This window comes from Spermophilus citellus (assembly GCF_964194105.1).
Source record: "Spermophilus citellus genome assembly, chromosome: 14".
Taxonomy (NCBI): Eukaryota; Metazoa; Chordata; class Mammalia; order Rodentia; family Sciuridae; genus Spermophilus; species Spermophilus citellus.
In genome coordinates this window covers 34633900-34705988 of record NC_138194.1, presented here as the reverse complement: position 1 = coordinate 34705988, position 72089 = coordinate 34633900, and the positions used below count along the sequence as shown (strand labels likewise).

Below are 72089 nucleotides of genomic sequence, written 5' to 3'. Positions count from 1 at the left end.
ATATGTAATTGGTTCAACCAATGGAGGAGCCTGGGGGGCCCTGCCTAGATGTGACACCATACTTACCCTCTTCCAGTTCATAACCTGAGCCAAATGGGAGATAACTGGTTTTTGGAGGCACTGGAGCTGGTTCAAGCACCTCCTTAATTGGATGAAATGATATTGGAGACAACAAACACCAAGTCTTCTTTCACAATTTTGCTTATTACTTATTCACCCACTTTTTCTTTCATTCATTTTTCTATCAATCTCTAGTCTTTCAACTATATACCAGGCTCTGGGAATTCAATGGTAAGCAGGACAGACATGGTCCTTCACCTTTAGAAAATTACCAATCGGAGGCTATCTGTTCCAACAGTTCAGGACCTATTTGCTTGCACAAAGCTAAGAGATCAGAAGCCTTGATTGTCAGAGCGGTCCAATCAGCCAACCCTTCACAGACTGCTGCTGTGTTTAGGATCAGTCCATCTGTGGCCATTATGGGAATTGGTTGGGGAAATAGTGAGAAAACCTCTGAGGAACCATGAGGTAGGTGAAATAGGAAGGGAATGTTGAGGGATATGACAAGGTACCTCGCAGGTACCAAATAAACCTGCTGATAAAGAAATGAAATCATACCATCAGCACTTTACTTTTAGAATTAAAAATGTCCAGGCTGGGGATGTGGCTCAAGCGGTAGCGCGCTCGCCTGGCATGCGTGCGGCCAGGGTTCGATCCTCAGCACCACATACCAACGAAGATGTTGTGTCCGTTGAGAACTAAAAAATAAATATTAAAAAAAAAATTCTCTCACTCTCTCTCCTCTCTCACTCTCTCTTTAAAAAAAAAAAAAGAATTATAAATGTTGATGTGTCATCTCCTTTTCCTCCCCATCTAGGGCTCTAGCCCCACCTTTGCTGTAGCTCCTGAATTCATCCTGTTTTGCAAAACAGCTGTTTTCACACTGAACAGTGGTGCTATGATGTTTAGACTTTATCCTACCCCTCTGCTTGGTCCTGGATCATCTGCTTATACTCCTTTCCCTATGGCAAAAGCCATTCACTACAACCCACAATAGACCCAACTCTGCCCCAATCCTGAACCAATCTTTTTTTTAAAGAGACCATAATCTTGTCTTCACTGGATTGTTAAAAAGTACTCAACCTGGTGCTTTTATCATTCTGCTTCTAGATTCCCATTCTTCCTACCTTGGCCCCAGGTTCTTCTGTTTTATGTGGTCCTGGGATACTTATTTGCCACTAGAGGTCCTTCTAGACGCAACATCTACCAACAAGTTCCAGCACCTGTTTAGTCTTAAGAATTGGGAGTCTTCAAAATGGATCAAGGAGATTGATATCAAACCAGAGACAAGGCATCTGATAGAAGAAAGAGTTGGCTACGACCTACACACTGTGGGGTTGGGCTCCAAATTCCTCAATAGGACACCCATAGCACAAGAATTAATATCTAGAATCAACAAATGGGACTTGCTCAAACTAAAAAGTTTTTTCTCAGCAAAAGAAACAATAAGAGAGGTAAATAGGGAGCCTACATCATGGGAACAAATCTTTACTCTTCACACTTCAGATAGAGCCCTAATATCCAGAGTATATAAAGAACTCAAAAAATTAGACAATAAGATAACAAATAACCCAATCAACAAATGGGCCAAGGACCTAAACAGACACTTCTCAGAGGAGGACATACAATCAATCAACAAGTACATGAAAAAATGCTCAACATCGCTAGCAGTCAGAGAAATGCAAATCAAAACCACCCTAAGATATCATCTCACTCCAGTAAGATTGGCAGCCATTATGAAGTCAAACAACAACAAGTGCTGGCGAGGATGTGGGGAAAAGGGTACACTTCTACATTGTTGGTGGGACTGCAAATTGGTGCAACCAATTTGGAAAGCAGTATGGAGATTTCTTGGAAAGCTGGGAATGGAACCACCATTTGATCCAGCTATTCCCCTTCTGGGTCTATTCCCTAAAGACCTAAAAAGAGCATGCTACAGGGACACTGCTACATCGATGTTCATAGCAGTACAATTCACAAAAGCAAGACTGTGGAAGCAACCTAGATGCCCTTCAATAGACGAATGGATAAAAAAAAAAATGTGGCATTTATACACAATGGAGTATTACTCTGCATTAAAAAATGACAAAATCATAGAATTTGGAGGGAAATGGATGGCATTAGAGCAGATTATGCTAAGTGAAGCTAGCCAATCCCTAAAAAACAAATGCCAAATGTCTTCTTTGATATAAGGAAAGTAACTAATAACAGAGTAGGGAAAAAGAGCATGAGAAGATGACTAACATTAAACAGGGATGAGAGGTGGGAGGGACAGGGAGAGAGAAGGGAAATTGCTTGGAAATGGAAGGAGACCCTTAGGGTTATACAAAATTACATACAAGAGGAAGTGAGGGGAAAGGGAAAAATAATACAAGGGGGAGAAATGAATTACAGTAGAGGGGGTAGAGAGAGAAGAGGGGAGGGGAGGGGAGGGGAGGGGAGGGGGGATAGTAGAGGATAGGAAAGGCAGCAAAATACAACAGACATGAGTATGTCAATATGTAAATCAGTGGAAGTGTAACTGATGTGACTCTGCAATCTGTATACGGGGTAAAAATGGGAGTTCATAACCCACTTGAATCAAAGTGTGAAATATGATATATCAAGAACTATATAATGTTTTGAACAACCAATAAAAAAAAATAAAAAATAAAAAATAAAAAAAAAGAATTGGGAGTCTTGGTTCCAGTCTTCATTTTGAAACTTTCAAGCTATGTGAGCACAGGCTCACATATTGCTAACTACAGCCTAAGAGTCCTCAACCACAAAAAGTGGGTGCTGTATTAGTCAGGGTTCTCTAGAGTAACAGTAGCATTAGGTATAATTATAAAAAGGAGGACTTATTAGGTTGGCTTATGCAACCAGAAACTGGATAGCCCACAATGGCCATCTGCAGGTTGGAGAGCTGGAAGAACCAGTAGCTGTGCAGTTCAAGAGTATGAAGCCACAGAATAAGAGGGATCAATGGTGCTACCCTAATCTGAGATGGAAGGCTTCTGGAGAATCATTGTCAGAGTCTGCTTTGGAGGAGTGAAGCAGCGAGAGTCTGATATCCTCATAACAGCAGGAGCAATCAAGAACCCGTTCAAGAAGAATCGAGCTTGCATCTGCTGCTGCTTCCTTGTTCTTCAAGCTTTTACTCCATCCAAGCCATCATCCTATTGGACAGTGCTGCCCACGCTTAGGGAAGATCTCCATTTCAGTTGGCTATCCCACATCCTCATTGACATACCCATAAGCCTCTTAATCCTAGTTATCTATTAATTTAATCAAGTTGACAATTCAAATTAACCATTTCCGGTGATAACACCTACCTATTTCATGGTGGGGTCAGGATTATCAAATGCGATGATAAATGGAGAACATGTTGGAAATCATAAAACACAAAGTATATACTATATTTCCCTCATCCCCTGTCCCCAGAGTCAATCACACCATGGACCATGGACATTTTAACCCCTCTTCCACTGTGATATCATCTACACTGCAGGCTCTACTCTGTCCTCATGAGCAGTACTAAATACATCATCCCTTTCTTCAAATACATGAAACCAGCCATCACATCAGATGATGGCCCTTCCTCAAGGCGCTCCTTTGGCTCACTCCTATTTATTAATACCACCTCTTAAATACTCCTTCTTTCCAGCAATGCCACATTCTCTCACAATTAGCTTCTGTTTTCATCAGATTGCTCCTTCTATCCTCCTCTACCAGCTTCCAATTAAAGAGACTAAACTAAAGTCTTCTTTTATGGGAAGTGAGGGGAGGAAGGCAAGCAGAAGCTATAACATCCAGTGAAAGTGCCTGATATACATGTGCCACAAAGAGGGTGCTGCTGCCTGAACAAACCTCATTAGCTTTCCAGCTGCCACTACATGTTTAACTTTCTATTGACAGTGATTATGCAAATGTGATATTTGTTTTAACGAGCATGTCAGGTGTGTTTTGCTGTAACATTATATATGATTGACTGTGGTATTAAAGTAACAACTTGTTGACAACTGCATAGGAATAGCTAGCTAGAGCTGGAAAACTAAAGGTCTAGCAAACTTCTTTCTTCTAACAGTAGCCCAACCCATGCCGGACAACAGAAGTCCAAATTTTTGTAAGGCAATTCCCATGACGTGAAAAAAATCCAGACACTCAGAATCCATAGCTAGTCATTTTTGCCAAACTCCTTTGGAGGCATGAGAGTAGTCTGGTACTCTAGCCATTTGTCTAATCTTAGAGAGGTTGTCTAGAGGTGGGGGCTTTCTCCAGAAAGTCCTGGGGTTGAGAAAGGAGTATACTTTATTTTTGAAACACAGAATGGCAGAGTGGTTGGGAAAAAAATTAAAAAGAAGAATGGCAGAGTGGTTTTGAGTCAGACCACACCTGGGTTTAATTCTTGTTTCTGCCCTTTCTTGCTATGACATCCTAGAAAAGTCATTTACTCTCTATGGACCTTGGTTTCATAAGTGTTGTAATGAATTTAATGCAAAGCACTTAACATAGTACATGAGCCAAAAAAGTCATTTATTACAGACTATAATTACCAAAGAAGCTTGCTTTCTGTTCAGTGTCTTAGTTAATGGGGGAAATATTTTAGCTTTGACTTCCCATATTCTCCTCCCACCTCCAGCTTCAGTTCTCCCTCCCACATTTTACATGGATTCTCCATGTAAAATTTAAAATGGCCAGCTTTCTTTTGAAGGATACCGTTGGGGAACTGCTGAGCTGTCCTCTCACAGGCTCTGATAGTTGCATGGCAGATTCAAGGGAGGAGCTTACTACAAGGAAGGGTCTCTTGCTCACTCATTACCTGTAGTTGAGTACAGAAGCAGAATGGTAGGCTGCAGGAAGAGACCCAATCATTCTCTAAAACACAGGGGAAACAACAAATCAAGACTGAGTCAATCGCCAAGACAATTTTGACCAAATTCTATATCAATGTCTTTGATTTTACCATATGACCCATATAAGGTTGGGTATTGAAGAAGTAACATTACAGGCCACCAGTTGGCCATTTCAACTTTTTACTCGTGACTCTGGAAAAGGATACAATGGGAAATGAACAAAAACAACAAAATTGATGAAATATCTGCATTCTTTTGACAAATACAGTAAGTGTGAAGGCTTTTGAGCATTTCGTAGAGCCAAAAATTTTATCAAGAACGCCGAAGCATCAACAGGAGCAACAAGTCTGACTTTCAATCTTATTTTATTTTCAACAGTCTCCAAATCTTTTATAACTCTGAGATCCATACTAGGAGAACTAGGAAGAGTTCACCCTGATTTCTTTATGCTCTTCTGGAGAATTTCTGCTCAATTTCCTCTTCTAACAATGTCAAATACCTGATATCTATACACAAAATCATCAGCCTTATGAACTAAGGTCATCTACTCTGTGTACCATTAGTGGACTGTTGATAGTTTCAGGACTTGATCAGCTAAGATTAGGCATGAATTTAGTCTGTGTTCTCATGGGAATTCCAATCTGTGTTATACTCAGTTTTATTATAACATGAATTTATACTATTAAAATACTGAAGGTGTTCTTGAAACTGAAATATGTGAAATTTAAAAAAAATAGTTTACCTTTAAGATACACAAATAATCCAAAAACTTTTTAATAATTAAAGGTCTCAACTTCTCCCTCATAAAAATATTTAGCCAGAATTTCTAATGAAATAAAGTGATTAAACTTCAACTTATATAGCACAGGATTAAATGTTTACAATCCAAGTTGCTCAAAAATATACAAACAGAGGCTAGGGGTATGGCTCAGTAGAGGAATATTTGCCTGGCATGAGTAAGGCCCTGGGTTCTATCCCCAGCACTGCAAAATTAAACATATACTCGTGCACGCGTGTGTGTGCGCACACACACACACACACAACACACACACAGGGCCTAAATAATTTATTGACAGTCAACATTTGGGAATCGTTTCCAAATCCCAAGAATAGGGTTGAGCTGAAGGAGCACTGAAAGAGTCTCTGAAGTGAAACACAGACTGGTGAGGCCCTCCCAAGCAGCAGCTCAGTAACACCCCATCTCTCACAGCAGAAAAAGCAACTTATCGTCATAGGCTACTACCTTTTTAATTTAAGGATAGCATTTAACAAGCCTATTTTAGTATCTGATTCATTATCATTTTTAGGAAATTTAATGGCCCTAAACCTTCTCCATACCATGTGTGATTACACCTAATTAAAGTTCACATCTTTCGCAGAAAGGTGAGACATCAGTTCTAATTTTATGCATAGTGTGATCGAGGACACAAAGCATCAGATTGCAGATCAAGAGGCCCATGTTCTATTCCTGACTAGGTCACTACTTTTCTGGCTTTTCTTCAATGCCTCAGTTTTTCCATTCATAATATATAGGTATTAATGCCTGGCTGTTGTCAGATTTCTTATGTCATCATTCCTCATTTAAAAATTACTGAGCCCATATGTATGTGCCAGGCATCATCCTGTTTGCAACAAATATAATAGTGAACAAGAAAGGCATAATTCATAATCTGACAACGTTTATATTTGTTCAAAGTGTGTGTTTACTGCTATCCAATAATTGATCATTGATATGACATTTTCAGGAACAACTGAGGATACATTAAGTCACAAAGTCAACCAACATATCAACAAATATTTGTTGAGTATTTACAATGTATAAGACATTATACTACATAAAATAACAAAAATGTTCCTCACTAGACACATGCAGCAAGAAGGTAGATGTCATGTTCATCATTGCACCTTGTCTCCCCAAAGCCTAGCATAGTCTCAGCACTCAGCCGTGTTCAGCATACACTTGTTGAATGATCAAATGTATGAGGATGTATGTGAAAATGCATAATCACAGGCCCTGATCTCAAGAGGTTAGAATCTAATACTAAATTAAGCCATCTAATACCCAATAAATGACAATATGTCATAAAAAGATGAGAAGGACACAGAAGAATTTGAAGCAAGAATTAAAACAGATACTTGTATGTTCACAAAAGCATTCTTCACAATACCCAAAATAGGAAACAATCCACATGGCCATCAATGGATAAATGGATAACATACCTTTAAAAGGAAGGAAATTTTGAGACATGCTACAACACTGATGAACCTTGAGGACATTATACTAAGTGAAATAAATCAGACATAAAAAAAAACAAATACTGTATGTTCCACTTATTTTTCTTTTAATATTTTTTCACTGTAGATGGACACAATACCTCTATGTTTCTTATTTATTTTTATGTGGTGCTGAGGATTGAAACCAGAGACAGAAAACAGAATGGCAGTTTCCAAGAGTTGGAAGAAGAAAGAAATAGGGACTTTTTTGTTTAATGAATACAGAGACTCAATTTAAGGTAATTGAAAAGTTCTAGAAAAGGACAATGATGATGGTTGTACAACATGACTGTACTTAATACCACTGAACCATACACTTAAAAACGGTTAAAATGGCAATTTATTTTTCAAAGCCACAAAAGAGTTTGGAAAACAGAAAGAATATCTGCCTCATACTAAGGAAGGAGCTCCTAGAAGTAATCTTATTAGAGCTTATTCTTCCAATGAAATTTGCCTACAAACTAAATTTTCATTGTTAACAATAAGAAAGCATTCATTTTCTTATGGCTCAACAGCTTCAAATGACTACTTATACAAGAAGCTAATAAGACAGATTACTCTGGATAGAGGCATTAGAAATCTAGAGGTTTAGGGATCTGATAGCTTGGATAAGAAAGAACTTGCTTTTCATTGTACATTTATTTCTTTTTTTCCTAAAGTACAACCATGAAAATAATTTTAAGATAAATGACTTCTGATCTTTTTCACAAAAATTTCCAAAATTCAGTCTGAAAAATAGATCAATATTATCTCAATTTCCTTATTTAAAGACAATTTTATTTAAAAAGACATAAAGACAATGTTTATATCAGAATTATTCATCAGATAACTAAAAAAAAAGCACTTTTTCAATTTAAGGCTCTACCCACCCTTCTGGAGACATCAATTTTGTAACTAAGAAATTTGCTTCCCTGCTAATCACCCCTCAACATACCAATATTTATTTCCCATCAGTCAGAGGACCAGATTTAGGTATTGCTACAAGTTTTTCAAGTCCTTTTCTATTTCTATTTCAAGCCTAAGTATAAAAATACCAGTCAGGCTATACTGATGTCTGCAAGCCTCTTTTTTTTTTTTTTTTTTTTTTTTGAGAGAGAGAGAGAGAGAATTTTAATATTTATTTTTTAGTTTTCGGCGGACACATCTTTCTTTGTATGTGGGTGCTGAGGATGGAACCCGGGCCGCACGCATGCCAGCTACTGTTTGAGCCACATCCCCAGCCTCTGCAAGCCTTTCTTGCCTTTTGCTTACTAGATGCCCGCTCCATCTTTGGCTGCTGTGGTTGCTTTATCACAAAATGCTTCTCACCCCACAGTTCTGCTGTATTATAGTTAGTTCCCACCAGGATTTTCAACTCTAAGACAGGAATGGTTTAGTTTATAGCAAATATTTCTAGAACTTATAATAGCACCTGACTTTTAGTAACTATTTCACAAATATTTTATGCACTCCACTCAGCAAATATTTGTTGAGCATCTAGTATGTGCCAAGCACCTTCATAAATACTAGAGACATATGGGTGAAAAAATAGATAAAAATGACTTCCCTGTGGTGCTCATATTCTACTGTGGTAGAAAAACAATAAACACTACATTGATCTATTCATTAATGAAAAAATTGAATAAATAATCCGATATGTTAACAGGGGAAAGATGCTACAGAAAATAAGAGTAAGGAAAAAAAGAATTGGGAATCACAGTAAAGAAGGGTGGAAAGGGAAGGGGGTCACATTTTTAAAAAGGAGTAAAGGCTGCCCTTAGAGAAAGCAATGTTTAAGAAAGACTCAAAGGTGGTAAGGGAGGGAGCCATTCAGAAATCCCTGGAAAGAGCACTCCAGGCAGCCAGTACAAGAAGGGAGCAGCTACTATAAAGGCTCTGTGACTTCAAGGAATAGTGAGAAGGACACTAGGCCTAGAGAGAGTGAGCAGGTGGGAGAAAGATATAATAAGAGGTCAGAGAAATCTTGAACCTTGTACGTCTTTAGCTATGACTCTGAGTGATATGAAGAATCGCTGCAGGACTTGGAGCAGAGAGGGTCAGATTGTGGTTTTAACTTTAGAAAGGCACTCTAGTCGCTGTGTTGGTAACATATTATAAAGGGACAAGAATGGAAATAGAGAGACACACTAGAATAACTGCAATAATCTTGGTAAGAGAGAATTAAAGCTAGGATCAGGATGTAGCAAAAGGTGGGGGAAAATTTTCAGATTCTAGAAGCAAAGGAATTTACTGGTCATTTGGATATTAGGCAAGAAAAAGAAAGAATCAAGGATGACACCAAGTGTTTTGGCCTAAGCAGCTGGAGTAACAGTCATGCCATTAACTGAAATAGAGAAAACTGCAGCCTCAGCGGGAGGATTTCAGTGTGGCTATGTGAAGTAGGAGACATCTATTAGACATTCCAACAAAAGTGTCCAACAGGCACCTGGACATACACACTTGGAGCCCAAAAAGAAGTTTTAGGTTAAAGTACGAACTTTGGAATTATGAAAAGATGAATATAGACTCTAAGCAATGATAAAACATATTTTCCTTTCTTCAAGTAATCCTAACATTTTGTAGCTGAAGGAATGGCTTCCAAAATCATTTTTCAAGGTAACAAGTCAAAACCTCACTCTCTGATGCTTCACATTATTTTGTTTTTAAAGTAATGTCTCTTCAAATGTGGCCTACAGACCCTCTGAATCAGAATAAGGCTATCTTTTGTAACAAGCACCTGAGGTAATTTCATGCATATTCAGATCTGAAAATCACACACACTGTGTGCAGAACTCTAGGGCATAGAATGTTGTTTGGAAGTTCCAATGTTTATACCTATCATGGCAATTAGGTGTGGATCAAAAATGATGAGCACATGCTAAGGACAAGATCACTAGGAATCCCTGATAACCAAGTTATGTAATAATATCCACAGACTGATACATGTGAATGGAATTTATTAATATTCAAAGAAATAATTTCTGGGCAACCTTTTGATCCATATCCTGCATTATCTCCTTAACAACCCTTATTTTTTTTTAACATGACATTATTTCCAAATGATGACAGAAGTATATTGATACTATAGTGAAAGATAAGAACTTGCAAAGCCAAAAATTACTAGAAAAATGAACAAATAGAACTCAAATATTTGCAATTTTATGTATATTCTACTGTATTTATCATGTACTTAACTAAATAATCAATCAATATGTTGTTTTATAAGTTTTGTTTTATGTAAGGATCTGATAGGTTTTCCTAGTTCAACTCTCTTCTAATTCAAACCATGATGTCATGGATAGTTTATAGAAATTTGCTTGAAAAGTTGAATTTGATATTGATTTGTAGAATGGATTAGATTGGAATGAGTGGTTTCACTATTTTATTTCTGCCATATTAATCTTTTTTTTATTTTTTTTTACTATCATTATTTTTTTATTGGTTGTTCACAACATTACAAAGCTCTTGACATATCATATTTCATACATTAGATTCAAGTGGGTTATGAACCCCCAATTGTACCTCAAATGCAGATTGCAGAATCACGTCGGTTACACATCCACAATTTTACATAATGCCCTATTAGTAATTGTTGTATTCTGCTACCTTTCCTATCCCCTACTATCCCCCCTCCCCTCCCCTCCCATCTTCTCTCTCTACCCCATCTACTGTAATTCATTTCTCCTTGTTTATTTTCCCATTCCCCTCACAACCTCTTATATGTAATTTTGTATAGCAATGAGGGTCTCCCTTCATTTCCATGCAATTTCCCTTTTCTCACCCTTTCCCTCCCATCTCATGTCTCTGTTTAATGTTAATCTTTTCTTCCTGCTCTTCCTCCCTGCTCTGTTCATAGTTGCTCTCATTATATCAAAGAAGACATTTGGTATTTGTTTTTTAGGGATTGGCTAGCTTCACTAAGCATAATCTGCTCTAGTGCCATCCATTTCCCTGCAAATTCTATGATTTTGTCATTTTTTATTGCTGCATAGTACTCCATTGTGTATAGATGCCACATTTTTTTTATCCATTCATCTATTGAAGGGCATCTGGGTTGGTTCCACAGTCTAGCTATTGTGAATTGTGCTGCTATGAACATCGATGTGGCAGTATCCCTGTAGCATGCTCTTTTAAGGTCTTCAGGGAATAGTCCGAGAAGGGCAATAGCAGGGTCAAATGGTAGTTCCATTCCCATCTTTCCCAGGAATCTACAAACTGCTTTCCAAATTGGCCGCACCAATTTGCAGTCCCACCAGCAATGTACAAGTGTACCCTTTTCTCCACATCCTCGCCAGCACTTGTTGTTGTTTGACTTCATAATGGCTGCCAATCTTACTGGAGTGAGATGGTATCTTAGGTTGGTTTTGATTTGCATTTCTCTGACTGCTAGCGATGGTGAGCATTTTTTCATGTACTTGTTGATTGATTGTATATCCTCCTCTGAGAAGTGTCTGTTCAGGTCCTTGGCCCATTTGTTGATTGGGTTATTTGTTATCTTATTGTCTAATTTTTTGAGTTCTTTGTATACTCTGGATATTAGGGCTCTATCTGAAGTGTGATGAGTAAAAATTTTTTCCCAGGATGTAGGCTCCCTATTTACCTCTCTTATTGTTTCTCTTGCTGAGAAAAAACTTTTTAGTATAAGTAAGTCCCATTTGTTGATTCTTGTTATTAACTCTTGTGCTATGGGTGTCCTATTAAGGAATTTGGAGCCCAACCCCACAATATGTAGATCGGAGCCAACTTTTTCTTCTATCAGACGCAGAGTTTCTGATTTGATATCAAGCTCCTTGATCCATTTTGAGTTAACTTTTGTGCATGGCGAGAGAAAGGGATTCAGTTTCATTTTGTTGCATATGGATTTCCAGTTTTCCCAACACCATTTGTTGAAGATGCTATCCTTCCTCCATTGCATGCTTTTAGCCCCTTTATCAAATATAAGATAGTTGTAACTTTGTGGATTAGTCTCTGTGTCCTCTATTCTATACCATTTGTCCACCTGCCTGTTTTGGTACCAGTACCATGCTGTTTTTGTCACTATTGCTCTGTAATATAGTTTGAAATCTGGTATCGCTATACCGCCTGATTCACACTTCCTGTTTGGAATTGCTTTTGCTATTCTGGGTCTTTTATTTTTCCATATGAATTTCATGATTGCTTTATCTATTTCTACAAGAAATGCCATTGGGATTTTGATTGGCATTGCATTAAACCTATAGAGAACTTTTGGTAATATGGCCATTTTGATGATGTTAGTTCTGCCTATCCATGAACAGGGTACATTTTTCCATCTTCTAAGATCTTCTGCTACTTCTCTCTTTAGAGTTCTTTAGTTTTCAGTGTATAAATTTTTCACCTCTTTTGTTAGGTTGATTCCCAAGTATTTTTTTTTTTTGAGGATATTGTGAATGGAGTGTTTTTCCTCATTTCCGTTTCAGAAGTTTTGTCGCTGATATACAGAAATGCCTTTGATTTATGCGTGTTGATTTTATATCCTGCCACTTTGCTGAATTCATTTATTAGCTCTAATAGTTTCTTTTTAGACCCTTTTGGTTCTGCTAGGTATAGAATCATGTCATCTGCAAATAGTGATAATTTAAGTTCTTCTTTTCCTATTTTTATGCCTTTAATTTCTTTTGTCTGTCTAATTGCTCTGGCTAGTACTTCGAGAACTAAATTGAATAGAAGTGGTGATAGAGGGCATCCCTGTCTTGTTCCAGATTTTAGAGGGAATACCTTCAGTTTTTCTCCGTTTAGAATGATGCTAGCCTGAGGTTTAGCATATATAGCTTTTACAATGTTGAGGTAAGTTCCTCTGTTATCCCTAGTTTTTCTAGTGTTTTGAACATAAAGGGATGCTGTACTTTGTCAAATGCTTTTTCTGCATCCATCGAGATGATCATATGGTTCTTGTCTTTAAGTCTATTGATGTGGTGAATAGCATTTATTGATTTCCCTATATTGAACCAGCCTTGCATCCCAGGAATGAATCCTACTTGATCATGGTGCACAAGTTTTCTGATATGTTTTTGTATTCGATTCGCCAGAATTTTATTGAGAATTTTTGCATCCAAGTTCATTAGAGATATTGGTCTGTAGTTTTCTTTCTTTGAAGTATCTTTGTCTGGTTTTGGGATCAAAGTGATGTTGGCCTCATAGAATGAATTTGGAAGAGCTCCTTCTTTTTCTATTTCTTGAAATAGCTTGAAAAGTATTGGTATTAATTCTTCTTTGAAGGTTTTGTAGAACTCCGCTGTATACCCATCCGGTCCAGGGCTTTTCTTGGTTGGTAGTCTTTTGATGGCTTCTTCAATTTCATCCATTGATATTGGTCAGTTCAAATTGTGTGTATCCTCCTGACCCAGTCTGGGCAAATCATATGACTTAAGAAATTTATCAATGTCTTCACTATCTTCTATTTTATTGGAATATAGGTTTTCAAAATAATTTCTAATTGTCTTCTGTATTTCTGTAGCATCTGTTGTGATATTGCCTTTTTCATCCCGTATGTTAGTAATTTGAGTTCTCTCTCTTCTTCTCTTCGTTAGCATGGCTAAAGGTCTGTCGATCTTATTTATTTTTTCGAAGAACCAACTTTTAGTTTTGTTAATTTTTTAAATAGTTTCTTTTGTTTCAATTTCATTGATTTCCCCTCTGATTTTAATTATTTCTTGCCTTCTGCTACATTTGCTGTTGTTTTGCTCTGCCTTTTCTAGGGCTTTGAGATGAAGTGTGAGCTCATTTATTTGTTGTTTTTTTCTTTTTTTGAGGAATGACCACCAGGCGATGAATTTCCCTCTTAAAACTGTTTTCATTGTGTCCCATAGATTCCGATATGTTGTGTCTGTATTTTCATTTATCTCTAAGAATTTTTTGATTTCCTCCTTTATGTCTTCTGTAACCCATTGATCATTCAGTAACATATTGTTCATTGTCCATGTGTTGTAGGATTTTTCCTTCCTTCTTTTATCATTGATTTCCAGTTTTATTCCATTATGATCAGATAAAATGCATGGTATTATCTCCACCCCTTTATATTTACTGAGGGTTGCCCTATGGCATAATATATGGTCTATTTTTGAGAAGGATCCATGTGCTGCTGAGAAAAAAGTATATCCATTTGATGATGGTTGATATATTCTATATATGTCAGTTAAGTGTAGGTTATTGATTGTGATATTGAGTTCTATAGTTTCTTTATTCAACTTTTGTTTGGAGGATCTGTCCAATGGTGAGAGAGGTGTGTGAAGTCACCCATAATTATTGTGTTGTGGTCTATTTGATTCTTGAACTTGAGGAGAATTTGTTTTATGAATGTCGCAGCACCATTATTTGGTGCATAAATATTGATAATTGTTATGTCTTGTTGGTGAATGGTTCCTTTTAACAGTATATAATGTCCTTCTTTATCCCTTTTGATTAACTTAGTCTTGAAGTCGATTTTATTCGATATGAGGATGGCCACCCCTGCTTGCTTACGAGGACCGTGTGCGTGGTATATTTTTTCCCATCCTTTCACCTTCAGCCTGTGTATGTCTTTTCCAATCAGATGTGTCTCCTGGAGGCAGCATATTGTTGGATTTGTTTTTTTGATCCATGATACCAGCCTATGTTGCTTTATTGGAGAGTTTAAGCCATTAACATTCAGAGTTACTATTGATATATGGTTTGTACTTCCATCCATGCTTGATTATTTATCCTTTTTTTAAAAAAATTTAGTTTGTTTCTCCATGATTATCTTTCCCCTCGCCCTCTGTCTTTACCGAGGCACTTCCTACTGATGGTTTTGGTTATTGTTTTTCATTTCTTCCTCGTGTAGTGTTTTGCTCAAAATGCTTTGCAATGCTTGTTTTCTGGCTGCAAATTCTTTTAACTTTTGTTTATCATGAAAGATTTTTATTTCGTTGTCATACCTGAAGCTTAATTTTGCTGGATACAGAATTCTTGGTTGGCATCCATTGTCTTTCAGTGTTTGAAATACATTGTTCCATGACCTTCTTGCTTTCAGTGTCTGTGATGAAAAATCCGTTGTTAACCTTATTGGTTTACCCCTGAATATAATCTGTCTTCTTTCTCTTGTAGCTTTTAATATTTTCTCTTTGTTCTGTATATTGGATATCTTCATAACAATGTGTCTTGGCATTGGTCTACTGTGATTTTGTGTGCTCAGTGTCCTGTATGCATCTTCAATTTGTATATCTGTTTCCTTTTTTATTTCTGGAAAGTTTTCTGTAATTATTTCATTCAGCAGGTTACTCATTCCCTTGGTTTGAATTTCTGTACCTTCTTCTATCCCAATGACTCGTAAGTTTGGTTTTTTCATGTTATCCCATAACTCTTGGATGTTTTTCTCGCGATTTTTTACCAGCCTTTCTGAGTTGGCTAGACTCTTTTCAAGATAATATATTTTGTCTTCTTTATCTGACGTTCTGGATTCTACTTGCTCCACTCTGTTAGTGATACTCTCAATTGAGTTTTTAATTTGGTTTATCATTTCCTTCATTTCTAGAATTATTGTTTGATTATTTTTTATAATCTCTATCTCCTGATAAAGATGCTTAACTTCTTCTTTTATCTGTTTATGTAATTCATTCTCAATGTGTTCTTTCGCTGCTTGAATTTGCTGTCTTGTATCCTCTTTAAGGTTCCATTCCATCTGTCTAAGGTATTCCTTGAGTTCTTTATATGACCATTTTTCTGATGACTCTAGGTCCTCCTGAATATTTAGGCTGTCCTGCATTGTTTGTACTCCTTTTCTTCCTTGCTTTTTGAAGCTGCTCATGTTACTTCTTGTTCTGTTTGACTGATGAGTTACTGTTTACTCCTATAAATTTATTAGATGCTTGGGAGGAAAGGTATTAGAAGGGAAGGGAAGAAGTCACTAAAGAGAATGAGAGTAATCAGGTAGAATTCAAGGAAGGGGGGATAAGATAATTGAAAAGAAAGGCAAAAGAAGAAAAAAAATAGGAAATAAAAAAAGAAAAAAATTAAAAAAAATAATAATAATAAATTAAAATTAAAATTAGAAGAAAAAAATTTAAAAAATTGTAAAAAAAATTAAAAAAACAAGAAAGAAAAATGAAAATGAAAGAAAAACCCAAATCAAAAAAAAAAGAGAAAAGAAAAAAAGAAAAAAAAACTAATAAATGCAGTTTTAGAGTTTGATTAACTTCTCTTCCAGTAGGTGGCGCTGTGCCCACCAGGCCAAGTTTCTCCTGTCAATACGCGGGAACCAATCACTGTGCAGCAGCTCCTCCAAGACTGGGCGAGTCTCCAATCCTGAGTGCCTAGGGCCTCCTCTTGTGTCTAGTCACTTCCCACTTTTCCTCTAGCCAGGCCCCTCTCACGGGTGCCGTTCACCACAATACTGGCTACACGCCAGGTCTGCTGCTCCCGGGAGCCCTGTTTTCATGAACGACTGGGCACACTCTTCCAGTTTGCCATTCCCTCAGACCCTAAGTTTGTAGAGCTTGGGGCTGAGAATCCTCAGCGAATTTTACTTGCCCTCCGGTAGCCACTCCCCCGGTAGCTGGTGCAAAAGACTTCAGCTGTCAGCACTGGTGGGAGCAGTAGTTCCGCGCCGTGAGTCCCGCGCCACCTCTGATTCCCTGGGTCTGGCTATCGTGCTCACGGGAGAGCTGGGAGGGGCCCTTAAGTTTTCCCCGATGTGTGGAGAGGGAAGGCTAGGGAATTACACACCTGTAGCCGCAGGTTTCAATGAAGTTATCTCGTCCGCCGCAGTCTCATGACGTCAGTTCTCTGCCATGGTGGTATCTCTTGCAAATGGCGACAGTTCGTTTCCCTTTGCCGCGCGACCAATGCAACGGGTGGGTCCTTACTGTCTCTCCCAAGCCCCGTTTCAAACCTATGGCCACTACCTATGAAGGCTCGGTAGGCATTTACCTCCGTAGGATCAGAAGGGCTGACCAGTTGTTTCAGCCGGATGGATTAGTGCTGAGTCACAGCTGTTTGTCTGCAGGAAGCAGGCGAACGGGAGCTTGAATTCAGCCGATCCGGGCTCAGAGTGTGTTCTGAGAGGCCCAGACTATTCGCCCCAGATCCACGTCAGCTCAGCATTGCCTAGTGATCCTGAGCAAACAGATTTAGGTTGTTTACAACTCCCTATGCCTGCACAGCTGAAGAGGTCAGAGACTTGATCTCTCTGCACCCGCCGCCATGTTGGAATCCTCAACAACCCTTATTATTTGTCTTTAAAATGGATCTCTCTTGCTCTGAGTTGTAACAAGTTTGGTTTGGATGAGCATGATGTTTCAGAAATACACTACAGTTCTGCTGTAGTCATATTTAATTCTCTGCTGTCAACATTTAGAAACAAAAAAAAAGCTTTCTAGTTCTGTATAACCTTGATTTTTTTCTTTTACTATTTTTTTGGTTGCTCAGTACATTATTTTGGTTACTTAAAAAAAAAAAAAAAAAACAGATACTTGGAAGGATTCTCAAGTTCCCTTGCAGCTAGTTCCAGAAGGTTGTGTGCAAACATATTAACAGTTTCCTCCAGTAATTATTTAAGGCCCAGGTTAAAAAATAGTTGCTAACTAGAGTTTCCAAATTTTCCAGACCAGGGAAGCCATAAACCCAAAGACTATTACAAACAAAACTTGAGGTACCTAAGTGTTGGCATTCCAGTGTGGCAGGAACCAATTGTGCTGAGTGGAGTCGCCTGAACATTCCTGTTGGCTGTGGCTCATCAGACTTTGTTCATGCACATTTCCTGCCTGGCCCTTTTGATATTGGAGTTATCATTCTTACAGAAATTAAACATTTCACTGATCTAATACTGTGAAACAACACTTTCAATTTACTAGATCACAAAAGAAAAGTCACCTGACCGGGTATCCTATGCCAGGGAGAATCTAGTGTTAAAGGACACTTAGGAAAAAATCTCTATCATTTTTAAATCATAAAGCCTAAAGTTCTGGAATCTCTAGGGCTGTTTTCCAAATTCTAAGTATTTCTGACTTTAGCTCTACTGAACAGATTTACATTTTAAATTATAGTGGTTACTTTTCCTTTGTCTCAAATCCTAAAATAATACATTACATTTTTATAATTTAGTCATACAAAACATTAGTATGTTTGATTTATAGGTTGCACCTAAATTCAGCAAGAGTGCACAAGGACTCAGAGTCCAAAACAGAAATAAGAGATCATAAGGAACTGTGATTAAGTGGTTTTAAGGGAATCTGCAATCACTGGCTCAGAGCATCATCAAAATGGGCTCAGACTTGACTTTCATAACCTAAAGAGAAAAGAATCCATGTGGAGGAAGGGCAGATTGTGGAGTTATAAAGTGCCAACTCTGACCCCTTTCTGGGAACATTCCAGGCCCCATTCTGGCCTTGTCTCTGGTATTGGTAGAAAGAGAACACATTCCAGGTCCCAGCCAAAGACTGTAATTGGAAGGCACAATTTCCAAAAAGAGGCCCATCAATTCTACTGTATACAAAAAAGAAGGCCACAGCATCACCAAATGAGGAGACATTAACATCTGCTAAACTCTTAAACTTAAGACTCTTTCTTGGCAAGCAACAAATTTGTAAATTGCTATGATTTGGATGTGCTTTGAGGGTGACCCCAAAGAGTTCAGGTGTTAGAAGTATGGTCCCTAAAGTGGCAATGTTGAAAGTATATTGCACCGGGCTGGGGATATGGCTCAAGCGGTAGCGCGCTCGCCTGGCATGCGTGCGGCCTGGGTTCGATCCTCAGCACCACATACCAACAAAGATGTTATGTCCGCCGAGAACTAAAAAATAAATATTAAAAAATTCTCAAAAAAAAAAAAAGAAAGTATATTGGACCTTTAATAGGTGAAGCCTAGCAATTGGGTCAGTGGGACACCGCCTGTCTCACCATTTGATCTCTTCTTATACATGCTACTGCCATGATGCCACCTGCCATGATGTGACACAGCTGGGGGATCTTTATAAGAGCCAAGAAGATGACAGGACAATGCTCTTGAACCTCCAAAACTGTAAACTACATAAATCTCTTTATGATGATTGCCCTTCTTGTTTTACACATGATGTGTGGGCCATACATTGACAATATGATCATTGGGGTATGTTGGGGTATGATGGGTAGGGATTAAATACATACGCCAAAGTATATTACAGTGTCTGGGATGCTCTGCCAAACTTTTCATAATAGATACCTTCCCATGGTGGCATTTTATTTTCAGTTATATTAACAGTCCCTACAATGCAGGTGTCTTACTTCTCTTGGCATGTGAAGGTAAGGGCCCCGAATGTGGTATTCTGTTGCATAAGATATTCACCAAGTATTTGTTGGCTCGTGACTGATATAAGATAGCAAAGGGGAAAAAAAAACAAAGATAACCTATTATATGTCCATTTTCAAGACTGCAAGTAGCACAAGATGCTGTCATGGAGAGGCTTAGTAGAAAAGCTTTACCATAAAGTTTACATATATGGCTAATCTGGGAGCTATAAACAGGAAGAAAAATTATGAAATGTAAAAAATGTTCTTAACAGTTATTTGCTTAGAAAAGTGGAGAAATTTAGATTTGGAAGGTATTGGTAGTGTCTGCTAAATTGTCTGTTATTAAATATATTATCAAGGGAATAGACCCTTTTGTTGAATATTGTAAGAAAATAGCTTTAAACATAATATCAAGAGTAGGGAAAGACAGAAGAAAAGTTATTTGTTAAAATATCTTTGTTAAAACTGTAGTTTTCATTTCCCTTTTATTTCTATAGCTACTGAAATACAATGACGGCAACAAAAACAAATAGTCTCTAACTATTTCAAGCTACATTTTTTTAATTCAAGGATACAATATTATCTTATTCAGTAATTTTTTACAACAGCTATATGAGATAATTTACTGTATTGCCTCAAATGATCTGTTTTAGTAAAAACCTAGAAAATAATTTAACTCTTCTACAAGAGCATTTCCAGTTAGTCAATTATGATAAATCATAACCTGGCTGAGCAGAGGACAACCGCCTCCTGCCACACCTGATTTAAGGAAATATTGATGTGACGCTGCAAGCCATGGGAAACAAGTTGGGACTGTGTGTGTGTGTGTGTGTGTGTGTGTGTGTGTGTGTGTGTGTGTCTCCAAGAACCCACAAGAAGCACAAACAAGAGCTGCAGTGCAACATTACAACCTTTGTCTTTAGGCCAGACTATGAAGAATGCAGCTAGAGGTGACTGGCTCTCCTTCTTCTCTAGGTCCAGTCACCTCAATCTTCTCCCATCCCACACATGTCTATTATATCTGCTCTGCCAGCTGCCATCCCTCTCCATAGTCCAGGCTTGCATCATTACTCCCTTAACTAAGGCAGCTGTCTCCTATCTGGACATCCTACTGACTGCTACAAGAGTAAACTTTTCAACAATTTATATGCTTAAATTACCTCATTCTATTACAGACTCCTTAAAGCCTGTAGCTCCAGGAGATCAGGAACACTGCCTTTCTCACTCCTGCATCCCCAGTGCCCAGCACAGAGTACTAGCACACAATAGATTCTCAATAAATGTTGTAGAATAAATATAGAGCAAAGCATGGCATGCACACCCCTTCACAATCTGGCCCCACCTACTCTTTGTAGCCTCATTTCCTGCTGACCCTTCAAATGATTCAGAAGTTCTGAATTACTGTGAGTTCCAAACACATGACACACTTTTACATTTCTGATCTTTGATGAGGATACTTTCTGTTTAAAATACTCTTCACCTGAGCAGGGGGTGTAGCTCAGTGGTAGAGTGCCTGCGTAGCATGTGTGAGGCCCTGGGTTCAAACCTCAGCACCACATAAAGGTAAATAAATAAGATAGATATTGTATCCATCTACAACAACAACAACAATTAAAAAAAAATACTCCTCACCCATGATGAAAGGGGTAGGGATATGGCCCAGTGGTAGTTCTTGTCTAAGCATGTACAAGGTCCAGGCTCGGTTCCTAGCACTGCAAAAAATAATAATAATAAATTAAAATATTCCTCATCCATTTTTATTCTGTCACCTCCCAAATCATCTTGTGAAGTTCAGACTCATACACATTTCAAGAATGAATGTGGCTGGGCACGGTGGCGCATGCTCAGAAGGCTGAGGCAGGAGGATCGTGAGTTCAAAGCCAGCCTCAGCAAAAAGTGATGCCCTAAGCAATTCAGTGAGACTCTGTCTCTAAATAAAGTACAAAATAGGGCTGGTGTTATGACTCAGTGGTTAAGTGCCCCCAAATTCAATCCTTGTACCCAAAAAAAGAATGAGTGATGAATGAACAAATGAACTAACAATTCTCCTGAAGTACTTCCTCTGTTCCTACATCTCACTGGCATGAATTCCCCTTCCCACAATTCTAGTCTCTTTCTTTCTGTTTGAGATTTATATTACATCACATGCTAATAATAATTATAACTAACTGATAGTAAATCAAAAAAACTAAGTTTCCTTGTTTGCTTTAAAAATTATAGTTGGTGGACAGATTCTAGGGTGTTAACCTGGGTCTACTCTTTTAATACTCTTGTTCTGATTTCTTCCACTTTCTGATAGAAAATACAGAAATGAGATAATATATCATGTGTTCAGGAAACAAGAAAAATTCAGAATTTATAAAATACTATGGGCCAGGCACAGTGGTGCATGCCTGTAATCCCAATGACTCAGGAGGCTGAGGCAGGAGGATATTGAGAGTTGACTTTAAAAGCAAAATAAATAAATAAATATAAACACACACACACATATGTATATGTATGTGTGTATATATTGTTTTTTCCAGGAAAATACAGAGAACTGAGTGAAAATCAAAATACCAAATTAAAATATTTGAGAAGTCTTAAAAGAGATAAGGAATTCTTATATATTAAAAAAACAAAGTCAGAAAATTAGTGAACTTAGGTTGAGCTTGTACACATTCTTTAAAAAAGAATTTAAAATTAAAATTGAAAGAAAAATTAATAAGAACATAAATTAATTAGTTAGAAATTTATTTTCAAAAGGGTACCAATTAAACCAGAAGAATGGATCTTTGCAAAAACTAATAAGATAGAATATCCTTTGATAAAATTGATCAAGAAATAAATAGAAATGTCTAATGATATTAGCACTGAAATAACAGACATAACTACAGTTGAAGAGGAGAATTGATAAAAATTTTATGCCAATAAACTTGAAAATTAGAAGAAATAGAATTTGTAGAAATTATAGGAAACAGAATTGTAAAATTTTGTAGGGAAAAAATCTTATCAAGAATTATTAAAATTGAATTATTAAAATGAAGTCAAAGACATCATTTTTTAAAATAAGAACAAAACTGTAATCTCTTCACAAAGTAAATATCAAGCCCAAAAGATTTTACAGGTGAATCCTACCAAATTTTCAAACAATCAGATATTCCAATCTTATGAATACTCCACCAGAGATCAGAAGAAAAGGAACACTCCCCTGTTTACCCAATGATATTACTGCAGTATTGATATCCAAACTGTACAAGGATAGTACAAAAAAAAGAAAAATTATAAACCTACATACCCATGAACAGGAAATGCAAAAATACAAACAAAATGTAAGCAAGCCAAATCAAATACTTCATGAGCAAGCTGGATTTATCCCAGAATGCATACTCTATGAAATGTTTAATTTATCATATCAACAGATTTTTAAAGAACTATATAATAATTATAATTTATGTGAAACAGATTTAATAGTATTTTACCCTAACATATTATTTTTTAAATCTCTGAAAATTAGGACTTGAGTAGACGTTTCTCACCTTATACAGGGCATCTACCGCAAACCTACAGAAAACATTATTTTCTATGGTGAAGCATTATAGAAGATTTCCTCTGGGACTTGGGATGTAATTCAGTGATAGAGCACTTTCCTAGTATGATCAAGGCCCTGGATTCAATCCCCAGAAACACAAAACAAAACAAGCCCCCAAAAAAGATTCCTCTAAATGTCAGAAACAAGACAAGGACACTTACAAGTATCCACCCATTCAACATTATACACAGGGCCTAGCAAGTGCAGTAAAATAAGAAAATTAAAAGGTATTAAGTTTCGAAAGGAAGAAACAAAAAGAAAACATTATTTACAAATCATTTTATACATGGCAAATAAAAATTTTAAAATAAAATTATTCACAAACACATACATGTACATATATGTGCTATATATGTACATAAACACACATACTTACATATTCATAAAAACTTCCTATAAATGAATAGGAAAAATAGAGTCAATATAGAAAGAAAGATAAAGGATGTTGATTTCACTAGTGAACAAAAAAAAAAGTAAAAACAAATGAGATTTGAGATTGCTTTTTTTTTTTTTTTTGCCACAGCACTGGTAAGAAATAAAAAGATTGATATTATTGGTACAATTCTTTGGGATAAATAATTTTGGAATGTGCATCAAAACTAAATATACAAGTACCCTTTGATCCAGGTGTTTTATTACTCAGAATCTATCCCACATGTGTACAAAGAAATATATGTGAATATGCTCATTGCAACTGTGTAAGGATGAGAATGACTCTAATGTCCATCTATAGGAATGCATTCACATTATGAAATGCTATGCAGTTATTGAAAAACTTGATAGATTTTTATCTACTTATACTGAACTAGCTATAAGACAGTATCGGAGATTGTAATACTCACCTTATATTATATATACTCCTATTTCTAATATCCCTTACAGTTAAGTGAGGCCATGTGATTAGTTCTGGCCAATGGACTTGAAGTGAAAGTGATGTGTCATGTTTGGGCTGGGAGAGCAAAAAGCTCATGTTCTTCTCTCTTCTTGCACTTCTATGAAAACAACAAAGGATGGTGCAGTTGTAAGATGTGAAACCTCCAAATGCATTCATTTTTGGAGAAGCTGATTATTCCCACTGATCCTTTTAACAAGTCCCTGCATAAGAGATTCTACCAACACATGAAATAAGTATGAAAAATACACTTTTGAATATGTAAGCCACTGGAACTATGGCATCAATTTGTTACTCTGGTACAACCTAGCCAATCCTAATTAATATGTATCATCATAATAGGAAAACAGCCATGCACAGTGGTAGACACGTATAATCCCAGCGGCTCAGAAGGCTGAAATAGGATTGCAATGTAGTGACATCACCTCCCTCCACTACAATAATTGTTCTTAGACTCTCGGCAAAAATTCTGCAAAAGAATTTTCAGGCAGGGGATATGCCTGCAGAAGCAGACTAACCCAAGGTCTTCACAGAGACGTTTACATTTCAAAGTTAGGCCCTTGAAAGCCAGCTGATGGAAAGGGGAGGAAAAATCTCTCTTTCCCAGGCACTGATTTTTACAGAGAGCTTCCTTGGAGGTTATTTTTGTAAAACCTGGCCTGAGTTGGGAACTGAAAAGATAAAAGAAAACCTACTGTTATATGGACTTCTGCAGATTGTGAACCTCTGAGCCCCTCCCACTATACACTTGGTATAAAGAACTTGGTGTTCAGGGGGACTGATTGATTGTAATGAAATCTTTTCCCTTCTGAACCTGGCTACAGCAAATAAATCTGCTTTCTCCTACTTCCTTGGTGTCTAGGCTCATCTGTCTTACAAAAGCAAGTTCAAAGCCAGCCCAGCAAAAAGTAAGGTGCTAAGCAACTCAGTGAGACCCAGTCTCTAAATAAAATACAAAATAGGGCTGGGGATCTGGCTCAGTAGTCAAGTGCCCCTGAGTTCAATCCCCAGTACCTGCCCCCCCCAAAAAAAAAGAAATAGGAAAACAAAGGCAAATCAAAACTTCAGAGTATTCTCCTATAAATGTTTTTTTTTTAATTATGTGTGTGTGCTTATATATAGAATGTAAATTTATCAAGAGTAAATTTTTATCTTGAGAAGGGGATGTAAGAATCTCAGGAAGAGGAGAGGAAGATGAGGGATCCTAATCAGTTTTTCAAAAGCATATATTCATGTATCACTTGTGCAATTAAATGTTTTAAGGAAAAAATCAGATTGTTTCTTAAACATAATCTAGGATTTTTTACAAATCTTCTAGCATTTCACATGTGTCAACCCCACTGACACCTCCTTTCTACCTCTCCTCCCTTCCTCAAAATAGAGTGGAAGGGCTCCTGATTAAGAGGAAAGCTCTTTAATATAAACAACTTTAGAAAGGGAAACAACACATTAGTATTGTTACCTTACAGCAAGTTTATGGTTTGTATCACTCTTCTGACAATGCCTGAGATCAACAAATTAATTAGACTGAGAGAATCCAATTTTGTTGTGTTAAGAACTCACTATCAGAACACTACCAGAAACGAGTCATCTAGTCTAACCTCCAACTTTCATGATTAAAAAAAAGTCTAATAAGACCTCTACTGAAGGATATCTGGCACAGTTAGAATAAACTGGGTAAAGGAGAATGTGATTCTTTCCAAATGCATTCATTTTTGGAGAAGCTGATTATTCCCACTGATCCTTTTAACAATTTATTCTAAAATACTTTTTCAGTAGGTTTTTCTACTATATTTTGCTACACTTTTATAGATTAAAAAATCTATGACATTATCAACTACTTCAAAGAAAGCTTTGTACAAAGTAAATGGAGATGACTTTTTATCTCTAAAAGGTATATGACTAAGCAAGTTCAATATTTTGCCTTAAAATTAATATAGTACATGAGATTTGCAATTTACTTATGTATTACATGTGAATCATTTACAACCACTTTTGCCTCTTTTAAGTTCCTTCTTTAATATTTAGAATATAAGGGCTGGGGATGTGGCTCAAGCAGTAGCGCTCTTGCCTGGCATGCATGCGGCCTGGGTTTGATCCTCAGCACCACATACAAACAAAGATGTTGTGTCTGCAGAAAACTAAAAAAAATAAATAAATAAATATTAAAAAATTCTCTCTCTCTCTCTCTCTCTCTCTCTAAAAAAATTATTTAGAATATAAGTCACATTTGACTTCAGATCTTCTTCTGTATGTGGACTTCCATGGAGCTAAGATAATAATCTTTTATAATTTTTAAAAACCACACCGTTGTTGTAATCACTTACATATATTTTTAGAGAATAATTTGGACCATAATAAGAAAGAAAAAAAAACAACTCTGGTTCTATTAAGCTCAGATTTGGGTATCTTCAAATGAAAGGAAATGTGAATGCCTGAAGACAAATAGTAAAACATAAACCAATCTTCTATTTAAAAGATGTAGCAAACACAATGAATACTGTGTTCAAACTAGTAATAAACATGCACCAAATATGTTCTAGTCAGCAGACACTGTACATACACTATCATACTTAATCTTCATATAATGATGAGAAAGATGCTGTAATTTTCCTTCATTTTACATGTGAGAAAATTAAAGTCTACAGAAGTTAAGTATAAGGATAGGAAAAGAAAAGAACAGTGGAAGGGATCTGACCTAACTTTCCAAGGAACACATATGAATGTCCCACAGTGAATCTCACCTTCATATACATCTACAAGGTACTATTTTTTTTAGAGAGTGAGAGAGAGAGAGAATTTTTTAATATTTATTTTTTAGTTATTGGCAGACACAACATCTTTGTTTGTATGTGGTGCTGAGGATCGAACCCGGGCGCACGCATGCCAGGCGAGTGTGCTACCACTTGAGCCACATCCCCAGCCCAATACTATTTCTTTTAAAACAAAACTATAAATAGAAAAAAGATCAGTAAAGTAGAGGTAAGAAAACAGGAGAGAGAAGAAAGGAAGGAAAGAGAAGTACTGAGGACTGAATTAAGCAAATTATATGCTATGCTTGTATAATTATGTCATAATGAATACTAATATTATTTTATAACTAAAATGAAGTAATAAAAATTTTTAATAAATAAAAAAAGAATTTAAGTATGTAGAGTCAGTGTAAGTAGTTTTCTAGGGCTACCACAACAAAGTACCACAAACTGGATGGCTTAAACAACAGAAATTTATTTTCTCATAATTCTGAAATCTAAATTCCCCAAATCAAGGTGTCAATAGGGTTGGTTCTTTATGAGGACTGTGAGGGAAGGATCAGGCTTCTCTCCTTGGCTTATAGATGAAGTCTTCTCTGTGCCTTCATAACATCTTTCCTCTGCGTGTATGTGTAAAGTTCCTCTTACAACAGCACCAGTCAAATTGGGTTAGGGTCCACATCAATGACCCTATAAAGGAATTATCTTCATAACAACCCTATACAAATAGTAACATTCTAATATACTGGGGAATAGGACTTCAACATATGAGTGGAAGGATGGGGAGACACAATACAGCCCATAAAAGTTAGTTCAAAATGAGGACTTGAACAAAAGTCTGCAACTTCAGAGCCTAAACTCATAACCACTCTACTCTACTGCTTTATGGTAGTTGGTTGCTCATATTTTTTCCTGAATGCTATGTACTTCGTTTGATTTCTCTACTAGACCAAAAATTCCTTGAGGGTAAGGACTGTATCTTATTCACTCAAAAGGCCATTTATTGAGCATCAGTCAACAACCATTCTGACACTATTCTAAAATGTTCTAGGCACTACAGTGACTGCATGAACATGAAAAAGTTGGTATTCTCAAAGAGTTTACTTTCAAAAAGTGTCAGAGGACAAAAAAATAAAATAAATAAAATTTAAAAAGTGTCAGAGGACAGACAATGAAAAATAAATAAATGTTATAAAGACAATAAAATAATGAGATGAGGGTGGTAGCTTCTTCAGACAGTGCGCTAACACACAAGAGCTAACTTTCAAATTAAATTTCCATTAACCAGGAATCTTATACAGTATCAGGCTTCATTAATAATTTGAAGGATACAGGCAATGAGGAAGCTCATAAGAAAAAGTCTGAAACATTCAGTGAAGTTCCTCAGGTTCTTCCATGTCAGACATGCACTCTCTAGCCTAGAAAAATAGCCAAGGTTTCTAAATGGAATTCACAGATCACCTCACACCTCAGGAGAAATGTTTGTATGACAACTTAAGAAGAGGTTCATTAAAAAAGGAATACTCATCAAAAACTTTAATGCAGAAAGAACACACTCTGTTAAAAAAAATAATATTGGGGTACTTGAAGAACATAGGCTTTTAACAAATGGAATTCTAAAAGTTATCTATGGAAAACAAAACCCTTCATTTTTCAGATGAATAAGCTAAAGTCTGAGACATAAAATATTTCCATTGAAATCCACAGGCTCTCCAGAGAAGGAAAGGCAGGACCTATCACAAGGAGTCAGTTTTCTGAGCGGAAAATTTATACTATCTTAAATAATGAGGCAAGAGAAATAAATATTGAGAAATGCCAAGATCATTATTTATACATTCCAGATAAAAAGTCCTATTCACGTCTTGGGGGAAAGGACACACTCTATAGTCACCAGGTCTTCTGTATCACCAAGTGGGCTCAGTGAGCTGGATAAGATTTGCAGTGCATTCTCAGATGCTGACATGGATACAGTGACACCTACTTGCCACTAAGGTAACATAATTTTTACTATGTAAAATTCTAAAGTTCTTCATAGGCAAAGGTACAGTGCTTGGTAGTTATCTTATCCACTTCTACACTCATTATACAAAATCTTTATTTTCTTTGTTCCTTTTGAAAATCAAATAATGAATTTTTAGAATAGATTTCTGACTAAAACTGAGGCACTTGAACACAAATTTTCTCCATGATTAAGAATTTTTCTAAATTAAATTTTTCTTTAAAGTACTTCCAAAATAAAATTACAAATCAGTAAGATTGAACAATGTGAAGATCAGTAAGAGTTTTAAGGGCCCTTTTCTGCTATTTTATCAAATTACTGGCACATTGAATTTCCTAGACAAAAATACTCCAAAAAATAAAAGAAAATCCTGCAGGATTAAAGAACGGCTGACTCATCCCTAACAATTTCCATTGTCACAAGGAGACAACTAAGAAACATCTAGAAAATAAATCCAAGTTAATATTGCTAACAAAGAATGAAGAAACTGCTTAAGAAAAAGAAGAAGGAGGAGGAAGAGGAGGAGGAGGAGGAGGAGGAGGAGGAGGAGGAGGAGGAGTTGTTGTTGTTTCACTGACCAAAGTAACTACATACTAAAGGAAAATTAAAGATATGTCTTTAAACTTTCATACTCTTGTTGTGGAGGAAAGGGGGAACTCTCTCTACAGGTTCACTTTTGTTAATGAAAAATTTCACAATATTTGCTACCAAAATATAATTGCTGACTTTTTGCTCTGCATCTCAAGTTTTTATTTCTGATGAAAAACACCTTAAAGCTGTGGAGAAACAGCTAAAATGAAAAATAAGAGTGGGATTAGAAATACTGGGAAAACAAGCAGAAGAAGGATTATTATGACATGTATTTTTAAAAAAAAAAGTTATTTGGGGCCAGATCATGAACATCCAAAGCCAAAAATCATTTTACTCTGTTAAGTAGAGAGGAGAGTTCGATTTGGACAGATGAATGTCCATAAAAGATGCAGGAAACTGTTAATATGCTCCTAGGATCATTCCCAAGATATCAATCAAGGACCTGGCAGCAAACAGGTAAAAATCAAGCTAGATATTTCAAGAAAGACAAACCAAGGAAATACTTACAAAGATGCAAGCCCAATATAAGGAAACCCATAAAGAACAGTAGCAAAGACAGTGGTGCTACAATGACAGAGAACCAAAATCACCCTAGGTTACCTGATAGGAACTGCATCCTATTGATGCCACAAAAGCTTTTTGATGGCCTTCTGATGGCAATCTGCAGAGGACTGAGGGCATATGTGTACTGACCTAGCTCTCTGTGTACCTTCTGATCTGTCATTGCTTCCAGCTGGTCAAACTCAACTGGAAGCCAAGCGCAGCAAGCAGAGTGAAAAGAGGATCTGGAGAAGCAGATGGAAGAGATACAGTATAGGACACTGGTAAGGTCACTATTATGGCTTGGATACTAAATATTCCCCCAAAGACTCATGTTGAAGACATGGTCCCCAATGCAGCAATGTTCAAAGGTAGGCTTTGAGGAAGTGATTGGATCATGAGGGCTTTAACCTGATCAATTAATTAATCCACTGAGGAATTCAAAGCTGAATAAATTATTGAAAGGTGGCAGAAAATGTAGGAGGATCATTATATATTCCAAATAACTGTTGGAATTACTACAGGAAGTTGAAGGGAGTGGGTCCTTGGTAGTATGCTCTTGGGACTTATCTATCTTGTTCCCAGCCTCTGTCTTTCTCTTTGCTTCCTGAGTGTCTTAAGGTGAATAGCATTTTTCTAGCATGCTTTTTTTCCCCCTTTAGCAATACTGGAATTGAACCTAGGGCCTCATATAGGCTAGGCAAGCTTTCTATTGGTCTACCACCGAGCTGTATCCCCAGCCCTCTAACAAGATCTTCTTTCTTAATGTTCTGCCTCACCTCAGACCCAAAGAAGCCTCCAACTATGGACTAAAATGTCTAAACCATGAAGCCAAAGTAAATCTTTTCTCCTTTAAGTTGTTTATGTCAGGTATTTTGGTGACAATGACAAAATGCTAACCAATTTAGTCATGGCAGTGGGGCTGGAAAGGGTACAATATAGAGACAAACGGGATTTTTGAACAGATTGAATTTGGAAACAGGAGATGTCAAGGCTGACTTCACCATTTCAAGCCCAAATTAGTTGACCAGAATGATGATAATATCACCTGGAACTGCTTTTACTAACAATCATTCTCATTGTATTCCTCAGGCATCAAAGGCCTTCTATCAACATTTGCTGGGGGTGGAAATGATGAATGGATAGATAATAGAAGAAGTTAATTTGAGGGGAAATTATATGTTATATAGTTTTATACCTATTGAGATTAGAGTATGGTGAAACAGTCGAGCAAGTGTTAGAAATTTCAGCCTAAACCTTTGAAAAGGAAAGCAATAAAAATATACTTTTAAGAACTATGTGCACACACACACACACACACACACACACCAAAAAAAAAAAAACTGTATGCACAAAAGTGGCAGCTGAGACCATATGAATGGATGAAATGGCATAGAGAATAGGTATACAGAGAAAAGAAGTAAGATCTGATGACCATACTTGGGGTCTCTCTGAATTTATAGGAGTAAATGAAGAAGAGAAATAAAGAGAAAAGACAATGTGTACCACCATTTTCCATACTATTAAAATATATTTACACATATTTATACATTTCTGGTAGGCTTTCTTTTTCTTGACACTGTATAGTCTTGCCTAAAATAAGTATGACAAAAAATGCAAGCTAAAGACCACCACCCACCCACTTGTCTCAGTAAGAGATTTTTGAGACTTCCACATCTCAGTCTTACTACTTTTACTCCACTCAAACCTAACAGAATGAAAATTAATATTATTTTAATTAGAAAGCCTATAGTATTTAGTTTTTCAATAGTAATATATTGAATACTGTTATATGCCCAGTGCTATACGGAAGTGAAAGTTAAGTCTCCAGCCTTCAAGGAAATTAAAATCTATTTGGGCTCTAAAAAACTAGTGAACAAAAAACTATTAAAATTCAATTAAGAGGTGAACTGTATGATCCAGACCAAACAGCACTGCATCCATTGAGAAAGAAATAATCCCTGCTCTTTTTTCCTAATTCAGAAAACTGAAAGTGGAGCTAATCCTAACAGCTGTACTTTCTATTAAAAGTTCAATCACACTATATAGTAAATTTCTCTGTACCTATATTTCTTTTCCCATGTTTCAAAAGGTCTCAATTACTTTTATATCTAGTGCCTGGCACATGATAGCCATTCAATTAAATGTTCACTGGGTGAAATAATAAATCAGAGGCAAAGCAAAGCCCAAAGTAGCAATATCTTTACTGTCTCCTAGGCAAATTCCCAAAGTTTTAAGGTTGAAAGTAGTTAACGTAATAATTGCTACAGTTCTCCAACATAATCCCCTCTTAAAAGGAAAATGAACCTTGCAAACCACACAATCTGTAGTGTCTCCAAAACTTGAAATTACATACTAATCACCTAGATTGATGAAGGTTCTGATAAATTACAGTTAGGAGGAGGCTTGAGATTCCACATTCAAACAAGCGCCCAGGTAATGCTATTTTTCTGGTCAGTGGACTGCACTTTTTTTTTGTTTTGTTAGTATCAAAAGCTTGGATGGCATTGCAGAAGATATGTATGTAGTCTTAAAGCCAGAGTGAAGATCCTGCTCCCACATGTCCTAGTTGTATTACATAAGTCAACTCACTCTGTAAGCCTTCCTTTTTCATCAGTGGAAATAACAAAGAGTTAGTAACAATATATAGTTAATGTTTATTGAGTTCTTACCATGTACCAAGAACTAACATTTCATACTTATGAATAGGGCTTAGGTTAAACAACCTGTCCAAGGAGAACTAGTAAATGGTAAACTGAGGTGGATTAACCCAAGAAACCTAATTTTTAAACACTATATGACACTGCATTGTTCACTGGCCATGATGAAGATTAAATAATAATTAATATTTAGCTAACTTTTATTGAGTATTTATATTCCAGACCCTAGTCTAAGCCTCCCTTGGGGTGTATTTACCTATTTATCTTCATAATAGCCCTAGGATGTGATTACCATTAGTAGCCTCATCTTTTTTTGTTGTTGTTTTAATTAGTTATATATGACAGTAGAATGTATTTGACACATCATACATAAATGAAGTATAACTTCTCATTCTTCTGGTTGTACATGATGTAGAAGTACACCAGTCATGTAATCATATATGCACAAAGGGTAATAATGTCCAGTTCATTCTACTATCCTTCCTACCTCCGTACCCATCTCCTCCCTCTGTCTAAGCCAAAGTATCTCTATTCTTTCCTAGCTCTCCTCCCTTATTGTGAATTAGCATCTCCATATCAGAGAAAACATTCAGCCTTTGGATCTTTGGGATTGGCTTATTTCCCTTAACATGATGTTCTCCAGCTCCATCCATTTACCTGCAAATGCCATAATTTTGTTCTTCTTTAAGGCTGAGTAATATTCTATTGTGTACCTAGGTTGAGTCCATAGTTTAGCTATTGTGACATAAGCTGCTATAAACATTTATGTGGCTAATACTCCTATATTAAAGGTTTTTTTAAAGGCCTAACCAAGTTAAATAGCCTAGCCCAAGGTCAAACATTCTCACAGCCAGGAACTGGAACCAAGCAGTGTAACTGCAGAGCTGGGTGCTCTTTTGCCAGGAACGCAACAGACCCTCCCGGAGCTCTGAGTCAACTCTGGGGTCTTGTGAGGATGGCCTTAGGCCTGAGCCTAACCAACTCCATTTTAAAACTCCAGTTTGAAACCTGCAGTCTCACCAGGCACACCCACAGAGCCCTCCAGTATGGCCCCAAACAAGTTATTTTCCCTCACCCTGATAAACAGAGTGAAGCCCCTGGCAGGCTGTCCTCACCTGAGAGGGAAAGGCAATAAGATCAGGGTGGAGACCACCAGACCAGATGTTTCTGACCCCGCAGTAAATGATGTCACTGAGAAATCCAGTGGTAGCTGATAAGGATTAAAAGGGGGGTCAAAAGCTCCAAATTTTAGTATAAATAATAGAGCCAATGAACAGGGATTCAGCCAGCTGAAACAAGGATGCACTGGAGCTGGAGAGCCTGATGAGGACCTGACATCCCATCACTTGTCATCGTTTCCTGAGCCTCTGCATGATCCTCACCACTCTCAAACTCTACCATCTCATCTGGACCTTGGTAAGAGCCGCAACTTCTCCCTAAGATCCTCTCCTCAATCAGTAGTCCACTCCTCACCAGGAAAAGCCTGCCTTGGTTCCAGACCTGATCACCATGGTCTGAGTGAGTGTGCATCTGCTGGACTTAAAGCCTAAGGCTTAAGACTTAAACTTAGCATGCAGAGGAAGTGTCTGTCATTAGCCTGTCATGATTAAGTGTGTTTTGCAGCGCTTAGAGTTAATTAATCTAGAATTGTTTGCTGTGAATTATGTCTATTGCAGTGCCTAGCATTAAGGATTGTGTTTTCTTGATTAAGAACCTATAGAGTGAAATTGTATTGAGTAATTTGAGTGAATAAAGCATTGAAAGGGGCAGAAGCAGGTGGACATTCTTTATTTCTCCCCTCCACTGCATACAATTGCAATTTTGCCCCCTCATCTACCCGCTAGGGTCGGAGCACACCTGCACCACCACTTCAGGGCGGTGTAACCGCCAGCCACGCTCCCTGGCAAAACAACCTTTATGTATATCTGTGGGATGCTCACATCCAGGACCCCCAAAGCAGGTTATAACTATGGTGCAATGATTTGTCCCGCCCAAGAAGGGGTGATAGACTACACATCTTTGATTGAAATGTAAATAGATTTACACGGAAACTTTAACACCCAGTGGACCAGTAACACACCTTACGCAGCCCCAGAAATTTGACCGGCCCGCGTCCTATTATGACCGCCCCCGGGGACCGCCTCCTGCCTCTGCATCCTGGGAGTCGCAGTCCCAACCAGTTCCCGGAACTTGTAGTCCAGGATCGAGCCAGTTTCGCCTACATCTGGGCCCCAGCCAAAATGTCACTCTTCTAATCCTATCAGCTCTCCAACACCGCCCTCTGCCGGCCTTTCCTTGGGTCGCCGGGATCACAAGCCCATAACCCGGAAGCGAACCTTCGTCTTCCGGGTTGAGCGTCCGGGCTTCCGCACGTGGTTGAGTTGCCGGGACCCCGAGCCCTGCTCTTGAGAAGTGATTTCAACAATTAACCTCAAAGCTAGGAGACCGATCCGGAGCCATGGAGGGCCAGAGCGTGGAGGCGCTGCTGGCAAAGGCGGAGCAGGAAGAGGCAGAGAAGTTGCAACGCATCACAGTGCACAAGGAGCTGGAGCTGGAATTTGACCTGGGTAACCTGCTGGCTTCCGACCGCAACCCCCCGACTGTGCTGCGGCAGGCGGGACCCACGCCGGAGGCCGAGCTGCGGGCCTTGGCACGGGACAATACGCAGCTGCTCATCAACCAGCTGTGGCAGCTGCCCACGGAGCGCGTGGAAGAGGCGCTGGTGGCCCGGCTGCCGGAGCCCACCACGCGCCTGCCGCGTGAGAAGCCGCTCCCACGGCCGCGGCCGCTTACACGCTGGCAGCAGTTCGCGCGCATTAAGGGCATCCGTCCCAAGAAGAAAACCAATCTAGTGTGGGACGAGGTGAGCGGCCAGTGGCGGCGGCGCTGGGGCTACAAGCGCGCCCGGGATGACACCAAGGAATGGCTGATCGAGGTTCCCGGTAGCGCCGACCCCCTAGAAGACCAGTTCGCCAAGCGGATTCAGGCCAAGAAGGAACGCGTAGCCAAGAACGAGCTGAACAGGCTGCGTAATCTGGCCCGTGCGCACAAGATGCAGCTGCCCAGCGCGGCCGGCTTGCACCCTACCGGACACCAGAGTAAGGAGGAGCTGGGCCGCGCTATGCAAGTGGCCAAGATCTCCACCGCCTCTGTGGGGCGCTTCCAGGAGCGCCTCCCCAAGGAGAAGGCTCCTCGGGGTTCAGGCAAAAAGAGAAAGTTTCAGCCCCTTTTTGGGGACTTCGCAGCCGAGAAAAAGAACCAGTTGGAGCTACTTCGAGTCATGAACAGCAAGAAGCCTCAGCTGGATGTGACGAGAGCCACCAACAAGCAGATGAGAGAGGAGGACCAGGAGGAGGCCGCCAAGAGGAGAAAAATGAGCCAGAAGGGCAAGAGAAAAGGGAACCGGCAGGGTCCAGGAGGCAAGAGTAAAGGCGGCCCGCCCAGCCAGAAGGGGAAGAGAAAAGGAAATTTGGGAGGCAAGATGCATTCCGGGCCACCTGGCTTGGGTGGCAAGAGAAAAGGCGGACAGCACCAAGGAGGAAAGAGGAGGAAGTAACACTTCATTCACCCTTGGACCTGTTCTGTAAAGAACGAACTGTATGCGAGATGTTAAGTTTTGGGTACTGTCGCAGGGCGGGACCACTGTCTTCATTGAGTTTGAGGTTGAAAGGACAAAATTGTCCTCCCCTCAAGAAAGTATGTAAGTGTTCGACTGTACAGATCAAAGTCTTTCCTACAAACGAGACCTTAGCTAGTGATGAAGGGTATATTTGAGGATACAAGGGTTAGAAAAATAATTTGGGCATTTTACTTTGGGGTTATGGGGTGAAGGAGAGTTGGTGACATTTCAGAGACTTATGGTAGATTAATTTATATATTTTAGCATTTGTTATTTTTGTAACAAGGTTTTATTATGCTCATCAGATCTGGGAGGGGAGAGGAAAGATGACATTTTCCTAAGTTGATTTAAAGAAACTGTTGTGGGGCTGGGGCTGTAGCTCAGTGGTAGAGCGCTCACCTAGCATACATGAGGCACTGGGTTCAATCCTCAGCACCACATAGAAATAAATATAAATAAATAAACTGTTGTGAGGTTATTTAATAAATGTGTCTGTATCTAGCATTGCTTTTTACTTTTTGATTATTGGTGGAAGTTGTACTTGAAAACAGTGATCTGGATGTCCAGTACAGATTATTGTTTACTTTCTATAAAAACACAAAAGCAGTTATATTATACTAGTTTCAGCAAGCTACTTTTATCAGGAAAACTCAAAACTTATTTTGGTATAACATATAGTATTAAAAGTATAATAACTGATGGATGTCTCTTTGTAAGGAATGCTTGACATTTGTCAACCAGAACATATTGACATCTATAAATGATAAACTTGGGGTACTCTGCAAATAATGGTAACCTTGTTAATCCAGAAAATACTTGCCTTCCTCAACACTGATAACTCCATTTTTTTTTTTAAGCTTGAAGTCAAGTAGAGTCTGGGAAAGAGAAAGTGACCCACAAAATCCATATTTGCAACATTACTATCTTTTGATTCACTTGTGAAGTTGGCCTGTGCTGGTTTGATCTTAGTAAAATCTCTGAAAATGACAGTATGAGGGGCATTTTTGCTGCTAGAGCTAAAAGCTACACTGCTCTTTTTAGTTTTAACTTTAAAATTATGGGATTTTGTTGCTTATTTGGGAATTTGTTTTTAAAGCTTTCTTGATTTAGCAGTAGGGTGTGGCACTGGCCCCTGTAATTTAAGCGGGGGGGGGGGGGGGGGAGAAGACCCCTCGAGCTTATTTGCAAGGTTCAAACTTGAAGTCCAGATAATTTTAAAGAATTCAGAGTGGAAAAAGACCCAGTCCTCTCCCTTTCGCCAAGTCTCCAACATGTGAGAAAGCCTTTGGAGAGGAGAGATTTAAAGTGGGACTCCAGACCCTGGCCAGAAGTTGTGGTGGACAGTTTCAAAGGTGAATGGTGAGACTTAGGGCTGGAGCTTTCACGGCCAGATTCTGACAACCCGCAGGAAAATGGTCCCAGGCCACTGCAGACTGAAGCTTGGCCAGGTGACCTGGCAGGGCCCGTGGGCCGAGTGGGCGGGAGGAGGGCCACGACTCGGATTGGCAGGCAGCTGGGGCGGAGCGGCGCCGGGGAACCAAGAAGACATTCTAGCAGCCATGGCCGACGCCGCCCGGGCCCGGGTCGCGCACTTGCTGAAGCAACTGCAGCGCGCAGCGTGAGTGCAGGCCGCCAAACTGGCGGGCAGGGGCTGGAGGATGCTGCCGCGCCCATGCAGTTCCCGGCCTAAGATCTGCCTGGGCTCTCGCAGGGTTTTTCCAGTTGCTTTCAAGAATGTAGGGAAGCAGGTACCGCGGTGCTCCGGGGCACAACTGCGTTGCCACAGAATAGCACATGCAATCTTGCACCATGCAATGTGGCAGGCTTTACTCAGTTTATCTACCATTAAGAAAACTGAGGCTCAGGGTAGATAAGGCCTCGTCCCACATTGTGGCAGGCAGTGCGTAGTGGCAGGGGTCACAGTGACCACGATAAATTCATATACCCAATTGATAACTTATTAATTGGGTGTATGTTACATCTATGTATATTTAGGTTCTAGGAATAGACAATGGGGCAGTTTAAAGTCTAGTGGGGCACATAAGGGTACAGATACTGGGAGAGAGGACAGACTGAGAACTGACCTACCACAGATGGCAGCAGAAAGTGTACAAGGGAAGAAACCACATGGAGTTACACTTCCTAGCATATACAGGGAGTCTGGGTGATAAATGTTATGACAAGTCTGACTCCCAGTCCAGAAATGCCAGGTATATAGTAGTTGCTTGATAAATAGTGTTGAACATACAAGTGCACCTCTGGGCCTGGGAGAACATGGGAAGTTTGAACTAACAAGTAGAGATAAATGGAGGGGAAAGGAGACGGACTAGAGGGGAATTTCAGGCAGATGGAAGGGCAACACCAGAGTCCAAGAGATGCAGTTCCAGGATCCAGAAGTAAAGTCTGGTCATACCCTTGTAGGAAGAAGTGAGAATGAAGAAAACAGATGGTGAAATACCACCAAAAAAAAATAGCTGACACTGGGCCCTTACCATTGGGGCAAGGCACTGTCCACAAACTTTGCATGGACTATTAATAGCAGTAACTCTAACCCTTAAAACAACACTATGGCATACTGTATTATTAGCCTCTACTGTAGACAAAGAAAGAAAGGCATGAAGACTAATAATTTGTCCAGTGTCACAGAGCTAATTTGAATCCAGATGTTGTGGTTTCATAGGGCCTTGTTCTCAGGCCTATGCAAAAGAATACAAATTGTGTTCTGTAGATAACAGCTACTAAAACAATATTTCTAACCCTGAAACATTAATACCTTGAGATGCCCCATGGTAAAAGAATTCCATGACCAAGTAAGATTGGGAAACCACTGACTGCTGTTTGCCTTCTTGGAAACTCAGAATATACATTAGTATATAAAGGGCTCTGAGAAGTCCTGTAAGAAGCAGGGGAGGTAATGTTCAGCTGTGTTAAAATTCTTTGTTCTAAATCTATATCATCATGCAACTCTTTTTTTTAATCACATACCATTCATACCCTTGGAACCAGTGTCATGCAGAATATGTTTTTGAAGTGGTTGCATGAGAAAGGAGTGTGGCATGAGTAGAATCATGTCAGCATATTCTGGTGGCAGTGTGCAGTGGAAAGGGAAGACATGTGTGTACTGAGATTTGACAAGAACTCTAATAGGGAAGAAGGCTCAGTACTGCAGCTCACATAGAAAAGGAGTTTACCTGAAACTGGGGCCTTACAGAAAGATGAGAACTGATGAGAAAGAACAAAAGTTATCCAGAAAGAGGAAAGTATGTTCCCGGCAGGGAAATAAGAAGGGCAATGTTCTGGAAGGGGAACAGAGAAAGAAAGAGATGTGGCTCATTCAAGGAAAAGAATGAAGTTAATTTTCCAGAAGCTAAAACCCAGAGATAGAGAAAGATGAGGTTCTAAGCTGAAGAGGTCAATGGGGCCATTCAAGTAGACCAGGTCTGAACTTCACCTGCCCTGGAAGTAGCTTTAAACAAGAGAGTGACGTTAAAAATGTGTCCCTGACTGACCACATCGTGGGAAACAAAGGTGACAAAGATGCAGTTATGAGAAGCCAGTTAGGAAGTTAGTAGAAATAGGGATGAGACATGACAATCCAACCAGAATGGTAAGGACCCTGAGAAAAGTGGGTGGATTCAGGTGGAGATATTAATATGTGAGGCCTTGATGTGTGACAGGTAGTCTATGTAGATAGAGTAAGGGAGAAGGAAGGGTCAGAAAGGCTGAAGGCAGCCTAGGATCCAACCCAGCATTGAAGGAATGGGTAGAGTGGAGAAGGAGCCAGAGAAAGAACAATGAGAAGAAACCCAGGTGAGAAGGGGGTCCTGGAAGCCAAGGAAAGAGTTTTACCTACCCAAGGGGAGCTGGGGGTGGCTCACAGCATTCAGTGATGCTAGCGCAAATGCTAGGAGGTCTGAGGATCTAGTCTGAAAGCCAGGACTTGTTCCTGCAGCAGCCTGATTGCTGGAGCCAAGGAATGTGCTAGAGCTAAGAAAATGGAGCCAGCAAATGTAAGCCAGTCGGGGAGAGCCAGAGAGTGAGCAAGCCTGAGAGTTTCAGGCAGGAAGAGGATGAGAAGGACCCAGTGAGGCCGGGAGCACAGGGAAATACAATACACAACAGATGGAGGTTCTCAGAAGGAAAGAGGGGACAGGAACCTCAAGTAAGGAGTAGAAACAATAAATTGAGATATTGTCAGAGCTTGAAAGAAAAGGGGATAGGAGAGAGGAAGCGTGTGGTCCCAGGAGCTGTCGCGTTGGAAAGCTCTGGGTGTGGATATTTTTCTTCCCTTTCCTTTGCTGTTCTTTTTTTTTTTTTATTATTATTATTTTAAATTTATTTTGCATTACAATTCTTTTTTTTAAATTATTTTATTGTTGGTTGTTCAAAACATTACATAGTTCTTATTATACCATATTTCACAGATTGATTCAAGTGGGTTATGAACTCCCATTTTTACCCCGTATACAGATTGCTGTGTCACATCAGTTACATTTCCATTGATTTACAAATTGCCTTTCTAGTGACTGATGTATTCTGCTGTCTATCCCATTCTCCACTGTCCCCTCACCCCTCCCCACCCCTCCCCTCCCCTACTCTCTCTCCATCCCCTCTACTATAAATCGTTTCTTCCACTTATATAATTTTTCTCCTACTCCTCCTTTCCTCTTATATGTAATTGTGTATAACCCTGAGGCTCACCTTCCAGTTCCATGCAATTTCCCTTAACTCTCCTTTGCTGTTCTTGTCTTTGAAGGGTTTAACGCATGACATGTTCAGAGCGGTCCTCGGCCTGGCCTGCTTTCCTATCCCCCGCTAGGTGGCAGCCTTGACTTAAGATGTCTAACTCGCTTCCAGTGTCTATTTTGACTTCACAATTCTCAGAAAGTTTTGAGAGCCCGAGGACCATTGAAATCCAACCTTTCCCTTCCTCCATCGTTTTTCCTCTCGGATGTTTTAATTCCAAATTTGAATTTTGGCGGGGTGGGAGGAGGAGGAGGAGGTCATGCACTCAAGTATCTACTGGGAGCTCACTATAACACTGTCCCACGGGCTATAAAAATAAACAAAACCCAGCAGGAGAAAGAAGCCAGAGAAGGAACGGGCAAGACAAGGAAGGGAGGGAAAGTTTCCAAAAAGGAGGACATGGAAAATCTGCAGAGAAGCCGACTGAGGAGTGAGAAGAGATGATGGGTTTAGGGGAGCACAACGCACCCAAGACCTGGTCAAATGCACGGAAATTGAAGCTGCAACTGGGCAAAGAGTGGGGACACTCAGAGGTGACAAGAATGCCTGTGGATCCTGGGAGAGCCAAGAGTTGGCTCAGGTCCAGGGCCTGTTTGAAGAAAAACTTTAAACAGCTTGAAGACAGAGGAAAGTTCCATCGTGGCGAGTGGGTGGTGGGGGGAGCAAGAAGAGGATCACATGAACCCTAGATGGATTTGATCAAAGCTCCAAACTTATATGAGCTGAGAGCTTGAAGGGAAACCGAGAACCCCACCTTAGATCTCGCATACTCCCGGAATGCTTATCTCAGCTGCTTGTAGGCTGCTTAAAAAAAAAAAAAAATCTTTCATTCATATATATATATATATATATATATATATCTTTATTTTATTTTTATGTGGTGCTGAGGATTTTACAACTCTAGAAAGACTCTGGGTTGACTATGCATCCTGATCACTGGATTGTTTGTTTCCTATTGTAAAATGCCTGCCAATAATTAACAGCCTGATTATCTCTTAGGATTATAATGCAATGTGAGAATTACTTTAAGTATTCTTATTTGTTGATTTTCAAGTTACTGTTTTTCTTTTCCCTAGATGCAAGTGTCCAGCACATTCTCATACTTACTCCCAAGGTAATACATTTTGTGTTTTTACACTAGCCACAACTTTGGTTTCTACAGTTGGCATTTATAGTACATCTGGGCCATGTATAAAGACAGAAAATCAAGGAGTGTGTGAGAGAGGAAAGCTGATAAAAACAATCTTTTCTCTATGTAATATGTATCTCCAGCTATGGAGGGGAGCTGATTGTATGCTACTGATGATGATATTGGCCTGAATATATGTTCGATGATATTTAAATAGATAAAATATTTGTCAGTGCTAAAAATTCACTGATAGGATTTTAAGAATGTCTAGGTTTGGGCTGGGGATTAGGCACAGTGGTGGAGTTGCTTGCCTAGCATACACTAGACCGTGGATTAGATCCCTAGCACTGAAAATTTTGAAAAGAACGTGGAGTCATCAAACAGAATAAATCAAGATGAAGCCTTGGAAAGGTTGTAAGATATCTCTAAAAGAAAAAGGCTAAAAAATAAGGTGGTTCCTAGAAGGAAAAATCTTATTTATATCCATTTTAAAATGACATTTTACTTCTTAAAAATTAAGAATAATGACAAAAGTTTTCAGTTCCCACCAATGTCTTAATCCTTACCAAACTCCATTGTCCTCAGAGCAGCAGGAAGCTGACCATAGTTGCAGCAAGTCCTCAGAGTGTCACATGAATTACTGACACAAAAACTGATTTTGCCTCTTGGAAGAAAAGGTCAAATCTAAACAACTGAGGGTGGGGTGGGGAGGTTAGAACAGACGAAGGCCTTTTTTCCTGCCTGAGACGTGGCTCACCTTTCAGCCACGGGGCCTTCTAGTACCTTGAGGCCCCTGTGAGGCAGAGGCATGCTGTCTATGAGGCCTTTGGGAGCTTAGGCAGACTTTGGCTTCAAGCGGTTTGCTCTAATCCTTAGTTTTAACAAAGAATTAGTCATTTGCTATTTTAGGAATAAAATCAATAACTTATAGAAAAATAATCTAGGACCGAAATTATTGTTTTACCTAAACTTTAGTAACAGGAATAATAGTAATAATAATTTCTTTAAAGTTATAGGGAGCAAAGGAATTTAAATTTTGATAAGGGTGTCTTTGCCCTAAGGGAACCAATATTAAGATTGTTATCTGGTTCTGGGGGTCTTTAAAAAAAAAGTGAAAATTATTCTGCAGACTTTTATTTATTGACCAGGACTGATATAAACAAATAAAGATAAAACTCATTGATGAGGCTTGATGGGACTCTCCTGTTGTTCCAATATCACAGAAAAATTTGTATTTGCTTTAATGAAAACTTGATGTTAGCAAATAAATATCAATTTATAATTTTTAAATTAAATTTTATCAAGGAAACTAGAAATTTTTAATATAAATAAGCTAGAGACAAATATTACTGTGATGTTATATTTGTGAAAACAATTGTAATTCAAACAAATTATTACAATGGCTGTAATAGACTTACTAATAGTTGTTCTCAGAGAATTTTTTTATATACTATGTTTTCAAATATTCTTTAAATTTCAGTGGAGGAAATTTTTAATTCTCTTTATTTTCACACAATCAGCATCAAGTTAACATTAAATTCTATCTTAATATATAGATATTAATTTAATTTGATATTCAAACATGAAACCTGATATATTGTAGGCAAGACTTCAAGGAAGATGCTAATGTTCACTGCTAGGTTATTCTGTCAAAAAAATATTTATGCTTTATTTTTGAGGCCTACTCTGATACCTATTTCTACATTTTCAGCTCCTGGATTTTCATCTTCTGAGAAAACAACAGATTATGCCTTTGAGGTAGATTTTATCAACCCATTCTTTCTTTTATGAATGACCTGGAAAAAATACAACTATAGTGTTTTGTTAACATATTAGCATTTCATTTGAAATCTCTTATTAATTGATGTTCCATAATCACTATTTGATCAAGCCCTATTTAGCAAAGCACCTTGTGAGGATAACCGAATATAATTCTTCTGAGACATAAGTAATGTCTGAAATTCTGTCTTCTATATAGCCATTAAAATAGAATAAGGGTTGGGAATGAGCTCAGTGGTAGAGCACTTGCCTAGGGCATCGGGCCCTGCCTGGGTTTGATCCCCAGACCACATAAATAAAAATAAATAAATACTTCCCAAGCTACACATTCTCTGAATTATATATACTATCTGTTAAATCTTTTGTAGTTATAATAATCCCCAAAGAAGTCAAAGTAATTTGTTGAAGCAAGAATAAAGGAATGATTATTCTGATTATTACGTACAGTGAATCACATTGTACATAATTACTTGTAAGTATTTGTTTAGTCCCTCCCTCCTTCTAATGCAGAAGTCATAAATTGAAATATCACCAGATGCTCACAGAGCACAAACCCTATATAAAGGGTATGGTTTCCACTCAACCCAACAAGTTTTCTGCCCCCTGAGGATATAGCTCCAGTGTTACCAGATTATTCAAGAGAGATAGAAACTGAGGTAGTCAAATTGGATCTTTTTAATACTGATTTTAACAATTATTAGCCAATTTTTAAAAAGAAATAGAAGAAAAAATTTAAATACAATATGGATCAAATAAAACATCTTTGGGCCAAAAATGACCCATTATTCATCAGCATGAAAGCTCTTTTCTCACCTGTAAACTTTGAGACCATGTTTCTCTTTCTCATAGTTGTGTTATGTGAACCTAGCACAGTGCCTGGAACATAGCACACAGTAGTGCTGGTTGAGTGGGAAGATAGTTGGATACATACAAATATACGTGTGCATAGAAGAGTGGATGGAAGAATGGATAGATGGATGAAGGAACAAAAAATATACACAGGAGGTAATATTTAAATGGGAAAGTAAGAAATTAGAGTGTTAATTTAGATATGGAGGTTGGGGAAGGCAGACATTTGAAGCTGAAGGAACAATTGCAAGTTTATAATGATCTTGGGAAAACTCAAATAAATAATTACAATGTAACTGGAGTCAAGGTTCCCTTAAAGAAGTGTGAGCCCATATGACCTAGGAGAACATACTAAGAAATATATACTTCATTCGCTAGGTAAGGAGGAACATTTCAGGCTTTCAGAAATGGAGTGGCTAACTCTCTGTTATAATCTACAGCCAAAATCTTCTTTTCTTTGTTTTAGATGGCTGTTTCCAATATTAGATATGGAGCAGGAGTTACAAAAGAAGTAGGCATGGCAAGTATTCGGGATACCTAATAATCTTTTACGATAAATGTTACATATCTTGTAAAACAAGGGCTAATGGGCAAACATGTCCTTTATGTTTAAAGATGTACAATGTTAAGTTTGCCCAAAGAGACTATTACAGTTACAGTGCAATCAAACCTAACATATTTTTTTTTAACTGTAGGATCTGCAGAACATGGGAGCTAAAAATGTTTGCCTGATGACAGATAAAAACCTCTCCCGGCTCCCTCCAGTACAAGTAGTTATGGATTCCTTAGTGAAGAATGGCATCAACTTTCACGTTTATGAGGATGTGAGGGTGGAACCAACAGATACAAGGTAAATTTGTTGAGTTGTTTTTATTTATTTACTTTAAGCATAAGCCATCACTGTTGGTGAAAACTTACCCGAGGCCTTATTTAATGGCATGAGAATGATTTTCAAAAAAAATATAACAGTGATTTCTGTTTCCACTTCTCCAAGCTTCAAGGATGCAATTGAGTTTGCCAGAAAGGGATCTTTTGATGCCTATGTCGCTGTGGGTGGTGGCTCCACCATAGACACCTGCAAAGCTGCCAATCTATATGCCTCCAGCCCTCACTCAGAGTTCCTTGATTATGTCAACGCCCCTATTGGGAAAGGAAAGCCCGTGTCTGAGCCTCTTAAGCCTCTGATTGCAGGTAAAAATGTTGGCTGGTTTGCTTCATTTTTACAATCGGCAAAAGGACTTAGGAAAGATGCCAGCTAGTAATTTTAGGGTTTATGTTTCTAAAAGTTTCTGATCTGTTCCTTTCAAATCAATGGTTCATTTGGACAAAAAGTAAAAAAACAGATGGCAGTTCATTCATTTTGAAAATTCTGATCTTCATTATTGCACAGATAGAGACAATTTGGGTCAGTGGGAGGAAGTTTGCAGATTTAGGCTATGAAGTCACTATGCGGAGGAGGGGGAAGGTCTTCATTGACATTTGATTAGATCCCTCTGTTGGCAGGCTTGTCCTCTAAACCCATCTGTTTTGTCCCATTTTGCCAGCCACCGTGGAGTTTAAGGAGAACATTTGCTGTTATTTTTTCAGTGACTCAATCCTTTCTTCCACATAATGGCTCTTCAGCTGACCTCAGGCTTTGTCTCTTCCCAGGGACATGTGGCCAGCATGGCCACATCATTCTGGATGACATCTGCTCCATGGCTTCTCAGGGCACAAACACACAAATCTGAAGCAAAAAAAAAAGTGTGTGTTCCACAGAAGACCTTGATATTTTCCAGTCTTTTCTTCCCTCCCATCTTTCTGGCTGTTGGCATATTACTATTTAAAGTTTTATAGCTAAATGCACTAACTGGTAACTGAGAAATTTCCTCAGTTTAAGTTTTGTCCTCTGTTCTCTCCCTCTCCTGACCCTATTGTGAACAGTCCCTGTGATGGGACATGAGGGAGTCAGTGGCAGATGAACTGCATTGATAGGAATGAGGAACCAGCAGGGAGCAGCATAATTGGGGTCTGGCAAATGGAACTCTCTAGTGAAACTGTGTCAGCATCACACAGAGGGGTGATTAGTAAAGTTTAGAAACTTGACAGAACTACAAAACCATGAAGCCCAGCAAAGGCAGAGCGTTCCTGTGCTTGCTGCCAACAGGGAATAAAGATGTCTTTTAGAGACAGCAAATATGAGTGTTCTTACAGAGGTACAGTGCAGCCTGTATTTGAATACCCAGCTGCAACTGCTTGAGCTCTGGTGCTGGAGGAACCCAAGGTTCCCAGGGCTGATCACTGTTAATACAGACAGACATCACAGACAAATGATTAGCACACATGCATATTAGTGCAGACAAAGACATCATGCATGCACAGATACACAGAAAAATACATGCATGTCACTGCAGGCAGATGCCATATATATTAAATATTCCTGTTTATACATAGACAGGATACATATCAAACATTCATGTATGCTAACCATACATGCATTTTTTATTTTTATTTTTTAGTTGTAGTTGAACATAATACTTTTATCTTATGTTTTATGTGATGCTGACCATCAAACCCAGGGTCTTGCACATGCTAGGCAAGTACTGCTGAACCACAATTCCAGCCCCCCATACATGCATTTTAATGCATGAAATGCATAATATCCATCATGTCTGAATATTCACACAGACACAGAGGTCACACAAGCATATTAGATACATATGTTAGTAATTTTAGGGTTATGTTTCTAAAACATGCATATTAACATGCATGTTAATACAGACACAGACACTTGCTTTAAACACACATTCATTCAGCAGGCACAGACATGATACATGTTAAACATGTATGTGCAGTAATACAGACATCAACATACTTGTTAAACATATACAGTACAGATACACACCTCATACATGCCTGTGAATGCAAGCACTGACATCATGCATATTAGGCTGACATACATGTTATATAAATACAGATATCAAGCAAGCAGCAGTGTCAGCAAAGCTTCCTTCTCTAACTTGCTTCTTTATTTCTAAGGCTGAATTAAATATTTCCACTGATCTTTATTTAGGTGCTTTATTAAAAATAATATTATTTTGTTCAAGTTCCAACTACCTCAGGAACCGGGAGTGAAACTACTGGGGTTGCCATTTTTGACTATGAATGCTTGAAAGTAAAAACTGGTAAGAATTTTGACCATAATTCTTTTAATGAATTCTCTCTTTCAGCCCCAGTCCCTTTTCTTTCACCCCACTATTTAGAAACCAAGGAGTTGTGGAGTTAAGGAAAGAATATATGCACATATACATTTTCTTTTTTTCTCCAAGTACATATAAAAAATAAATTTGTTTTTTGAGAATTATCTACAAAAGCATATTGAGATGCCCTGGGTCTTACTTGACCTTTTTTCTGCTCATGTTAGTGACTATGTTTCAATAATAAGTGGGTGTTCCCTTTCTGTTATCTTTTTTTTTTTTTTGCATTTTAAATCAATTTTATTGCAATGCAATTTTTATATAATACAGTCCACATATTTATGTTTCTGGCTTGGTGAGTTTTGACAAATATACATGCCATGTTACCCACCACAACCCTGATCAAGATATTAAACATTGTCATTACTCCAGAAAGTTGCCTCAAGTCCGTTGTGGCTTGTCCCTCCTACCCTGTTTCCAAGTCATCTCTGCTCTGTTTTTGTCTTAGTGATTTTTATCCCATCTTCTTAATTTGTCCTTGACTCTGGGCTAATGTGTGAGGAATGCCTCTCTCCTTGAATCTGGTTCAGTATCCTGCTTCCAGGCCTTTGCAGCAAATAAGTTGACGTTCAACTGCAAACTTAGGGTAACTTACCCTTTGATATTGTTAAAGATAACAATAATTGCCAACACTTAGTTCTGAAATTTACATTATATGATCCCATTTGATCTCTGCAAGAGCTCTGGGAGGGATGGAGGTCTATGTTATTTTAGTCTCATTGTATAGAGAACTAAGAAAGGTTAAGTGACTTGCCCAAAGACACAGAGTTGTAAAGCAAACATCATTGGTCTGCTAGTAAACCAGTTCTCTGCAATTTAACAGTAAACAAATAAAACATGATTTGTAGTGTTAACCAACTTTAGTGATGTAAATATCTCCACCCTGGTCAGTGATGTCACTCTTCCAGGAACTGGAACAAGGTGTGTGCACTTAGCTCCTGGAACACAGTAGGAGTAGTGCTACCCCATTATTGAAAAAAAAAAACAAGTTTCTGATTCCAAATATTTCTACTGCTCCTTCCTATCTCCCTACATGAGAATGAACCTTTTCTCATACTGTTTTTAGAGAATGTATCATCCTAAAGTTATTTAGTTTTTTTTTTTTTTTAATGGTGCCCAAGCCTTTCACCTTAATTAAAAATCCTATTTTAGGCATTGCTTCACGAGCCATCAAACCCACACTGGGACTCGTTGACCCTCTGCACACCCTCCACATGCCTAGCCAGGTGGTCGCCAACAGTGGCTTCGATGTGCTCTGGTAGGTACTGGTGCCACCTGGAGGGACTTTTTTTTTCCACCATACTTTTATTACATGCATTACAGTTGTACACAACAGTGGGATTTGTTGTTCCATCTGCATACATGCACACAGTATGACCATATAATTTGGCTATTATCATTTCCTTTCCCTCTCCTCCTCTAGGGGACTTTTTTAGTCCCAGGTCTGTGGACGGTATTTTATTGCCTAAGTGCCCATTTGCAGATGCCTCTTGCATTAGCTGTCATTATCCCCTTTCCTAGATGACAGTATTGAGGGTAAAGGTGATCTCTAGGTGTGCTGGTGTGAGCTACAAATCTGCTGTTCAGGATGGACCACCCCAGCCAGAGCCAGAGCCACAGAAATAGGAGCAGTGTGAGGTGCCATGCAGTGTCTCAGGACCACACTACCTGCCTTTAGGGCCACACACATTAGGGAAAGTCCAGGGCTGCACCACAGAAGAGGGCAGGGATAGGAGCTAGCATCTCTGGAGGTCAGCCCAAATGTATTCACTGTCAGCAGTTGACACACATCATTGCTTTCTTGCAGCACTGTAGAATGTGAGACTTTCAAGGAAACAAAAAGAAAACTAGATTTTTGGATGGTTAGTAACTTGCCCAGAGTCTCACAGTGTGATCCCTTGGCTTCAGCTGCCATGTGCCAAAGGCTTTCAATCAGGGTTGCTTTTTGTTTGTTTGTTTGTTTGTTTGTTTGTTTCCTTTGTATTGAACCCAGGTGCACTGTACCACTGAGCTACATCCCCAGGCCTTTTCTATATTTTATTTAGAAACAGGGTCTTGCTGACTTGCTTAGGATCTCACTGAGTTGCTGAGGCTGGCTTTGAACTTGGGATCTTCCTGCCTCTCAAATTGCTGGGATTACAGGTGTGAGCCCAATCATGGTTTCTACCAAAGACCTCACTCCAAACTCTAGGCCATTAGTTCCAGTGGCCTCACAAGGCCCCACAGGTGCTTCCCATTCAATGTGACCCAAACCACCCTAATTCATCTATCTGCATGTGCACATTTTGTCACTTGTTCACATCTCTGAAATTAAGACATATCTTAAAATCTATGACCTGGTGCTATGTTTTTTACCCTTAGCAGCACATTAAAAAAAAAAATGGCCCATCTCTTAATGCATGGCATCCTGAATTGATATAATGTGGTATTCTCTTAACCAACCCATACTTCATAGTTTCTCCAGAGTCCTCTAGCTCAGCAAGTAGCAGGACTTCAATATGAACTCCTCCCTTCTTTCATGACTGTGCTCTATCAGCAGAGCCTGTCTCTTGTCCTACTTGGATCTCTTAGATCTGCTCTGTCTTCTCAAGCTTCATGGTTCCTACTTGGTTCTGGTCTGCCCCAACTCTTGCCTGGGTTATTGCAGCAGTCTCCTCATTGATTTTCCTAATTCCATCCCATAGTTCTTCCATTTGTCCTCCATTTTGGCCTGAACAAACTTCCATATTGCAATATGAGCATCACGCACAATGGAACACGCATACATGTACCTCTCCACCTTACAAGTCTTTCAGGAGCATTCCATCCCTACGATCTGAAAACCAAATTCCCTGGCCCTGGCATGTCCCCAGTGCTCAGCTGTCTGCTTGGAGAGCTTGTTTTTTAATTACACATGAGCATCTGTTTGGAGCCCTTGCTGGCCCCTTCCTCTTCTCTCAACTACAACTGGCCACTCATCCTTTGCTGCTCCCCTGGGTGGCTGGTTCATTGCTTCTGAGGTATCATCTCTTCACTTGCCTGTATCCACACTGTATTGTGAGTTTGGTGAGGACAGGGCTATCTTATTCTCTTCTCTAGGTATTCCCAGGGCACAGTGTTGATTACATGACAGGTATTGAATCATTTGCTGTTAAATGACAAGTTAGGATCCATGCTAGGTCTATCCATGCCCCTAGTCTGCTTTTCCCACTATATTCTGCTACCTACCAAAGACTATAAAAAAATTGTATCCAATTCCATTCTAGTCAATATTGTCAGAACTTTGATGAGTTGTCACCTATTTACTTAGGAATAAGGGAAATAAGATTGTTTTCCTTGACTGTAAAATGCATTATAAATACATCAAGGCCCAAAGCAGTCAGCTTTAAAGGAATAACTCACAGGCCCAAAGAATTCACTATGAACCAAGGCAGAAAGCAGGATAGAAGGAAGGAGAATGAAGGTAATTGCTTGTGTTAGTTAATCATCTGTCACTATAACAAAGTGCTTGAGATAGACAATTTAAAAAGAGAAAAGGTTTATTTTGGCTCACCAATTCCAAGATTTTAGTCCATAATCACTTGGTTGCTTTGGGCCTGTGGCAGCACAGTACATGATGGTGGGAGTGCACAACAGAGAAGGCTTGTTCTCCAAATGGCAGCCAGGAAGCAAAGAGAGGAAGTAGATGAGATCCCAATCTCCTTCAAGAGCATGCCCCTAATGGCCTAACTCCCTTCCAATAAGCCCCATCTCTTAAAGATTCTACCACCTTTCAATAAGGCCAAGAGCTGGAGACCAAGCCTTCAACACATAGGCCACTGAGGAACATTAGAGATCCAAACCATAATGCTACTCATCTGAACAAGAAAACATTTGGCCCAAGGAATCTTCCCCTAAGACCTCGGGAATACAGCTATGCATTAAACCTTGAGGATAATACCCCTTGAGAGGACTTGTGGGGCCTCTGATCATAAATCAACCGTCACAAGGCTTGTCTAAAGGGAAAGAAGGGCTAGGAGACTCAGATGCCTGTTCCCTTCAGAAGTGCCATTTCTCATTGTGAATCAGTAATGTGACTTCCAGGTTTCACACAAAGTTTCTGGGAGCTAGGCTTGGTTAGAGAATCTGCTCCTGAGAAACAGGGATTCAGATTCTTGGATTCAGAATCTAGATGCAAGTGAGGCATGCTGTGAGGCCCCTGTTAGAGTCTGGGCCCTGGTGGACTCACCACCAACCCAACTCACCAATGGAATTGGATACAATTTTTTGTAGTCTCTTGGTAGGCAGCAGAATATAGTGGGAAAAGCAGACCAGGGACATGGATAGACCTAACATGGATCCTAACTTGTCATTTAACATATTGCATTTCTCACACATCCCCTACTTAGAATCACATGACATCCATCTAGTCACTGAATTTTTTTTTTATTTCTAGCACTTTATTCAAAAGTGTTCTCTGCTTCTCACATTAAAAAAAGAGTAAACCCTCGTAATACTGAAACTATCAATCATGGAAAACATAGTTCATGTTACATGGTGTCCCGGCGTCATTGATCTAGACGGCTTTTTCTAGTGTCCTCTTCTGCAATAAGGAGCTAGACTTCAGGGCAAGCCAGCAGGAAAAGTAGTTCTGAAGTCTAGTTCTTTAAATAGCCAATCCTCAGTTTGAAACACATAAGAAAAAATAATCAGATTTTTCAGACCAGGAATTAATAATAATAGTTAATAATAAGTTTCAGAATATTTCAGGCCTGTTCTAAGGGCTTTATAAAGGTCAACTCATTTAGTTTTCGCAGCTGCCCTGTGAAGCGGTACTATTATTTATCCATGTCATAGGATGGGTAGTGCCTCACACCTATAGCAGGAAGATCTGGTGCCAGGATTTACAGCTGCACCGCTGACCCAAAGCCTGCTACACTGTACTCTTTATATTTCTCTCTCTCTCTCTCTCTCTCTCTCTCTCTCTCTCTCTCTCTCTGGTGGTGATGGTACTGAGGATTGAACCCAGTTGAGCTACATTCCTTGCCCTTCTTATTTTTTATTTCAACACCGGGTCTTGCTAAATTTCCCAGACTAGCCTTGAACTTGCAGTCCTCTTTCCTCAGCCTCCCAACTTGCTAGCTGTAGGTGTGTGCCACCATACCCAGGTTTTATACTGTAATTTTTTTTTTGGTACTAGAGATTGAACTCAAGAATACTTTTACCACTGAGCTAATCCCCAGCCCTTGCTATTTACTTATTTCTATTTTGAGACATGTCTTACTAAACTGCTGAGGCAATCCTCCTGCCTCATCCTCCCAAGTTCCTGGGATTAAAGGTGAGCACCAGCACCACACCTGGCTGCATTGCACTCCTAATAGAAATCTGCATAACTATGACCCTCCTTTGGTAATATGATACTTAACCTATGCTAGGTATAAGATGGCGACTATCTTCTATGAAGAAGTCAATTTTTAGATTCAGTGTTTTTTTAATGACTCAATTATTCAATAATTTAGCACTATAAAGATACATTTATATTGGAAAAGAGTCATGTAATTTTTTTAAATTAAATTTATAATTTTTAGATATTTTATTAGTACATTATATTTGTACATATTAGTTTCATTGTTACATATTTATATATGCAATAACATAATTTAGTCAATTTAATTCTGAGTTTATTTGTGATTGAAACACAAAGATTGCACATATTAATGGAGTACTATATCATGTTTTGTTACATGTACATAATCAGGTTAAACATATCTAGCTGCTCAAGCACTTATCAATTTTTTATGGCAAAAAAAATGTTCAAAATCCTTTCTTCTAGCTTTTTAAGATGTATAATATACAATTACTATCTATAGTCACCCTAGTGTACAAAAGCACACAAGGACTTCCTACTCCCTCTTACTCCTCAATGCGATTTAGTACCCATTGATCAATCAACCTTATACATACTGGTCAAAAACACCGTAGGGCTGCCAATGTAAATCTGACTATATTAATTTCTGTGCTATGCAAAGACTGTCATGGACAGGAGGCTAACTGAAATGTTGTGATCTCAGTGCTAATGAACATATCCACAGTGGAGAGATTGCTGGTTTGTGATTGAATGTGGGAAAGGAGGAAGAAAGATAATGTGTTCATTCTGTGTATTTTAAATATTTCTCTTTAGCCATGCACTGGAGTCATACACTGCCCTTCCCTACCACATGCGGAGCCCCTGCCCTTCCAATCCCATCATGCGGCCAGCGTACCAGGGCAGCAACCCAATCAGTGACATTTGGGCAGTCCACGCACTGAGAATCATTGCTAAGTACCTGAAAAGGTATGTCACCCTGAAGGAATAGAGATGGAGCATAAAAACTACACTCCACCTTCACATGAAACATGGGGTACCAGATATTGAAATTATCCAGAGTTTATCTGTTCACCATTTCAGCCTCTAGACGTGGAGAAGCACCAGACACTAGTGACCTCTGAAGAAATCCAGGTGATGGCAGGTAAAAACTGGATGCTTCAGTCTGAAAAGGCAAAGGTTGCCAGGGGACAAATGGAAGTCCCTAATTTATGAAGATGCAATTAGAATAAATGGAGGTTTATTCTTCAAAGCCTCAAAACTGAAATTAGGGTGAAGGAAAATGTCCTTGAAATTTGGCTCCCCAGGCAGAAATGAGAGCCTGCAGGTAGATGTTGGCTGAGCCCAATCCAGGGCAGAAGCTACCCATTGAGTAAATTCTCATGAACTAAATTTAAGAAATATATATGTAGAGATTGCTGATCCAAGAGATATAAAAGGCTGAAAATATAAAAGGATTCCTAAAAATTTTTGCAAGATTTAAGAATACAAATATAGTCCAGTGCAGTGGCATATACTTGTAGGCCCAATTATTGTGGAAACTGAGGCAGAAGGATCACCTGAGCTCAGGAGTTCAAGGCCAGCCTAAGCAAGACAGAGACACCCCATCTCTAAATAATAATAATAATAATAATTCAAAAAAATTTAAGAATACAAATACATACATACAAGCATTTATTGTCATAATCTATGAGAGTACAAATAGCAAAAGGCTCCTGAGAGAGCAAAGATCTACAATTATTCCTCTGAGCCCTTGGGGCATTGGTTTCAGAACTTTCTGAAACACCAAAATCTTCAGATGGTCAACTTCCTTTTATAAAATGGCTTAGTATTTGCATAGAACTGACACACAACTCCACATCTTTCTCTATTACTCAAAATACCTGATATAATGCAAATGCTATGTAAATAGTTATCATACTGTATTGCCTAAGGAGTAACAAAAAAAAAAAAATCCATGTGAGTTCAGTTCAGATGCTGTTGTTTTTTTTCTCAATATTTTCAATACATGTTTGGTTGAATCTATGAATGTGGAACCCACAGAAGACTAACTATACTTAAAAAATGAAAAATGATAACAGACATTAAGATATGCAAAGTCACACTCATTTTTGTACTTACACATAATGGTGGGTAAGGGATCAGGCAAGTAAGGCCTAGGTATGGATGTGGTACCCCCTCTAGCCTTGATCTTAGAAGCTCCACTTAGAAAAAATGGTGACTTTTTTTTTTTTTTTTTTTTTTGGTAATAGGAGTTAAACCCAGGGTCACTTAATCACTAAGCCACATCCTCAGCCCTTTTTATTTTTTATTTTGAGACAGGGTCTTGCTAAGCTGCCGAGGCTAGCTTTGAACTTGCTGTCCTCCTGCCTCATCCTCCACAGGCACTGGGATTACAGGCTTTGGAATACATTTTATAGTAGAGCCCCCCCACCCCAGATGCAGGGAGGAACATGGAGCTGTTTCAGGCTCATGAGAGAACCACAGAGAAGCACAGCAGCATTGGACTAGGTAGATAACCAGAGAGCCAGTTTGTTTGACAGGGACTGAAGGGTCAAGGGTCAGCAGAGTCACTGATGGACAGAGGAAAGGCTGAAAGCCCCATCATCAGCTACTTCACCTTGTTGTTTGGGAAATAAGGAAGTTACACTGGGTTTGGGGAAGGAGGCACAAGCACCCAACTATTCCAAATAAAAGGAGAAAAGAAAGACTGGTACTTTTTTTGGTCATAACAGGAACCTTCACTTAAGGCAAAATTGAGAAACACCAAGTAGAAGTGGTTCACTTGCCAGTCTTCCGGCTTCCTCCCTCGGGCAGGGTTTCCAAGCAATGTGTGCAGGAAGGCTGAGCTGAATCCCAAAGGGCCTTTGAGAATTTTCTTTTCCACAATGGCACCAGGGACACCCAGAGCAAGCAAAGGCTTGGCCTACAATAACATCCCACATCCACAATAACAATATGAGGGTTGATGTGCAGTTTCCAAGGTACCAAAAGAGGTCCCCAGTGGGTCCAACTTGAGTCAGTGTCACAAGAAGAAAGATGACTGGGTGGGCTGGGGTTGGACTGCAGGCAGCCCAGGGCGACAGGCTCAAGGTGCATTCTGAGAATATGTTTAAATCCATTCAGGGCTGCTGTCAAGGTCATTGACAAATGAAGAAGAAGAATGAGTCTTAGGGCACTTTCCTAGAGCAACTCTCACAGTCCAAATATCAGGGCTTGGCTTCCCCTGGCACTTTTATATCACATTAGCAGCTGACAGCATATTTATTATGCTTTTGGTAAAACCATCGATGAGAAAATATGTTTCCCTTTGGTTTTCCTTTAAAAGATGTTGTTTGAATAACTTTCCTAATTTTTCTTCCTACCAAGTAGCATTTCTAGCCCCCCACCTCCATCTTTTCCTAAGGCAGCTCTTTATTCAGTAGGAAATGCCAATGTTGATGTGTTGTTGTTCAATATTTATATAATTCACAGGGCTGTCAGAAATCCTGATGATCTTGAAGCAAGGTCTAATATGCACTTGGCAAGCACTTTTGCTGGCATTGGCTTTGGAAATGCCGGTGTTCATCTGTGGTGAGTGAATATGAGATTGTATTTCTTTACTCAAGCCATTTCTTTTAAAAACAAATATTTATAATTGAGGACTACTGGTAAAATTTAAATATGCTGAAGAATGAAGAAATTTAATTTAAAGTCCCTAAGCAGTCTTTTCATTTGAAAGCAATTTTATTGGATCACAGTTTTTTTAACAATAGTTTTTAAAGATATAACACATACACCATATAATTCATCCATTTAGAGTGTACAATTCAATGATTTTTAGTATGTAAACAAAGTTCTGCAACCATCAATTTTAGAACATCTTGTCCCCAAAAGAAATCCCAGACCCCTCATCTTTCACTCAACAATCCCCCTACCTCCCTAGTATTAAGAGGACACTGATCTACTTTTTTTATATACAGGGTTATCTATTCTCTATTCAATATGATTCTACTTTCTATATCTATAGATTTCTCTATTCTGTATGATTTCATTTATATGGCCTTTTGTATCCAGCTTGTTTTAATTAGCATAATGTTCCAAAGTTCAGCCATGTATCGGTATTTCATTCTTTTTATTGCCAAATAACATTCTATTGGGCAGATATACCACATTTTATTTATCCATTCACCAGCTGATGGACTTTAGGTTGTTATGATTTGGGGCTATGATAAATAATGTTGCTGTGAGCATTCCTGTACCAGTTTTTGTGTATACATATTTTCATTTCTCTTATTTTATACATGGGAGTGCAATTGTGGGGTCGTATGGTAATTCTGTGTTTAGATCTATGAGAAACTTCCGGACTGCACTGTTTTACATCCCCATCAAAAGTGGATCAGGGTTCTGATTTCTCCATAGCCTTGCCATGTGTCAGATTTTTAAAATCTTAAATGTAGGATGCTTCCCCTAATCGCTCGTAAAAAAAAAAAAAGAGAGAGAGAGAGAGAGAGAGAGAGAGAGATCAGAATCTTTGTCAATAGCCCAGAATTGATCTGTTTTATGGGAACTTTATTGATATGTTGCTTTAAAATTGAAAACCAGTGAGCACTGAGAACAAAAAAATGGACCTTTGCTAGGGTAAGTATAAGGAAATAGTCATCATCAAACTCTGCTGCTAATGAGAACATAACCTTGGTGTAATCATAACCTAAGGTTGGTGCAAACCTTTTCAAAAGTCAAGTGAACAAAATGTACCCAGAGCCAGAAAAATATTTATACCTCTTAACCAACTAAGTCACTTCTAGGAATCTAGCCTAAAGAAATATCCATGATATGAGCCACAAATTTCTTTGTAAGAATGTTCACTTAAGTGTTATTTTTTTCAATTTCACATCTGCTGTATAATTAATTTCATAACAATTGCTTATGGATACAGAAAGGATATTAGCTGTTATTTACAATTGAAAATTTTTAGTGCAACCTAATGCCAATAATTAATGGTTAACTAAAGTATAGTTCTTTAAGAATAAAATTATGGGGCAGGGGAGGAAGGGGATAGGAAGGGCAGCAGAATACAACAGACACTAGTATGACAGTATGTAGAAACGTGACTGTATAACCAATGTGATCCTGCAATCTGTACATGTGGGAAAAATAAGTATTAGTACCCTATTTGAATCAAATGTATGATATATGATATGTCAAGATCATTGTAATGTTTTGAGCAATTAATAAAAAAAGAATAAAATTACACCAAAAAAAAGAAAGAATAAAATAAAGCCATTAAAAATAATGTTTTTGAACCTATTTATATGGGAAATGCTTACAAAGACTATTAAGTAACAAAAGCAATGCATAAAACTATATGCACAATAAAATTATAAATTAAACATATGCATAAAATGACTAGAAGGAAATAGGACTACAGATAGTTTTCGTTTTCTACAAAGAGCATACATAGGCAACTGTTAAAATAAAAGCAACATTTTGAATATTGATAAAAAGTTACCTTTGAGACCTACGTGAAATCTATTCTATCACAAAAACACACCAGGCAATCATTTTCTGAGCCTACGACAGGTAAAACACATTTCAAAGTACCCAACAACTCAGATAATCAATAACTTCTGGTTTGTTTCATGAAGGATGGGCTAGGAGCACTCTTTTCCCTTTCATAAATACTTGTATAGTTCACCAAAATATTTCTTGCCATGAAATGTAAATAAGCGAAAAGTCACCCAGTAATCCATTTTTTAAAAAATATTTATTTTTTAGTTGTAGTTGGACACAATATCTTTATTTTATTTTTATGTGGTGCTGAGGATGGAACCCAGGGTCTCACACGTGTGAGGCGAGCATTCTACCGCTGAGCCACAACCCAGCCCCCAATAATCCATTTAAAAAAAAAAACTACAGATCATTTTACTCATGAGAACATTTCATTTTTACCAAATTAATTGTAAATATACTAACTTGTCACAATATTTATCTTCTGAATCATTTAGTATACTATTAACATCTTCCTATTTGTTCACTAAGAATCCAAGAGGATATAAAGATTTTCAGTAAAAACAAAAACTATGATGGTTTTTCTTGATGATAAACTAAGTCTAAACAAATCCTTAAGGTACAGTTTAAGCAAGAGAAATCAGTTGAACTAACAACCTCTCAGACTAGCCTAACACATTATGATTTCAATGCCCTTGGAAAGGAATGGCATTGAAAGGATCTGTTAGTTACTGGAAGGAAGAATCCCTGATGGTCCAGCTTGCGTGTTGTTGAATGGCCTACAATTCTATGATCGTAGAATTTGAATTTGATTGTCAAATTTGAAAATTTCACAGGTTTTATTAATGAATACACTGAACTTGGAGTGAATCACAGTGATCCTTACATCCAATAAAAAAAGAATATATATCTCTGTGTGAAGAGCCCCCCCACCCCCTCGCATAAGAGTGTCTTTGTGTAGTTGATATGAATTCTGATATTTGTATGTCAACATAAGCATTTTTTTTTCTTTTCTAGCCATGGAATGTCCTACCCAATTTCAGGTTTAGTGAAGACATATAAAGCAAAGGATTACAATGTGGATCACCCACTGGTGGTAAAAATAATTAATAATAAATTATTTAATTAAATCTTATATTCCTCACAATTTTCTGGACGTTGAATCCAGAGCATCATGCGTGCAACCCCCTGAGATCTCTATCAGTGAGCTACACCCCCAACCCATATTTGTCCATTCTTGACTGCATGGAATATAGGGTAAAGTAATACCCAGAGAATGCAAGAGGAAGAACGGTTTCACTCTGTCTCTCCACAGCCCCATGGCCTTTCTGTGGTGCTCACATCCCCAGCAGTGTTCACGTTCACAGCCCAGATGTTTCCAGAGCGGCACCTGGAGACAGCAGAAATATTGGGTATGAACCATTACTCATAAATCTGTGACCCACACAGGTGGAGCATTTCCTAGGATTGCTTCTGAAGCTAACCATAAAGAATAATGCCAAAATATGTTGCTTTGGAGTAGCTTAAGAAAAAATCAGTGATTTGCTCAAAGCCCTATCTTAGCACTAAAACACCATAATTTTTTGTTTCTAAGAGTCTGATAAGAATGAAACAGAACCAAATATTGATTATTTTAAATTTGTAGTAATATTATTTTCTCTGCTTTCATGCTCAAGGAAAGTTTAAGTCTGTACCTACTATTAATTTATAATTGGTTTTTGCCAAGTGGAATTGATAGTAAAATGAATCTAAATCTAGAAGCAAGAGTAAATTCCCAATCACAGTGAATCTGAATAAGAAACTTTATTAAAAAGTTCCCAAATGAACTGTTCGCCATACTGTAGAATAAATCATATCTATTATTCACAGTCCCTTCTTAATCTTACCAGAAATAAAAATTATATTCCGATAGCTGTAATAGAAAGGAAAATGTTGGTGTTTTTCTGACATGAGAACTCTTTTAAGCAGACTCGAGTATTTGATTAATTTGCAAACCACCTTATTCCCCTGCTCAGGTTTAGGGTGGGGAAGGAAAGGCTAAAAAGAAAACTTCATTATGCTGCTGGAGCTCCAGCCGTTGGAGAGAGACTGTTTCCAAGGAGGTGGGAATGACCGCAGACATCCTCTGCAAGCTCAGCTTCCCCTTCACTCCCCTCACACACTTACCCATTTGTGCTCAGAGTTCCAGGGGGCTGTGCTGAGCATATTAATGTCTGCCTCCTAGGACCCAGAGCCAGCCCCAGGCTTGATTTCCAGCATATGCTGTGAGAACATGCCACCAACTTTATGAAGATCTTGTGTCCCCTTTCCCTTTTAGAAGGGAGATGTCGTTCAGCCTCAGGCTGGGACACAGTTGCCTTTGTAAATATGCAAACAGTACAAATGGCTGAGATAAGGGAGTGGAGGAGCAAATCGCAGATTGCATTCATGGAAAATGGGAAAAATATTAGAGAACTTAAAGTGCACATTCCACACAACCACCAACATTACTGAGAAAGTCCTTCCTTTGTTAGACAAGATGCAGGCTAGAAGAACCCATGGGTTTTTTTCCTCCCTACACAGGAAATTTTCATATTAGTCCCATATTTGGCCATTAAATATTTTGATTTTCTATGTAATCTCAGATTTTCTTAGGTTTAGGACAATGGATTCTCTTTCTTACCCCCCACCCTTGCCCCCCCACCTCTTTCTCTCTCCTCTCTCTTTTTCCTAAAAACACTTCATAGGAAAACCCAGAGATTTTGATGGTGTGTTTTATGGCAGCCATCCTAGAACATAAAAACATCACAAATGGGGTGGGGCTGGGGTTGTGGCTCAGTAGTAGAGCGTATGCCTTGCACGTGTGAGGCACTGGGTTCCATCCTCAGCACCACATAAAAATAAAATAAAACAAAGGTATTGTGTCCATCTACAACTTAAATTTAAAAAAAATTACAAACCCTGCATTGTATGTCACCTCTCCCTAATCCATGTTTTAGCTGCTGCTGGGTAATACAGATTGGTCATGTCAGGCAAGGTTACCTTTCATCAAGCTGCTCTCCTGGTTCAATTTACCCCTTTCCCTAGTTTAATAAAACTGTTCTCACTTCATAGAAAGGAAAGCTTAAACTGATTTAATAATATGCTCCAACATGTAGGTGAACAGAACGTTCTAGTCTCCTTCAGAGGCACTTTGGATAAACTTCATGCAGTGCTACCTTCTGTTCACAGAGTGATTTGCTTCTTGGCAGTGAAGGTGTCCATTCAAAAGATGGGGAACAAGGCAGGTGCTTCCTCTGGGAATTTTACCCTCCAGGTGGACAGAACCCCATGGCTCTTCCAGACTTACATCTCTAGGATTATGTGTATTAATTATTAATTACGTAAAAACTCTGTCCTTACAAATCTCCAAACCTTCTTACCTCTTCACAGTTATCATTAATACCTGTACATGAAGCAGGGTTTTCTGAGAGGCTTCATGTTCTTGCTTCTGCCCAGCTGGTACTGTAATATTTATTAAAAGGAAACTTCCCTGCCCTTTGGCAACAAAGACAAAAATAAGAAGAAAGTTTCTAGCTATAAAAAGGAAATATTTCCCTCCCTGGTCACTGTTACACATTTTTGTCATACTATTTTCTTCCTTTTTGGCAATTAACGTGGGAGTTTTGGTACTTTTATATCCTTGTCTCACAAGGCTTTTACAAAGGGTCCCTTCCTCCTCCTTCTCCTCCTCCCTCTTTCCCCGTCTTTGCCCCCCTCTTTTTACTCTCTGCCCCCACCCCGTGGTGTGTGTGTGTGTGTGTGTATGTATATGTGTGTGTTACTAGAGATTTAACCCAGGGCCCTACACATGCTAGGCAAGTGCTCAACCATTGAGCCACATCCCCAGTTCCAGGTCTTGCCTTTTTTTTTAAGATGTTGCATGAGAAAAGACATGAAACATGCACACCTCTAGATGTCAGCAAATTCCAAGCCTTGAAAATCATATAAGCTGTGTTTCACCTACAAATGCTCCTTCCTCCTCCCAAGTACCAGACTTCTTTTCTGGTTTCCTTTCTGTAGCTTTCTTTATTGCTTCTGTACCTCTTTCCCACCACCCAAAGGCTGAACATGTGGGAATTGGCAGTTCCTTAGAAATGTGAGAGTCAATTTAAGAGCCCTGGCAGACTTTTTTTTTCTTGCAGAGGCCCTGGGCTTCTCAGTCTTGCCTTGCCAACATGTTTTCTGTGGGGTTGATCATTGACCATTGGGCCACCTTGAGGGAGGCACAGTGGTGCCCTCATCCTTGGCATTTGGAAATGGACAAGAGTGCACATGTTGTATCTGACTGATCTTGTGCCTTCCTCTCCGCCTACACCCTCTCTCCCCAGTGTGCATTTTGTGTCTTCTAGGAGCGGACATTCGCACTGCCAAGATCCAAGATGCTGGGCCTGTATTGGCAGACGCACTCCGGAAATTCTTATTTGATTTAAATGTTGATGATGGCCTCGCTGCCATTGGTTACTCCAAGGCCGACATCCCTGCATTAGTGAAAGGAACGTTGCCCCAGGTAAGAGGCACAGCATGGACCCCACTCCTGCTAAGAAGCACAGAGCTTCCAGAAAAAAAAATATGTTCCATTTGGGGTGGGTTAGGGGGAGATAGAGACACAGGGTTCTGCAGCTGGTCTCAGATTTCCTCCACAGCAGTTCTCCCTGGGGAAGGGGCCCAGGCTCCTTTGCCTTTATGTTATTCCATAGAACTGTGGCTTAGGTGAGGATTTTATGGTAAAACTGAAAGGATTCTTTATGGAAATTTGAGGGGGAAAACAACCCCAAATCAACCTTGAGCTATGGCAAAATTTCCCTGTTCCTGTTCTTTTAAGATTCCCCTGTAAAATTGCACAAAGCTGTTTCAAAAGGACTGCTGATGTTATTTTCCATTAGAAAGAGTGACAAATTCCTACTATTTTGTGACAAATGGGCACACCCTTTAAGTTGAAACTATTACAAAATTGCTTTGGAATGAATTTGGAAGATTGTATATTTTATACAAATGTTATTTTCTCTGGGTCTTATTTCATTTACTTAAAACTTTGCTAAAGAATATCAAATGAGCTGCCGTTCCTTATTTGGCAGAATCATATAGATGTTTTAACTTCCCTCTCCCAAGAATCTCATGAAGAGAGTTGATCCTTTGTTGGAACTCTCAAGCTGATACATCAGATGCTAATGAGCCAAGACTCTGTTCATTGCAATTCATCACCAAGTAGAGAGCTCAGAGCCATGAGAGCTTGGTTGGTAGGTCACACTGTGTTCACCATGCCTGGAGTGATATGGCAAGGCAGGGATCACTTTAATATTGTGGGGCTCTTCTGTCCAAAGTTAAGGCATTTGTGGGTCTCTCCCTGACCTTGAAACAAAGCTAAATCTGGAATATCATGCATGGCATCCTGCATATGGTAAGTAGCAGTGCTCTTTTCCCTCTTACTCCAGGTAGTAAAGGCTTTAAACTAACTGCTTCATCCCCATGTATCAGTATGTAGAATGTTGACAGTCTCACCACTCACGTAAGATATTTGTATAGATCTGGCTCACCGGCTCATATTTCCACCAGGAGCCATGTTAGGCAATCAACAAAGTCATTTAATGCAACAGGAAGTAATGGAGACTTTGGTAAACTGGAAAGCATGTGATCCATCTAAATGGGTGAACAGCTATTCTGTAACTCTTATCATCAAGCAGAAATTCAGGTCTTCCTATTGGTAGAACTTCCAATTTCAAGAAACATAAGCAATCCAGATGTTCCTATTGAGTTTTCCCTGGTTTCTCTATGTACAAATGAATCATAGACCATGAGCCACCAGTTTCCTAGATTTAGATTAAAGTCCAGTGAATCAAATTGTATCTAAAAATATAAATGATGGGTTGGGGTTGTGGCTTAGTGGCAGAGTGCTTGCCTCACATGTATGGGGCACTGGGTTCGATTCTCAGCACCAAATATAAATTTTAAAAGATGAATAAAGATCCATCAACAACTAAAGATCCATCAACAACCAAAAAATAAGACCTTGTGAGGCTGTCACAGTTACTTTATCCAATCTACTAGAATGTAAGTTTCATAAGGGCAGGACTTTAGCTTCTAGCGCAACCTAAAACACATGCTAAATAAACCCATGCCTACAGCCCCCTCCTCTTACAGCCTCTGTCCAGGTGAGCTAAGTGGCTAGATGGTGGTAACTTTTTGAGATGTTTCCTCAGATTGACTGACTAGGACTCAGCCAAAGTCAGGGGAATCATGAAAGCCTGTCCAGGGACACCATAGACTGAATTGTCATCCTGATTTTAATGTAATTTCCAGCTCTATAGCACAGTCCCAGTAACACTATCCATTCTGCAAGGGCCCTCTATAAAGTTATGCTTGTTGAACCCAGGATAGTATTCAAAAATGTGTGTTTGTCTGCTTCCAAGAATGATATCTATGATTTTCAGATGAAACTGTATAGTATTCTTAGCCACTTAATAGCTGGTGACAGTGCATCTCCCAGCCATCAGCACACATTGGCAAGTGTTCACTGTTCTAATTCTACTGTGCTCAGACCTTCACTTTCAAAAGCTCTTCCAGACTAACATTAGTCTGGAAACATTGGAGACCATCCACTAATTAGGTATTATTCTGGATGCCTTCAGGTACATGTCATAGAGAGAAATCATAGAAGCAAAACCTTAATTAGACAAAATGAACTTAGTTTCACAAAAGATGGGAGGTAAATGCAATCTTTTGAATGTAAGCCATGTCACAAAGTAGGAAGCCAGATTTCCCTTGATCTGTTTTCATAAAGCAGCCCCAAGGTGTATACTGCCTTCCCCGCTTTGATCATGTTTGCATGATTAGGAGAAACAGTTGAAGTTAATTAACTAGCACTGGTTCCATTTTGGAGTCAATGTGATAGATATATGCACATATTCATAGACTCCTAGGACTTTAAAGGGGATCTTAGAAATGAGCTTGTCTATTCTGCAGATGAAGAATGACTGTGGGGTTTTGTTTTATTTTGCATTTTGGCAGCAGTGAACATTTTACAGGGAGGCTATTGCAACTTCAGAATTTTACACGCCTAGAAAACCGATCTTCACTTTTTAGTGTCTACGGGATTTAAGGCAGCGAGGAGGATACACTATCCCTTAAAGGACATTGCCAGAAAGTTTATTTCACATAGTCGATGTTTGATAAAGATTCTTTTATGTTCAGCAACCAGGGACCAGTTTTCTCTGGAAGGAACAACCAGGCCAGTATTCTTGACCAAACACCACAGCCCATACTGGTGGCAACAAATAGTGGCCCTGTGTACAGAGGCTTCCAACTGCCGTAGCTAGGCTGCAAGGGGAGCAGGCAAAAGTAAATTAATCTTCCAAGATGAATTTCTGAAACCCCTGGAACAAAACATTTACATTTCAAATCAAAACATTTCATTACTGAGGAGAGCTGCCTACCCGAATGAGCACTTCCACTCCCTGGTAGACAGGGCAGCTGAAATGTTGTTATTTTATGAATGTGCTAAAAGTAGAAGTCTGAATTTACTTCAGTGCCCATGTTAATCAGTTGTTCTTGGTCTTACATGTCTATAAATAACCGCACGTTGCCTAACACGTCTTCATTCTGAGCTTAGCTTTCAGATGGCAGAGCTGATTTGTCTAGCGAGACATCACAAACTTTGTCTTTGCCCGCATTTAACCACTCTCTGGAGACTAGAGATATGAAAGAGCACCTCTGGCCTCAGGTCCTTCTGAGAGTCCTGAACTGTGTGTCTAAAGATAAACGGGGATTGTGTAAAGGGACTTTGAGCTCATCAGATAAGACTCATTATAACAGAGTAATGTGGAGATAATCATCACATGTGGCCATAGAAAATGCTAAACTTCTGCTGTCAACCCTGCTGTAAACATAGATAGATGATAGATAGATAGAACCGTGAACAAGCCTTTGCCGTGCTGTGAATTTTCAAAATTCCTTAGGGTCTCTGGAGGATCTGCTGGGATGTAAAATTTTGCTTTTGCCTCACTCATATTCATCAATATTATCCCCTACCTTTTCCCAAATATCCATCCATTCATCCATCCTTTTTTTTCAATTATTTGTAATTGTGGACACATGTACATAAAACATAAAATTTACCATTCTAATCAATTGTACACATATAACTCAGTACTATTAAGTATATTCAGTGTTATACAGCCAACCATTTCCAGAACTTTCTTTTATCATCCCAAATAGCTATACATCCCTTAAACAACAATTCCCCCTTCTCCCAGCCTTTGGTAACTTCTATTCTACCTTCTATCTCTGAATTTGCCTATTCTAGATACCTCATTTAAATAGAATCTCACAATATTTGTCCTTTTGTGACTGACTTATTTCATTTATCATAATGTCTTCACTGTTCATGCATGTTATGGCATGTGTCAGAATTTCATTCCTGATCATGGCTGAATAATATTTCATTGTATGGGTACATCCAGTTTTGTTTATCCATTCACATGTTGATGGACATGGGTTCTGTCCACCTTTTGGCCATTAAGAATAATGCTATAAACATTGATGTATAGTTGTCTATTTGAGTCCCTGCTTTCTGAGTAGAAACCTAGCAGTAGAATTAGACCATATGGTAATTCTACGTTTAACTTTTTGAGGAATTGATGAACTGTTTTCCATGGTGGCTGAATCATTTTATATTTTCATTAACAATACATGCAGTTCCAATTTCTCCACCTCTCCACCAACACTCCTTATTTTCCATTTTTTATAATAGTTCATCTCAATAGGTGTGAAGTGGTATCTGGTTGAGGCTTTGATTTGTGTTTCCCTGATGATTAATAATACTGAGCATGTTGTCATGCATTTACTGGCTACTTATTTTCTTTTGAGAAATATCTATTCAAGTTATTTGCTCATTTTTGAATTGAGTTGTTTAGGGTTTTGTTGTTGTTACTGTTGTTGTTGAATTGCAGAAATCATTTTAAAATTCTGGACATTTATCCCTTATCAGATGTATGATCGCAAATATTTTCTCCTGTTTTGTGAGTTATCTTTATCCCTCTTGTTAGTATCTTGATGCACAAAAGTTTTAAATTTTTATCTAGTCCAGATTATCTGGTTTTTCCCTTATTGCCTGTGTTTTTCATCTCATATCCAAAATATCTTTCTCCCCCTTTGTATTCTTCTAAGAGTTTTAAGGTTTGTGCTCTCTTATTGCTAGGGGTTTGGATCCATTGGAGTTGATATTTAAAAAAATTTAGTTGTATAGGGACACAATACCTTTATTTTATTTATTTATTTTTATGTGGTGCTACTCAGATCAAACTCAGTGCCTCACACACACTAGGCAAGCGTTCTACCACTGAGTCTCAACCCCAGCCCTGAGTTGATTTTTTAATGTGTCCTTCTTTCTTTTTCTTTTTTAAAAAATTTTTTTAGGATAGGAAAGGCAGCAGAATACAACAGATACTAGTATGGCAATATGTAAATCAGTGGATGTTATCCGATGTGATTCTGCAATCTGTATACAGGGTAAAAATGGGAGTTCATAACCCACTTGAATCAAAGTGTGCAATATGATATGTCAAGAACTATGTAATGTTTTGAACAACCAACAATAAAATTTTTAAAAAAAGATGCAGAAAAAAAATTTTTTAGTTGTAGATGGACACACAATATCTTTATTTATTTTTATGTGGAGCTGAGAATGGAACCCAGTGCCCCATACTTTTGAGGCAAGTACTTTACCACTGAACTGTAGTCCCAGCCCTCCTTCTTTCTTTTCATCTTTCTTTTTCTTAATATTTTATTTATTGTAGTTGGACACAATACCTTTATTCTATTTATTTATTTTTATGTGGTGCTGAGGATAGAACCCAGCGCCTTACACATGCTAGGCGAGCGCTCTACCGCTGAGCCCCAGCCCAAGCCCCTCATCTTTCATTTAACTGAAAAATACTTTTTGAGATCTACCATATATCATGCATTGTTTGGGATACAGAAAAGAGGAAAATAAAGTCCCTTTCTTCCTTCCTGGATCTTATATTCTAGTGAGGGGGGAGACAGGCAATGAACATCTATAAATAAGATATAAACAAAATAATTTCAGATAATGATTAATGATGTGAAGGAAAACCTGGATGATGAGACAGAGAGTAACCTTGCAGGGATGATGTAGTGGGAACCCCAACAAGGTGATGAAGTCTTTTGTGAGAAGTCCTCTGCTTGAATGTGGCAGCTACATGAAGCTCCGCAGGCAGAGGGGAAAGCCATAACATTTAAAAGGAACAGTGGGACCAAGTGAGATGAGACAATGGGAGAGGAGAGAGCTGGGGTGAGAAACAAGACCAGGCCAGGGCAGCATCAGAGATTATAATTTTGCTCTAATCACAACAGGGAGATTATCCAAGAGTTTTAAGCACTGGGATGGTGTGAGAAGATTTAAAGCGAGGGGGCGGGGGGTGGGGGGGGAGGGCATCATTAGGGCCGCTTTGGAGAAAATTACCTCTAGGGGGCGATAGTGGAGCAAAAGTGGAAAAGGTTGTCAGGCAGAACAGGCGCATGATGGTGTCTGCAACAGGAGGTGAGAAGTGCTCTAGACTGGGGATTCATTTTGGACATAGGTCAAACAGACTTGCTGATGGGTTGAACTTGCAGAGCAAGGAAAAGAGAACTCATGGATAGTTCCTAAGTTTTTATCTGAGCTACTGGGTGTCATTTCTGAGTTGAAAAATGGGAGGGGTAGGCCGACTCTGGTCTTGTACGTGTAACCTTTTGAGATGACAGTACCTCCCCTCCCCACCATCTTCATTAACTCAACAAGTAACTCTTGAGCATCTGCTTTCTGTATGTCAAGTGTTCTGGTCACCACGAGGTTGCAGAGCAGTGAACACAACTGAGCTCTCCCTATAATGAGCCTCCCTGTTTACCAGGTATGCTCCCATGAAAGTGGGAGCCCCTTACTCATTTAGACCACATAGTAGTCATCATACCTTCTAGTCCCCTATCCCAGAGGGATAAATACCACTGAAGGAGTAAAAATAGCCATAGGATGTGCAGGCTCTTTGCTGACTTGACTCATAATAATCATTGAAAAACTGGGCAAATCACTAAACTAGTTTGGGAAAGGAGAGGTAAAACGTTAGTTTATAGGAATAAAGAAATCACTTGTTGCACACAGCCTGATGGCTCATGTCCTACAGAATTTATTTCAAATATACCTTAAGTCCATGTTGCAAAATATATGGTCTTAGAAGTCAAGGACAAATAGTTTTGTTTTCTTTGGCAGCACTCTCTGTGCCTGGGACAGGACTCTCTGCCCTTGGAGAATTGGCAGAGGTTGTTGACAGACCCGGTTTGGTTGTTAGAGAAGGTGTTTTCTGTATGGCTGGTTTGATTTTATACATTTGTCCAGGGCAGAAGGCAAGGGGCAATAGCTTTTGAAAGCTCCTTGGGAAAGAGGCATGACTTGATAAGCCTCTGAGTTGGTAATTAGCTAATACACAGCATACAAGAAATGGTTTTAAAGATATGACTATTATCAAATCATTCTTTCTTAAGACTACGTTAATGTACATAACAAGTAACTTTTACAGTCTTTTGCAAGCCCTGAGTAACTCCTTTTATTTACTGTTTCAGGAAAGGGTCACCAAGCTTGCACCCCGTCCCCAGTCAGAAGAGGATCTGTCTGCTCTGTTTGAAGCATCAATGAAACTGTACTAGTTGTCATTTTAATTGAAAGAATTGCCATCATCCACTGTAGTTCTGAGAACAGAAGTTGACCTGGCTAGAGAATTGTCTTTTCATCTCCACACATAACTTACTTGCTACAGTCTGAATGTAATAGATATAAATTTATCCTAGGAGATTCCCTGATGTTCAAGCTATTTCCATAAAATAAGCTAGACAAATGCTCACTATGTCAGACCCGTGGGCCAGACTTCAGGTGTTAGTGTTCCTGTGCCAAACTCCACAGAATACTCTGCCTCTATTCCATGTGTCAAATGGGCAAAAACTCAGTATTTTTCAAATATGTAAATATACTTATGCTGTGCCCAGTAATTGCATGCCTAGAAATTTATCCTATAGAAAGACTAGCACAAGGGGCAGGGGCTATAGCTCAGTGGTAGAGCACTTGCCTAGTATATGTGAGGCACTGGGTTCAATCTTTAGCACCACATAAAAATAAATAAAATAAAGGCATTCTGTCCATCTACAACTACAAAAAAAAATTTAAATACTAGCACAAGTCTGGAAAGATTTTTAAAAATATATTAATTTATTTTTACATGGTGCTGAGGATCAAACCCAGTTCCTCACACATGTGAGGCAGGTGCTCTACCACTGAGCTACAGCCCCAGCCCCTGGAAAGATTTTTTTTTTGAGTAACAAAACCCGAAACAATCTATATATTCATTAAGCTACATGGTAGTCATCACATCTTCTAGTCCCCTACCCCAGAAGGATAACAGACCACTAAGGAAGTATAAATAGCCACAGGAAGTGCAGGCTGTCTTTGCTGACTTAACTCACAACATTTTTTTAAAAATCAAGCAAATCACTAAATTGGTTTAGAAAATGAGAGATAATTAATAGTATATAAATTAATAAATCATTAATCATATGTATATGATCAACTAATAAATCATTAATAGTATACAGATGAATAAACCATAATGTATTTAAGCAGTGGAGTATTATGGTATTATTATACGAATGAAGTAAATCTGTTGGAAATATGTCTATTATATAACGAATGTTGGAAAAAACAAGTTGTAGAAAAATTAAACTTTGGTATAATGTAATTCGTACTTTTTCAACTATTGTAAACATAAATCTACATGTAGAAAAGATGCACATGAAAATATTAAAAGTTATCATTGGAGAAATGGAATTTGGGGTATAGAGAAAATGTTTACTTTATATTTTATAAGCATCTGTATTGTTTGGATTTGTTAAAACAAGAGATTTTCTAATTTTTAAAAAAGGAGAAAGAGGGGATAGAGGTGTAACTCAATGGTAGCGCCCAAAGGTAAGCATAAGACTTTACCAACAAATTTCATATACCCCTTGCAGAACAAATCTAGCTAAAGTTCTTTCTAGCTTTTCGAGAAAATCATTGAGTATGACATGAGAAGTTGTATGTGAATGAGGCAGAAAATAGAAAACTCTTTGCTAATCTGAGATCCTTAGGAAACTTTAGTAAAGGTTGTTAATGAATGTCTCAAAATGTATGTGGCATAGCAAAAATATATGTATGTATATGTATAGTGCATATTATATACATATACACATATATTTTTTTAGACTTTATTTTTTATTCTCACTTTTTTTTCTTTTTAGTATACACATATATAACTTTATATATACATATATACATGTTTTTTCCCTCCCCCGCCAAAAGAAAAGGATCCAGATAAATTAAAGAACTCCTACAATACAGTTATCCCGCTATATCCTTAAAAGATTGGTTCCAGAACTCCACTCAGATACCAAACTCTGCAAATACTCAAGTCCCTTATATGAAACAAC

At 38.6% G+C, this 72089-nt stretch overlaps 2 protein-coding genes across 3 annotated transcripts; both read left to right on the top strand.

Moving 5' to 3' along the window:
* Nucleotides 1-34720: 34720 nt before the first annotated feature.
* RRS1 (ribosome biogenesis regulator 1 homolog) lies at nucleotides 34721-36515 on the top strand. The gene has a single exon (XM_081265911.1). It carries the CDS (start codon nucleotides 34853-34855, stop codon nucleotides 35948-35950), a length of 1098 nt encoding a protein of 365 aa, XP_081122037.1. The 5' UTR covers nucleotides 34721-34852; the 3' UTR covers nucleotides 35951-36515.
* Nucleotides 36516-37515: 1000 nt separating this feature from the next.
* ADHFE1 (alcohol dehydrogenase iron containing 1) lies at nucleotides 37516-71451 on the top strand. Of its 2 annotated transcripts, XM_081265964.1 has the most exons (14): nucleotides 37516-37631; nucleotides 41836-41873; nucleotides 43600-43646; nucleotides 44983-45036; nucleotides 45212-45366; nucleotides 45511-45707; nucleotides 47603-47680; nucleotides 48905-49010; nucleotides 53892-54044; nucleotides 56550-56648; nucleotides 59583-59661; nucleotides 59881-59977; nucleotides 62936-63093; nucleotides 70197-71451. In XM_081265964.1, exons 1-14 carry the CDS (start codon nucleotides 37573-37575, stop codon nucleotides 70278-70280), a joined length of 1404 nt encoding a protein of 467 aa, XP_081122090.1. In that variant the 5' UTR covers nucleotides 37516-37572; the 3' UTR covers nucleotides 70281-71451. The 2 variants fall into 2 exon arrangements, 1 of the variants encoding a protein (XP_081122090.1); XR_014018760.1 differs by lacking the exon at nucleotides 59583-59661.
* Nucleotides 71452-72089: the final 638 nt, after the last annotated feature.

Excerpts from the sequence above, each read along its gene's own strand:
- ADHFE1 (XM_081265964.1), top strand. The coding sequence starts at position 37,573 with ATGGCCGACGCCGCCCGGGCCCGGGTCGCGCACTTGCTGAAGCAACTG. Across the intron at positions 41,874-43,599 it reads TTCTCATACTTACTCCCAAG|CTCCTGGATTTTCATCTTCT; the intron begins GTAATACATTTT and ends CTACATTTTCAG. Across the intron at positions 49,011-53,891 it reads AGTGGCTTCGATGTGCTCTG|CCATGCACTGGAGTCATACA; the intron begins GTAGGTACTGGT and ends ATTTCTCTTTAG.
- RRS1 (XM_081265911.1), top strand. The coding sequence starts at position 34,853 with ATGGAGGGCCAGAGCGTGGAGGCGCTGCTGGCAAAGGCGGAGCAGGAA.